Genomic DNA, 65,740 nt, shown 5'->3' with positions numbered 1-65,740 from the left:
AGTGCATTTGCCTGCAGTTGATCTGGGTTTGGAGATGCAGGAGGCCACTGCCAGCCCTATATTTCTCATGAAATGTAAAGCAGAACACCTTGTCTTACCTTTTTTTATAGCCGTATAGAACAGTCAGACCCCTGGCACCTTCTGCAACATGCACAGTGAATTTCAGGTCTCCCTCCCAAGCCCGTTCAGCCAGGAGGGAGAAGGAACTCTCATTTCTACAGAACACCATCAGGTCTCTGAGATCTCCAGCCCCCCAAGGAGAAGGAGAAGAGCAGAAGCAGTGCCACAACCACTCTGTGCCCAGCACTGGTACTGCTGCCCACAAATACCCTGCACAATGTAGGGCTGTACAGTACCACATATTATGAAAGAAAAGAGGACTCTTTGGAAAAACTCTGGTCAGGATGACCCCTGTGACTTGCTGCCGGTGTCTGTCTCTGAGGCAGTCATAAAAGATGGAGGAGCGCTGCTGCACCCCACCAAACCGCTCCAAAAACTTTCAGCTGCCCACAGGCTAAGCAAACCTGCCGAACAAAACCCACACGGCTGACAGGTCACCTTGGGCTTCAGCTGCATACCTGTCCAGCGTCACTACCCGACCGTGACTGCCACTGAAGTTTCAAGGACGTATCATCTGAAGTAAATGAAACAAACTGGAATAATCCTCTTCCAGGATGCCCGGAATGTGCTGTTTGCTAGTCAACAGTGTGTTTAAATAAAAGGTTGATTCCTTCAGACTCAAATCTTTCCCTGTTTGGGCAGCTGACTCTTCCATAAGAGCTGAATGTAGATCATGCCAAACTGTGCAGTGAGCAAGAGGTGTGGGGGTGTGTAGGCATTTATTTTTTTTAAAGTACCCATCTACAACAAAACAAATGCAGAAGTGTGTAGAGGAAAGCAACTTACAAACCTGCTTTCAGGACCAACGAGTGTGCTTTTGAAGCTCAGATGAATTCAAGTTGACTATGGCCAACTATGCATAGACCAGGGCACCTGGAGCATAGAAAAGAATGAATTTATTCCTAAAGCTTGCCCTGGTCCCCATTTGTGAGGTAGCACAAAAGAAAAGGCACTACCCAGCACAACAGTTGCTCCCAAGGTAAATTCCAGTCCACAGAAATCAAAAGGAATTTAATGTTTCTGAGCATCTAGAGGTACCCCAAACACACATTAAACATGTGCATCCAGCACGGAGCTCTGTGAAAGTGAGGTGCACCTACACTGCTACACAAGAGGGACAGGACCTAGCCTGGGCCCTTGGAACAAATGGCCCTGACTGAATCACACCCACACGTGTCCATACCCACCCTGAGCCAATTCAGCTCGCAAGGAGTGAGCCGGAATGGTCCTGCACAGAGCCGGGAAGCTTGCGAGCCTGCAGGTCCTGTGGCTCAGCACAGCAAACCAAAGTTCACTACCTGGCCCACTTTTATTTAGCAGGGGAAAACACGCTCAACCAGGGCCCACCTTTGGAGGCTCCTGCTATGCAGAAAATTCAATAGTGTGATGGCTGCAGGTCTGCAAGAGCTGCCTGGCAAAAGCCGAGGTTTGCAGTATGGTTTCCCCAGCTGACTCCTGCATGGCTGCTGGTCCAGCGCCACAGGTTGGAGAACATAAGAGGGTTTTTTCCATGGCAGCAGCTGCCAGGAGGGTGCTGCTGGGGCAGCTGCTCAGCAAACAGCTTCTCATACAGCGTCAACTGACATGTTAACCCAGAGCTGAACTGGAGAACTTGAGCCCAAGAGCGCAGAGTAGGCAGAAAGGGCAGAGCTAGCTTCAAGTACAGGTAAGGTCTTGGCTGGTAGCTGGTGTCTCTCCCCTGGGCACTGAGGTGACAGCTAAGCAGGACTCGTGGCTCGGGAGCTCAACCAGTCTGCTTCAGTGGGGTGTGGGGGGAGGATGTCTTAGTATTATTTGAAGTTACACTTCAGTTCTCACACAGTAATGTTATTCAAAGAACTATTTTAACATAGCTAAATCCCTAGAAAACAGTCAGCTTTGCAGGCTGTCCAAATAGCTAAGGCATACATCCATTTTATCCTTTCCTTTCCCCACCCCCGAGCTCACTTATGGCACGTATACAAACACTTCTTTTCCTTGCAGCTTTTGATGGGAGGAGGACTGAGAATGGATGTAATTAAACAAGATCTAGTCTGTCCCGCTAGCTGATGTTTTAACAGATCAGCAAGTCAAAGTGTTAGCTCTTGTTTAATAGCACCAGTGTGAGATAATTGCAGTATCGTTCCGTATTGTGGAATTGCTTCTGTGGAGGGAGGTACACAATGAACAACGTGGCTTCTCAGCTGTGCATGAAAATCATGATGAGTTCCTACAACATTACAGCACTTCATGAGCAAAGGCCTGATAACAAATATAAATTGTTATATATATATAAAAGAGGAGTGGCTGGAGAGCAGCCCTGCAGAAAGGGATCCAGGATGCTGGTTGGCAGGAGGCTCAGTGTGAGTCAGCGGTGTGCCCTGGCAGCCAGGAGGGCAAACCTCATCCTGGGCAGCACCACACACGGCACACCCAGCCGGCCAAAAGAGGCGGCCATCCCGCTGTATTCAGCATCGGTGCAGCCTCACTTGGCACTACTGCGTGCAGCTCTGGGCCCCATCATCTAAGAAGGATGTGAAGGTCCTTGAATGCATCCAGAGGCAGACAAAGCAGCTGGCAAAAGGGCTGGAAGGAATGTCCTATGAGGAGCAGCTAAGGACTTTGGGTTTGCCTGGTTTGGAGAAAGGTGGCTGTGGCATGACCTCGTTGCTCTCTGCAGCTTCCTGAGGAGGGGGAGAGGGAGGTGCTGAGCTCTTCTCCCTGAGATCCAGTGACAAGGTGTGTGGGAACACTTCAAAGCTGCAGCAGGGGAGGTTTAGACCAGACATCAGGAAGCATTTCTTTACCGAGAAGGTGATCAAACACTGGAACAGGTTTCCTAGAGAAGTGTCGGTACCCCAGGCCTGTCAGTATTTAAGAGGCACTTGCACAATGCCCTTAAAAACGTGCTTTAGCTTGGTCAGCCCTGAATTGGTCAGGCAGTTGGGATAGTCGATCGTTGTAGGCCCCTTCCAACCGAGTCTATTCTACTCCACGTAACCTCGAGGAGTAGGGCAGGAGCTCCTGTGCAGAGCGGCACCAGAGACGGACACCACTGGCAGCTCCTAGCCCTGCGCCTGGCTGGCTCCATCCCCGCTTTGCGGGATCGACATTGCACAGGTCTGAGCTGGAAGCACAGCAGGGTCCGGGCCACCCTGCAGCCCCCCAGCCCCCATCTCCCTGTGCTGCAAAATCGGCTCCAAAGGATGCTCCATCTCTTTCAAATACAGCACTTATGGTTTGCCTGCTGCTCTGCAAGCTCGCCAGCTGCTTTCAAGGCTGTATTTGTCACAGAAGGAGCCTCAAAAATAAAGATGCCGGATCGGGGAGCAGCCCGGTGGCAGCAGGCAGGGCCAGCAGGAGGGGGGCCGCGGGCAGGGTGGGCTGCTGCGGGGTCCCTGCCCGCCGGGCAGCAGGCAGGTGGGGGGCTGCGGGCCAGCGCTGGGGGCTTGGCCCCGGGCCTGTATGCACTAGTTCACGGCCACGCAGAGATGCGAGTGCTTCAAAGCCACAGTGCAGGTTTCCTGAGGGTAGGGCAGGACTCCCCGTTCATTTTCGATTAGCTGCAGTGACCCTGAGAAGGGTCAGACATCAGGGAGGCAGGTGCACCCCCGGAGTGGCAAAGGAGAGGGGACTGCTTCTCATCTGAACCCTGGGAGGTGCCTGCCCTCAGCAAAATGCTTCCCCACCTCAGAGTAGCCCGTCAGCACATCTTTTTTTTGTAGTTTCTGACAAAGTCCCCCTTCAGTCTCTGCTCTCCAAAAGGGAGCCTCAGGTGCAGCTGAAACCCCCCCGCTCTGGTATTTGCACCCTCGATGACAATGGCCTTTTAAAAGCACGCATGTGTGGTGGTGGTGGATCACGGGAGGAGTAAAACCGGTCAACAACGAAGCTAACCACCACGCTTTTTCAGCCCCCAGAGCCCTATTTCACACAGCAGACAGAGCCCATTTTCCCCTGCAGCACTTGCTTACGCCGGTTGCTCCTGGCGGCCTGCACTGGCTCCCCAGCAAAGCACGAGGGGACAGTCCTGCTCAGGGGGGCTCTGCTCCCCCGCCTCCGGGGGCCCTTCCAAACTCCAGTTCCAGGGGCAGGAATTCAGGCTGCAGCGAGCTTGCTGCATCTGTGCCACTCTGCCCAGCCTCCCACCAACACCAGTACAACCCTTCCTCACTCAGCAACTCTTTATCTTTTGGAGGAGCGGCAGCCAGACGTTTCCTGCAAAACCTATTACGTGGGAGTCGTTTCCCAAAGTAGTTAATGACTGTTCTAGAATAACTAGAGGGGCTGGGAGTACAGGGGGAAGAGCCCCACAGGGAAGAGCCAGCACACCACTGCTTCCCAGGAGCACGATACTCCTGGAGCCAACGTCAGGTCTTAAAAACATTCCCGAAAAACTATCTACCCACTGAACATCAAACCACCACCAGCGGCTGTTGGAGCATCTCAGGAAAAGCCTCACGTATTTGAAATCAATGGGATTTAATCAAAATAAGAAACTCTCGATTATATTGCTATTGTGGGGTTACACAACAGTCACACTTTGTAACTACAGTCTAGATGCTACCTAGAGATAATGCATTTCAATTACACGTTTATTTATTGAAATATATTGTTACCTTAAAAACATGGATTTCTGTGGTGCGTGGAAAATTCGGGTCAGGGAACAACTATAACCACTTGAACTAAAATAACCAGTATAGCACAACTTCTGAAGAGATACCTTTGACAGTTTAATCATAAATGTGCTTAAAATGACCCAAATATTCTCTTAATAGTCTATCTGCTATTTTTCAGCTAGAAAATTTAGCTTTAAAATGCCTGCTAACTAGAGTAACTTTCAATTGGTAGATGAAACTGAGCACACACTTAGAGACAAACTATAGCTCTTGAAAGAAAAAACCAGCTTCTAGTTTACAGAGCTTTGTTTTCGTCTCTGCTACTAATTATCAGAACTTGTTTCCTGCAGTCTTTGTAAATGCAGGGAAAATATTTGCAGTCTCAAAGGTAACCTGCAAGACACTCAAACCTGTACAGATAGCAAGTAATTTAAACTTAGTTTCAAGCAACTCTGCCTCGCCTCCCCTCCCCAGCCCCCCCAACCTCACGTTGATTCAGCTCCATGTCTGTGTTTGCAGGACTCCAAAAAACTTCTCACCTCTTCTCTATATTAAGAAAACTTTTAACATGATCAATATTTGTTATCTGAAAAGCCACAAAGCCTATTGCTATCATCCGGGATAGCTTTTTGGATTAGTTAAGAATCTGTGTTCCTGTCTGGCCCTGGCTATCATTGCTATGCCAGATCCGTGGATCAGGTCAGAACTGCTATTTTTCTTCTTATAATTCAACTTGTCTCACGCTTGTCCCCCAGGCAGATTTATCAGAAACAATCTATAGGTACTGCAGGATACTGCAACACTTACAGTGAAATAAATGGACAAGTCTCCTGTAACTATAAAAATCTACAGAGTCCCAAAGCAGCAGGTGGACATAACACCTGGCTACCAGAAAACTAGACTGAACATACGAAAGACAAAACTTCAAACTGCATTTGCAAATATACACAGCCACTTCTTTTAAAGGAATGAGTGTCACTGGTCAGTGGGAAATGCTTCCTTTTACTAGGAGCATTTTCCTTAAGCATTTAATTATGTAGGAGAAAGGCTTAAAATGCGTTGTATGTTAAGAGGAGTGGCATGTGTAATATAAAATAAAATTTGATCTTCCCGTAATCTCAGGTTGGGAATGTCAGTTCACAACCATCTGTTACTAGCGTACATATTTTGTTTTCTCTGCCCTTTTTACTTGCAAGTGCTGAAGCTCTAGAGCAGGGGGGCCCTTGCCCACCAGCACCTTGGCCAAAGAACAGCAGATACTTCTTTGCACATCAGAAAGCTGCTTTTAGGCACAAGAACGCCCAGACCTTGAATTCAGTCTAGTAGCCAGCGTCATAGCCAGTCTTTTTCAACCATAGTTGTTATCACCTCTCAGTTTCAAAACATCAGTTTAGCTCTGAAAAGACTGAAATACAAAACCTTTCCAACTGAGTTGCTGCAGCAGCAACATTTAAAGACGGCCAGGGTTTTTACTCCAGTGGACGAGTTTTGTATTTCAGAAGCAGAAACTGCATAACCATCTGTTAGATGCACACAGTTCAGAGAAGCCGTGATACAATACCGATACCCAAAACCACAAGGTACAAAGCTGAAATCTGAAGTGGACATCAACCAAAAGATTATTTCTAAAGGCAGGAGCTTTGAAAGAGACTTTCATTCATAGGGAAAGAATGTGACAGTTGTGGGGGCAACAGGTAGCCTTAAAGCCAGATTTTTAAAATGAGTTTAAAACATCCTTCAGCTGAGCAGGGAGCTGACAGAGCTCTGCAATGGGAGTGAGGCAGCACAGCAGAAAGCTGCTCTTTCAGGAAGTCAGGAAACCAACTTGAACTCAATAAAAATTTGAGAATACTGATCCATGAGGACAAATGGTTAAATGACAGAGTAATTTCTAAGGATGGAAATTTTATTCAATCACAAGAGCGAGCCTTCAGTCATTGCTAACAAAGTTATCTACATACATTCAGAGTTAAATGTGAGGTTGTTGCTTTTCTTGATCAGCCTCTCCAATTTCATGGTATATGGTTCAAGCTTCTACCCTTACCTGCCTTACCTACCAGTAAGACAAATAAGAGTCTATTATTATACAGGTGTCTATAACTACAAACTCCATGACAGATGAAAAAAGGTGCTTTTTTCCACTAATCTTTGCTTTTGGGACAGATGTTGTTCCTTACAACTTTAAGAAATGAAGCACTGCTTTAAGTAATTACTGGTTATTTACGCAATCTGGAAAACCTAAAAACTCCGTTTTCCTATGACTTGGAACAACTCAGACCCACAAAATAAATAAGGTTTTGTTTTGGTAGATATTTTTTTTTTTTTTTTTTTACATTAGCAGCACACATGTGTGTGCAGAAAGCAGATCACATACAGGAATAGCCAAGTAACTGTAAATACAAGAGATCTGGCCAATGGCTACAGTGGAGAGGAATAGAGTTTAAGATTATACAACATCCAGGACAAGATTTTTTAATCCAGTTTATTAAATATTGCTTTTTGGGGACATGTTTACAACAAGCCCAAATAAATTGTTTAAGGATTCAAAGCAGTCTTATTAAAATACAGCTTCAATATAAAGTTTGTCACAGTTTTACAGTATTCAAAAATGACAGACCTGCCTTAAAAAAAGACTATTACACCAAAACATAAGAAAAACAGAAAAACAAACAAGTTTGGCATTTTCATAATCTTTATAGTATAAAACAGAATATTAAATCTATTACCAGCAAGCGGATACTTCAATCTATTACCTAGTCTGAAGTGTATCCCGTTAAAACACACTATACAACAGCACTATACAAAAGTTGTGGTGATACTCATTTGATGAAAGTGCATCCCTGAAAGTTTGCCAGTTAGCTCTTTAGGAGGCAAAAAAAAAAAAAAAAAAAAAGAAAAATTAAAACGTCCTCTTTTAACCGAAGGCTTTATTAGTTTTTTTGGGTTTGTTTTTTTTTTTTGTTTTGTTTTGTTTTTTGTTTTTTGTTTTTTTTTCTCGGTTTTGTCTCACTTTCAGCCTTCTTTTAAAAGTGTCTACGGACGCCCACCAGGGGGCAGCGTAAGATTAACCATCAAATCACGAACGGCCGCAAATATTGTGCATTCACCTGGAACAGGGAAAAGAGACAGGTTAGCGTCCCCCCGCGCACAAACCGCGCTCCAACCACCTCCCGAGGCTGCGCGACACCGGCTCGGGGCTCCCAGCACCCGGTACGGGGCTCCCAGCACCCGGTACGGGCAGCGCTGGAGGAGACGTGGCGACTGCGACTCGCAAATCCCAGCCGCCTCCGAGGATGTCGGGATTTGTAATGATTTTAAATGGAAGTAGCTCCGGCTTTCCCAGCAGGGTAGCTCTTGGTCATGAAATTGCAAGCAGCTCTTAACTATTAGGTGATTTTGAAGGTCAGATTGAATCTACACTAGAATTTATCGTACATGGCACTGCAATCGCAGTTTTTCTGTACGTTACTAATCAAAAGCACTACATTTTATAAAGAAACCCTCCCCCAACTTTTTTGAGTTCTATTTGTATTGATTAAGAGCAGAAACAAAACATTTCGGAAGACTCAAGTCAAACAGCTGGAAGATTTTTTCTGTCCTAAGCCTAGTTTTGGAAACATTTCTAATTCCAAGACTGGGCAGAAGTCAGAAATCTGTTTCTTTCAACCAAATTGCTCTGGCTCTACCCTTGACACCTAAACTGCAAAATAAAACACTGAAACTGAAGTTCGTTTGCTCTAACGGCTGAGATATAGTACAGAGAGAAAAAAACAGCCATAGCTGTCCCAAGTTTAGAATACCAGCATTTTTTGACAAACACACACACACACACACTCTGAAATTTTTTTTAAAAGTTAAAAACAATAGAATCAAAAGGGTTTAATCAGAACAAAGGGTGAAGTATTAGGCAGCTGTGACTTTCATCTACTGTTTCCTGGTAAAAGAATACAATTAATAGCCACTATTGTACCCTGGTTACCGTGGGCTGAATTTTCCCTGCATATTTCAATAAACATCAATTAGAAGGTGTTGAATTTTGTTGCTGAAGGAGCAACAGTATGAGCAAAGAAGAGCAGAGCCTGTTAGGATGCATTAACCCTAACTGCCAAACTAAGGATTCCCAAGATTATTTTGGGCAAGTCATTATAATAACAAAGCTACAAATCTGGGCTAAACCCCATCCGCTGCATCATTGAAATGCTTAGTCGTGAAGTACTTTAAGAAATATCACAAGTCCCTTGAGCTCTTCTCTAAGGGTCAACCTCCAGCATTTGTAGGGACTTCCATTTCCTTACCAGATTGATGTCCACTACATAGTGCAGGTTGTAGATCTACAGCTTGAGTTTAACCCTATTACTCCAGGGCATTGATTCCATTTCAGTTCATAAAATTATTTCCCCAAAATATTTTTTCCCCCCATGGAGGCATAGGTAAAGTGGTCTCAGAAAGACAGTATATTCACAATGAGTCAACATCTTACTGTTAAACACAGCAGAACGTGTTTGCCCACAGATCTGAAAAGAAAACTCTTCCAAAAGAACTTACTTTTCAGGCACTACCATTTTATTAAGAGGAAAATTAAGCTGAATACAAAATACTTTCTCACAAAGAGAGAAAGGTAAAAAAGATACAGCCAAAACGAGGCAACACTGATTACGGGTTACAATGAAAGTGCCAGCAATATCATACGTGCATGATGGGAAGCCCTGGTCCTTTCTGACTGAAACAGTGAAAAACTCACTTAACCAAGCAAATTGCAGTTAGTGCAGCAGAAGAGCTAACAGGTAGGAAAATCCTGGGTACAGCATGATAGCATCAGAAAAGAAAGGATATGCACCTGCGATCTCTCATGTACTGCTGTTGTATAAGTTGTCTCCCAACTACCTACTTCCATCTGTTGGCTCTCCTATCACCCTTCAATGGCAAAGAAGGTAGCTTGTTCTCTTTCTTCAGCTATAATAACTTAAGTTCTGACAGTAAGAACACAGGAAATTGCATTTCAAGTGTCTGCAGGGAAGATCCTATTTGGCTCAGTGAAGGTGGTGGAAATAAACAAACAAATCCATACAGACTAATTTCTTTCTTTTAGAAGTCAGAAGAAAGGCTACTAGAAAATGTCCTCTGCTCAGCTAGGTACATTCTTCTTTGCCTGGATAAAGTCCTGCTTGGGGCCACAAGCTCTTTTTGTAAGTGTTTTTTCCCCTGCCTATACTCTGCTCCCTGTATTGCATCCCCAAACTACTTCAAAACTTCTGTAATAAAAATTGTCTATCCTGATCTATCTATCTAATGATCATGAGAAGACATCTCACCTGGTATACTCAAGAGCAGTTTTGGCTATCACTCCTTACGCTGCAGTATTTTGTGGAGGGTTTACCTTAAAACACAACTTAGTGCAATGACAAAGAGGAAAACAAGTGTCTACCCTTCCCCACACTAGGGGAACTCAGTAGGGAAGCGCCTTCCAAGAGAAACACCTGTGGTTAATATACCTTGAAATAAAAGTCCTGTATACACAACAGTTCTGTACCACATACAGAACTCTTGGGTAATCCCACACGTCCTCAAGGCTATTCTCCTCTCTCCTATCTACCTACACCATTACTATATGTTAAACAGAAAATGCATGTTAATTTATATCTCATCACAATTTTCAGAAATGTATGCATATCCACACCAATTTAAGATAAACATCGCTCATGTTCCAGCCACTGAAATAAACCATCAAGCATAGTTAAAATTACCACATAACAACGAGATGAATAATCATACAGAATAGAAGTAGAATTCAACCTCTGGATTCAAAAGTTCAATCTGTTCACTGGGTTACTGGAAAAAAGGTTTTGTTCTTCAGCATGTAACTATAGCAGAACTGAAAGTTACTGTTCTCAAGAGCCATCTGTGTATTAGGACCCCAAACCACTGCTTACAGACAACATGCTGCCCAAAGAACCTGCTACTGTTCAATTTCAGATAATGAAATAAAAAAATAAAAAAAAAAGGGCATGACAAACAAGAGGGAAAGCAAAGCACAACATCGCTCACAGGGCACTACCTACGGAGCCACTGAACATTCAGAACAGCCTATTTAGCTCAAACACTTCACAGCACATTTGGTGGACATAACTGTATGCACCTCTGTTAGTGTACACACTGACAAAGGAGCATACAATCACTCCAATTACTTTTTAATCATTCACAGCACTTGGACAAGTTCTGATAACTATTTCAACATCCCTTTATATTCTACTGTTGAGCTCAACAACTTCATAATTAACCATGAAAACTGACACTTGACCATAGCATATTTCTTATGACTCACTCTGGGCCAATTTGTTAAAAAGCATGACTCCTACTCACAGCAAGAGCTGGGCCAACAAGAGGTGCATTCTACCACTTGGGCAGAACAGCAAAATCCAGCCTGAATCACCAGTGTAACCTTCTGCTGTGTTGCCAATACTTACTAGTAAGTTACATATTGCCTGTCACATCAGGAGTTTGTAATCACTAAAGTAGTATTATAGAAACCAAGAAGAACTCAGACTTAAGAGAGGTTTAGTTTTACACTGGAGATTTGTCACAGATGTCTGGGTGAAGAGAATATATCTACTGGACATGTACAGTACCTGGTCGCGGTGAATTCAGTTCAGCAAACCTCTTTAGAATATTGCTAACCATCATTGGAGCAGCAACAGAAGAGTTCTGCTGCCTGGGAATGTCAGCCTGTTGCGTTGTACCCGAAGCCATATCATAAATAATTGGGACTATAATACTAACAGCTTCCTGTGGGACTGTTGTTTTCTGTGTTAGCTGGAGCTGCAGGAAAATACAGAAGTATGGTAAACTGAACAGCCACGTACTTCAGCATAAATTCTAATACAGTTAAAACATTCCAGGCCATAGATAGCATCCACTTCCACCCCCTCAGTTTTCAGACATCAATTCTGTAACAGTGAAGTTGTCAATCAGGTGTAGGTGTAGACTATTTTCTTTTCAAAGGCACCCTACAGTGAGCACTGCTTACTGATGCTAACATAGATTTGTTCTAAACATCTCATTCCTGCTGTCCTTTTCCAGCACCACTAATGCATATATCACTTAATCTAGGTGGTTAGGGCCGCAAAGAACAAAACCCTCAGAAGCTAAGCATTCCAAGATACCTGCAGCCCAGAGGGAACTGAACTTTATGTACTTCAATATCTCTCCAAGGACACAAAACATGAAGAATTGCTGTGCTTTCATAGGAGGAAGAATAGAAATACTAACTGAACTCCTTACAAGAGATGCACACAAATCTAGGCTTCCAAATGGTGTAACATTTTTAGCAATTACAGTTGTCAGATATAGCATGCTTGTGTTTTGCTACTAACCTGTGATGATTCCAAAGACATGCAGCCCACAAAATTTTAAAACAGATAGCTCTACTTACAAAAAACAACATTTTGGATTTCAGCACAACAGCAGGTGTTCCTGGAGGTGCAATTGGCGGTGCACTGGGAGGAATTGTTAAACAAAACTGCACATTCCATTTCAGCTGACTTGCCTGATCAGGGAACTGTTTAGAAAGAGCAGCACAGAGAAAGAACAGCAAAAGGTCTCACATCAGCGACGTACATGGCTACGAACTAGGCAAACATTAGGAAATAAGTGCCCCTCTAGCTAAACTTGCAGATGTTGCCAGGTTTAGTGTAAGCCAGAACAGTTCTGAAAGAATTGAGCGTAGGGTGAACAAGAATACAATCAGAAAGATTCCAGCCAGCCTATGCACATGTCTATTGTGCAGTAACATGCCTGCAGTTTCTCAAGATCATCACTCTAAAGGAGAAATTTTAGGAGCTTCCAGGATAGCCAGTAGTAAAATGAAAACTTCTTTATTAGTACTAAAACCCATATATATAAATTTAGAGTAGTTATGTCTAATGAGTAATAAGTCTTTACAGATAAAGATACAGCATCTTTTTCATTTTTTAAATATAACCTCCGAAGTTGGGTGAACCAAATAAAACAGTTAACTTACCAGCTCAAGTTTCATGATGTGTACGCAGTCCCTGAGGATATGTGTTGGAGCCCCTAGTAATTTTGTGAAGGCTATTAGGGTGTTCGCTTTAAAAGGTGGTCCTGCAACCTAAAGACAGACACTATTTAGTACTGCCTATTTAGATAACAGCTATATAATTTAATACAGTAACCACCATGCACAGCTGTTAATTTTGTATTTTGCAGTCCTTACACACACCAATGAAAGTCAGCAGCACCATTAAGTTAAAACATCACTAGAGATTAAAAGCAATGCACAAAAATTTAAACATTATGATTTGAGTACATACCCTTGTTTCAAAAAACTTCTCCAAAACTTGTAACTCCTCTGATTTCCACTGTCCTGTATTTTCAGGTGTTACTTTCAGTTGCAAAGTCTGGTTGGTTTTGGGATTGAGAGCAACCCTACACTTCAGTGCCTCCGTCTTAAACATAATTACACCTGGTTCATTGGAGTTTATTAACTGTAGCTGCATGAAAAGTAGTATCACATTTGATCAGTTGTTCGTTAAGTAGCATGAGCACAGACACAGATTCACTCCCAAAACTCTAGTGAACAACCTGTCCTTCTTCCAGACAGAAACGTGATATTTGTATATACAGGTAAAATTATTTGAGAATGAAGCTTATGCAAGATTTGGCTTCTTTCACTGAATCAATGCCAAAGTGAAGAGGGACACAATGTCTGTCCCAAACTCTAAAGCGATATTCATGACTGAGTAGTTCAGTTATTGCCAACTAGTAACTAATTTCTTGGGCAGTCCTGCCAAGTCATGCCATCCATAGTAACCCTGTGGCTGTTCTGATTAACTCCCAACAGACATGCTGCCCTCACAGAAGCCATGGCATCTGAAAATCTGGTCAGTCTTTGCTATTGTATGTTATCAAATTCCACCTGACCAAACAGGCTTTCCACTTCTAATTTGTGTGGAAAAGAACACTTGACACTTTAGATGGCAAGATTCAGAAGTACAGCACAAGTCCACCAGCAAATACTGTATCTGAAGTGTTTCAGTTTGTGACTGATTTGAAAGACATGGAATACAGAAGCACGAAATAGAAGAGTTGTAAAGTCATACTCACAGGTCAGTACTTAAACAATCTAAACCTTACCGTTTCCTGTTGTATGATCCTCTGAAGATGCCTCCTCATAATAACTGATCCAAGGAATCGCTCAAGAGGGGAGCAAAGATAGCTGCCAGCCAGTCCCGGCACAAGCCCAGGGGTAGGAGAGGGCAACAACAGAATATTCAAGGCACTGTGGGTGAGGATTGTAGGTATGGATGCGGCCCAAGAGCGCTGAGGTAGTTTACGAGGTGGAGGCATGCTAGTCGGCATTGCTTGGGAACCTATTGATATGGAAAAAGTACTTGCATTAAGGAAGGATTTAAGTTGCAAGGCCAGATGTGCGTGCACTTTATTTGTTGTCACTAAACAACCAATAAGTCCTCTAGGCCAAAGCTTAGCCCTCCTTATTTAAGAATTTGGCTGCCTAGTGATAGCCAACGGATAGACAAAGTCACAGAATTAGAGTTTTGACATTTCACCCATGCAAAGAGTCTCAGTAACATTAAAATCGTACTCTTTTCCTCTTCCTGCAGCATGCCAGCAGATAGCAGGTTCATACAACAAACTCCATGAGATGTAAAGATAGCTAAATCAGTCGTGCAAAAGCAGCGTTACAACTCTGATGTGAAAAGTTAGTATTTGCGTAGGCAAATATGCCTATCATTGCTTTCATTCTAAAGAGTTTTCTCTCTGTCATGGAGCTTAATAGTTTAACGCTAATTTCTACAGTGCCACAAGAGGTATCAATCCTGCTGAAGTTTATGTTGTATGATTTAACTAGCTTTCTAATTTGTTATAGAAGATCTGAACTAGGACAGAATAAAGGCTTCATTTCCTTAGATATTTTACTGCACAAGGGTAGTAAGAACTGTTACACTGACACACAAAACTATCAAAAAGAACAGAACTAGAAAGGTTAAACACGAGTGTTTCACAGTCATAACACCGATAAAGAAGCCTACTTGTTCCAGCTCGTGGGGAATGAGAGGCATCTGGGACAGGTGAATGAAGGGAAGGGTTGGCTGGTGACATTCCAGGCATCCGTGCTGCTGGTGATGGACCAGAGACCTGGGGAGATCCTGGCCAGTTCCCTGCACGCTGACTGGGTGACATCATGGTGTATGGTGAGCTTGGGTCTATGGTACCTACAGATGTTACAAGACCGTTATTTTTTTAAAAGGTACAAGGCTTTCTAATCTAGAAATCTAAAAAAGGCTTATCAAAACCTTTAAAGCATAGAAGTGCCTGCAAGCTTTTAGACAACATTTTACATAAAAAATTACACATAAAAAACATAGGGGGTGTGTGTGTGTAAAATCAAGATACAGATTCAGGGGTTTTCTGGTTGTATTTTTTAAAAGTAAAGTAAAATTGAAGATTAAGGCAAATTGGCACATTCAACACATAACTTGTTCTAAACTAAAAGGAACATATGCCTATGGACTTGGACTTCTACTGCTCCTTAGCAAATGGAAGCCTCAGCTAGACTGCTCCTTATCTATTCAGTATCTTGCAGTTACCTCTGCAAAAGTACATTTGCTTTTGTACTCTGCTACAAAGACCAATCAGAACAAGCTTCTTAAAACAGTCTGTTGTATATCTATCTCACTTTGCTCATCCTGATAGCTAAATTGGTGTGCTAAAATTACAATCTGATTTGTTCATTTATTGTGATCAATGGAATGGTTTCCAAAGCACTGTGATTACAACAAAATTGTTTTGGCAGCTTTCCAGAAAAACTTAATAAAGGAAACCACCAAAAGGCACACTGCTTGCATATAGGTATGTCAAACCAGCAAGACTTTGACAATGTTTTCAAATTGCAAGTATTTGAATTTCTAACCTGTTCCAGTTATTTTTCCAGGAAGCATAAGCAGTGAAAATATATTAACTAATCTAACAAGAGACAATGCTCACTAAAAGCTGCAGCCATTGTTCTGCTACAAGACCACAAGGAATTTCCCCACATTAGTAAGCAGAAAAGAGTGATTGGTAGTCAGGTTTTAAAAGGTTAGGAACATCTCAACGTGCCATGCAGCTGCTTTTGACTCCTGTTAAGTTACACCCACATGTATGAAAAACAGTGACTTAAGTTAATTGAGAAAATTTCGTATGTTGTAATTGGCTTAGGTCTGCTCCAGAAGACTTAATTTAAAGAAGCAGATTCAATATGCCCTCCCTGTCACCATATATACACCTGCCAGTAAAGAACTCACCATGTGGGCTGGCAAAGCTAGCTGTTTGTCCCATTGTGATTCCAAGAGAGGAAGGTGAAGGAGTTGGACCAAAGGATGCTGGTGATGGTGCTCTTAAAGCTCCACTAGGTGAGCTTGCAGCATGCAAATTTCCTAATCAAAGACATCATGTCATGTCACTCAACATACACATTTCCCATTTTTCTGTTAAATTTTTTTTCTATCAGCCATCTCCTTTTTAGGGATGCAGCAAGCAAATGAGAATTTGGTTTTGCACTCAAAGGCTTTATTTTGTACACACATGAGCATTGTATTTTCCAGATTGATTCACCACACAAAGGAAAATTTCCAAGATATTTGGCTTGAAGAATGGCATTTCCCCCCTGATCAGCACTTCCCCAAATTTAAATATTTTCAGCTGTTGTACTATAACAGCTGGGAGCTGAAAGCAGGGCTTTGGTGATGAAAAGCTTTTCTGAAGAAGCAGGTATAGAAAATTAACAGGTTTTGACCTGAGCAAGCTGCAAGCCATAAAAGTTCCAAACGTTACACAGCTAAAGATGGCAGTTTCACTGAATGTTGGGTTTTTGTTTGGTTTTCTTTTTTTTTTTTTTTAAGTTTCCAAAATGTACTTTCTAGAACATGCATGGCAGGATTTTGCTTTGCTATTTTTCCACAATATAAGGTGCATTCTTTTGGCTAACTTGGAGCTAAACACAGCTCAAATAGTAGAAAAAGCAGGCATGCACAAAGGCACATTTCCAGCACATGATCAGCATACAAACTCTCAGCCATCTTACCTGGTGACTGCGTGTGCATCATAGATGGAGATGGCGTCACTGTGTTGTGATAGGAGGTGGGCGGTGAAGTGAGAGGATATGCTCCCGATGCTCCTGCCTGTTTTGCAAACGGCTGAAATTGTCAACACAGGACAACGAGAATTTTTGATCATTTTGTACTAAAACTAAAGTATGCGCAGGAGAATACTAGTGACAGTTTGGTCTCCACCTATGAAATCTTATAGGCCCATCAATGTAGTTGTTTGAGTCTCTATATCACCTTGTTCAGTGCTCACTGTTTTTTCCACAGTGACTTCTTGCAGTTTCTCCTCAAGACACAGTATCTCTGCACTTCATTCGGTTTTATCTGTCACCCTGTAACAGCAAAGCCTCTTGACTACCCCTCCCATCTTTTATCTTAAACAGTCATTTTCCCTCCCTCAGCCCTTCGCTTCCAAGGCAGCAAGTCTCATGTGACCTTCCAAAGCTGCTGTTCATACACCATGGGCTGTTTACACTGGAATAAGAAATGGCAAAATAAATTAATACATTTTGCCCCAAGGGGAATTCCACAGCAGAGCAGTTTTATAGTCTGCCCTTCCATTTTTTACTGCTAATCCTTTTAGAACATTAAGTCTTTAGAAATCTACAGCTGTGGAAGACAATAAACATTTCTTATTTTGCCTGGAGGGTACCTGTTGTTGTGGTTGCTGTGGTGGCTGCTGGGGTTGAAGCTGTGACATCAAAGAATCCATCATGTCTCCTCCAATAGGAGAAGGTGGGTTATCGTCTTCATTTACAGATCGTCTTCGTGCATCCTGATTGCTGTCAACAAACATGTTCAGGAATGTCTGTGGAAAAATCAGTTTTGTTAGCAATTTCCCTGTTGAAATTTTATTACATAAATAAGCACAGTATTTGCTGAGCTTTTATGCCATCTTTATCAGCTACAGGATGTAAGAAACAGGCAGGTCTCTAGAACTAACTACTAGCAGGCATTCATTATATACAGTACAAATAGTTTGCAAAATGTATCAGTTCATAAACAGATCTTCTCAGTGGATATGTAAGCTTTATTCCCCTTTCCTTTTAAAAAAGAAAGGGTCTTGTGTTGCCACCAAACATTAACACCTTGCTCATTAACATGAAATATCTTTAATTAATCGAAATAACATTTTTCTTTTTTCCTTAAAAATAAGGAAAAGCCTCACAAAGTTCTTCACATGAGATTCATACTTCAAGTTAGAAGCTATTTACAACATGCCAGAAAACACAAAAATGGTCACCTTTAATCCAGGCGCAGGGTAAAAGCCTTCAACTATTTTGCTGTTGTCAAAGAGACTGTACGCCCCATCACGTATCGCTACAACACCGCGACTCCGGCAGTAGATGTCAATACAGTACATATTCCTAAAAGCCAGCCTGATATGCGTGGGTGACTGTGGCAGAATTGAGAAACACTGATAGGCAGTGTTGGTGCGTTGAGTCAGACCCAGCATGGGCACAGTTGGAAGTTTGTTGATGGCATTTAATGGAGCCTGAGTGTCAAACAAAACCTGAGAGAGAACAGATGTTGACAGATCAGGTAGCTTACCTCTAAGTAAAGGTCAGAGAAAATGGGGCATAGCAGGGACACAATCTTCCCCAAGTTACCTTCTACCAATGAGATCCATAAACCATAACAACACACACATGCAATTTTGAAGAGAACAGTTTAAGCAGAACTCAGCTCTTAATTATCTTGCATTTTGCTTGACAGAAGCTTTTAAAATGTTACCTGTAACAACTGCACTACGTTTGGCGTTTTATTAAACATCTCCTGGAGCTGGTGCAGAATTGTGTTGTGACAGTTACTGCAACCTGAGTTTGGACCAACAGTTCCCAGTGAAATGTGAAACTTCTGGAGTATGGAATTCCACTGAATGCTGATCTGCAATGTCAAGAACATGAAATGGTCTTGGAAACTAGAACAACTACAAGATTATAACAAGAAAGATGGTCTGCTTTAAGTTTTTTCCCCCTTTTTTCATCAAACCTCACAGATTCCTAACTCACCTCCCTCAAAAGCTGCTGAGGTTGGGGCAGGGGGGGTGCACTCCTTTAACATCCATTTACCTAGCTGGATTGTTGGCAATCACAAAACTGGGGAAATATTTTAGCAAGTCAACCAAAAAGAAAAAAAAAGCCTTTTCTGCCAAAGGTGAGACAGAAAAAACTAAACTTGAGAGATTCATGCTTCAGAGAACTGATTAATGACTTGCTGGAGGTAGACGGGTTTTCTTAGTCATATTACACAAAAATGAGAACTGGACATGCTAACATGTAAGGAAGTGACATGCTAATTCTACACCGCTACTCTTGCTACTTATTAACTGTCCCAATAAAATGCACACAGAAATGTTCCTAAAAGTTCAGCTTAGAATCTGAAACCAAAAGCCTTCCAGGAAGCCAATTTCAAGTGTACCAGCTACTCTGCATCAGTTGCACACAAAAAAATATTCTTAGTCTGTAATAAATGTGTGCGTACTTCCGCCTCTACCTTGCATTTAAGGTACCAGTGTAAGTACTCAAACTGAAGAGTAAGCTAGAATTCTGAACAAGGGAACAGCACTGCTACAAAGTAACTAAGGACCCCCTCATTTGAAAGCACAGCACTACATGTAAAATTTTGTTAGAGCCGCTTCTCCTCAGGCAGAACGACACATTCAGCTTACATATACCCACATATCCCACTACAGCAGCGACCAGTAGCAACACTTACCATAAGCCTGTCAGAAAAAGGCTGTGACACCAGCTTTCATCAGTCAGGAGCACACAACTGTCCCTCCCACAATTTAAAGCATCTTATACAAATTCCGAACATCTGGTAACCTAACAAGTTAGCAATCTAGCACCCTCTATTTCTGTCTTTTCTACATTCACCAATACTAATTCAGTGTAATGTAATACCAAGAAATATTTTGTTGCACAATTCTGAGAACTCTAACCCTCCCATTCTGTTTCCAAACACACATTTAAGTGCACTTAGGAATTACTTACTGAGCTCCCCTTGGTAGTTCCGTAACAAAGGATTAGTTTTCGGTAATTGTAGATACGAACTTCTGAAAAAACGTTTAAGTGGTTGGGTATGTCTTTGAAGAGAGGAGGGAAATAAGTTAGTGAGAAGTCTATCATTATCTGTAAGCACATTATTTTAATGAAAAGGAGGTGATTTCTGTACCTGGTAAGGATCGTGCAAACTCCAGGACACATTCATACAGCCGAGCGATACTGTTCCAGTCATTAAGGAACATCTCAACAACTTTACGACCTCCAACTGGTTCAGATAATTGGTTTTCATACGTCAGGTAAACATGACGGGTTGGTCCTGCAGTGTTAGGAGGTGGTGAATACTGATTAAACTAGTGGTTCCTAAACTGTGGTTTAGAGCCAATGAGTGAACTGTAGCAAGTGACCAGGAAGCATATTTAAATAATAAAAGTGCATCAACTCAGCAGACAAAATTTTGGTTCAGGTACACTGTGGTTTATCAGAAATCTTAAGAGCAGACAGTTACCAGTAATGCCAAAACATCAGAACTCCTGGAACAGACAGTGTAAACCACAAAGAAACAAAATGTACCAGTCTCCCTAAATAAGACGTACCTTGCTCCCTGGATGAAGTGCTATTAAGCGGACAGTTTGCAAACACCAGCTCAGCCACCCACGTGCGATTATTTCTACCTTGTAATCGGAAAGTGCAATCAAGAAGAGATCGGTCCAGAGCCTTCTGTGTTTCCTCATTTACACCTTTACAGGGAGGAATTCTATTCATGAAAGAAAAAAAAAATACTCTCCATTATACACTGTACTGTTCCAAACTAAAAATACTACCTTTAACTTGTCCTGAAGGACTTCCAAGTCCAGACATGAAAGAATGGACAAATCAACAGCAAAGACAGTTGGACTGCACAGCAAGATGTCTTATTCCTCTTCAAGGAATCTAGTGTTTTACAAAAGCACTCTGAGTTAAAATCAATTTTTATATGGATTCAACACCTGCAAATTATAAACTGTTAAGGGATCTGCTGAATTGCCATTATCTCCTGGTAAAGTAAGAGCACACCAATAAAAATCTTTTATGCAGAGAAACAAGCCAAAAAGATGAAAATAAGTTCCATAGCAACCTGAATTCATGAAATCAGTTTGCCTTCTAGAACAAGCTCACTCTAAACGCAACAACCTGGCAGTTATCTTAGTGCCCACTAATTTACTCATATCCCAATGTGAGAATTGAGCTCAAGGGACAGACTAAATAAAGCTTAAGTAAAGACATGCCAAACTTTTCCAAATCCCTTGAGAGTCTATCCAAAACTTTCATGTACCACCCTTAACTTTAGCTCACAGCTTCTCAGTACTTCCCTGCTCATATGCAAAGTTAAAAAGGTAAGGGCTGATGCATTTATGGGCTGATGCCTTTATGTAACTACACATTTCTGCAGCACAGAAGAAGTTACGAAGGTTTTACTTTAGAAGGTGTCTTTGTGGTTTGAGAGTTTTTTTTAATGTTTTAAACTGATACAATCTGTTTTACTTCATAACACAATCCAAAGTTTAACTGGTGAGGCCTGAAGTAGGCTCCAGGAAGTGTGAAAAACTGGCTGGACTGCCAGGTAGAAAGCACTGTGGTCAACAGTTGCAGGTCCAATCAGCAGGACAGCTGATTGTGGCTGGCATTCCTCAGGGTTAACACAGAGGCCAATGCTATTTACCAATTTCAATAACCTGCATGATGCAAAGGAAGAGCAAGTTTGCAGATGACTCCAAGGACTGGGGAAGGGACTGCCTCCTACAGCCTACTGTAGGAGAGGGAGTACAACTGGAAGACAGAGCTGCCATTCAGAGAGACCTCAGATGGCTGGAGGAATGAGTTAACAGGAGCCTCGTGAAGTTCAACAAATGCAAAGTCCTGCACTTGGGCCTAAATAACCTCAAGCAACAGCACAGAGTGGGGACTGACTGGCTGCCCAGCGGCTCTGCGGAAAAAAAACTTGGGGCCTGGGAGACAGAACAGAAGTCAGCAGCATGCCCTTGCAGCAATGACAGACTGCCGCACTGGGGCTGTACGAGCCAGGCAATCAAATGACTGCTCCCCTCTAGTCACCATTTGAGACTGCTGTGCCCAGGGAGGGCATAAAAACTCTTGGAGACTGGAAAATGCAGATGACCAGCCCTGCTTTGAGCAGACGGCTGGACCAGATGACTTCCACAGGTCCCTTCCACTCTTAAATTACTGTATAATTCTCAGATGCTTCCTCTACAAGTTTTTACCATGCAATTGTCTTTTCCAGGATTCCTTGCATTCTCCTCTGCTGTATCACATACTGGTAATTGTAAACAACATATGGAGTATGTAGGCCTCTGATCTGACCTAAAATTGCAATTACATGTTCATGAATCGTCACCATTATCTTCCTTAGCCCCGCCTGAATTTAGGATTGAGGACTGCCAGACTGCTTTCAGAGCTCTCCAGTTTAGGCTAATGGAGGAAACTGATTTTAGTTGGCTCTGTGTCTACTCTTATTTTCCTCCTTCCCCAGCACTGCTTCACATAAGAGTACAAGACACACAATAATTAAAAATATCAACATTGAATTAAAAAAAAATTCAAACAAAAAACCCAAACCAAAAAATCCCTCCCACCCTGATATTTTTAGTGTTACTCTCTGAACAATCCTTTTTTTCTCTCAAACATATGTACAGTAATAAAATGAAACACAGAACATATCCTCTTACTTTAATAAACGTATTGCATGGCTGAAGCCATCTCCTTCTACTTGTACTCCTTGGTGAGGAATGTCCATATTAGATAACTAGGAATAAACAAGAAAAATGTTATCCCAAACAAGAAAGTCAAGTAAAACAACTGTAACTTTTTCAAGGCTTTTTTTTGCTCCCGAAGAGTGACAGATGTTTCACATCCTCAAGCACTGGAAAGCAAAAAACCAGTCTGTGCAATCTAGTATAAAGTTGTTTCCCAGTCCCTCCCACAAGTGCCTCTCTTATCCTCTCATTTTCCCTTTTCCCTCAACTTTTGAAGCTTTTTGCAGTGCTCTGTATTGGAGAACCAGATCTAAAAAGACTAGAGCAACCCAGTGTCACTCTAGTCACCCAGGCTCAGCTGGCAGAGGAACTCCAAAGAGAACACATGACCATAAATCTGCCAAACAGTCACATCGAGACAAGAGAATCAGGAGTAGTAGAGGGGAAGAAGAAAACAAAATATTTTTTAATACATACCTCCATACGAAGCCCTATAAATGGCATATTTGTATCACACATGGCTACAATATGAGCTAGCACTTTATTGAAGGCACACATTTCTCCTGATCGTTTCGGTTTCTTAGGCTCTATGGAACATGGATCACCAGATAACTAGAATTAAAATAAAGATAAATGTACTTATTCATTTGGAGTAAACATTTTGAAAAGATGTCAGAGAATAATTTCATCCAAGTTTTACATGAATCATATTCCGAGCACAAACTTCTGAAAGGATCTGGTCCACTTCAGGACTCAAGCAATTCAGTTAAACTAATTTTATAATCACTACCTTCCTTAAAACAGTATTTACATATCACTAAGCCATGTCAGCCTGACACCAAGAAGTAACTCTTCCCAGCCTCTGCAAGTCTTTCAAAGACTACACCTACATGGCACAAAGCGTATCAAGCAGATACCAGTGCTCTCCACATACAAGCTACTCTAGCTACCTCAGCACAGTGCTCTGCCTTGGCTCTTCAGAACAGCTGAGAAGCCCTGGCATGAGCTGAAAGACAACAGTTACAAAATAGTTTCCCAACGTCTCCCTAAGGAAGCAGTCCAGAGAACCAAGCCGCAATACAAGTAAGATGTCAGCCATACAAACTTTGAAACAACACTACTAAAGCTGGTACTGACGCTCAGAACGTGTGTTCAGCTTTCACACTCTAGCCCAATGGCTTTTGAAGTACATACCTTGCGCTTGACACCACTTTTCATTTGTTTCCCACTTTTTGTGTCTAGTACCAACTCTTCAATGTTTGGTCTGAACTGCTGTAGCAAAAGTGCAGTAGCAGGGCTGTCATCTCCTTCAGCATAGCTCACAGAGAGAAAATGGTACTTGTACTCTAGTTCTGTGGGGTTGCCAGGAACATCAAACATCTCTACAACCTATATTTAAACAGAGCAACAAATTGAGAAAGCCCTCAACTAAGAATATGTCTACATCAGCTCCTATCCTCTCCCCCTCAAAGACAAGACATTAAGCCTTTTTCAAGATATTAATACTGTGGCTAGTAAAGGAATTCAAGAAGAGAAAGACTATTACACTTTCAGGAAACATAAAGAGAACATGAAGGTTACTGAATAATAAACCTTTATGCCCCCTCTTCTCTATAAGCCTGACTGCTTAACAAACCTACTGAATGAGAGAAGGGAGGGAAAAGGGAGAGCCAAGGATTACATCAATCACTTGGTTTGTAATATTAGAGATAAGAGTACAGCAAACAAACTGTCTGGTATATCCATGACTAGGAACAAAAGATAGGAGCATTTTTCAGCTACTTACAATATAGTACTGTGGAAGGCGAGTGAGTTTGATAAACAGTTTGTGTTTAGAAAGGTTTCCCACTGGATGGCTAGCATAATTAGCTAGCTGAAGAGTTTCACTGCTCACTGTTGGCAGATGCTTTATAGACTGTTTGCAACGTTGCTGTCCAAGCCAGAACCTTGCATTGAAATAAAGGTATTAGTACTCTGAGACTGATTTACATTATTCTAGTATACCACTGTTTAAAGCATTAGTGTCAAGTTAAAAGTCAGTCATATTCTAAGTCAATATCTATCATTGCTGCACAAATTATATACAGAAAACCACATAGAAAGTTTAATGAGTTTGTATTTTCTTATTACTATCTTTACATCTTGTCTTCAGTTTGAGTTACAGACAGCTGTTAATTTAAGAAAAAAAGCCCTAAGATTATTCACTGAGAGAATACGTAAGTTTTTATATGCCACAATATGAAATTGCAATATAAAAAAGAAGGATAAATGAAAAAAACATGTAGATCAGTTACTTTACAACTTGGAATCTGCCATTATTTTTTGGTATAGAAAAGAAAATCTTTGCTCATATAAGCTGGTAAGTGATACAGTAAAAAAAGTCACCCAAGCTGGACGTCACTCTGCATTGTGCTATAAGCAAACTCATTCACATGAATAAGTCTGGACATGAAGAACCACATGCAAGACACCAAGTTTATTTTAATTTTTGGAATTAAACTTTGTTCTACTCCAATAGATTTTGGCTATAGTGGCAAGGACAGAAAGTCTAGCTAGGCTTGAAAGGGGCTCAGACACATGTGGCTTGATTTTTCAGTCAAACTTCCACTGAAGACAGCAGTGGAAAATGTGGGAGCTCAACATTATCATCCATCACAACAGCACATTTGGTCTTGTAGGTAGATGTTACATATAGCTGTCCTAAAAGACATTTCATGTGACTGCCTGGCTTCCTCAAAAACTGCAGGACTACCCAAGCCATTATCTCAAGTACATTATTTATAACAAAGGGAGGTTGATTAGTTTCTCCAGGGTGCCAGCGCTTCATGCGTCATCATGCTTCTTTTAGAAGCAAAATTTCTCAAACAGAGGTCTCACCCTGCAATTAGCTCAAAGTACTGGGAATTTCCAAAACAACAGAGCAGGTGGAACTTAGTTTTCACGCAGATGTAAACTGTATTTGTATTATCCACTACAACCTCTTATGCAGCCAAATGTATCTTGTGCTTAAATATCAGGGCTTTATGGAAAGAAAATGATAGGTTTAAACCAGCAAGGGCTTAAGTGTTAGAAGATAAACAGATATTATTTAAATCATCCTAGGCCACTTCCTGGTTTTTCCCTCTGTATTATGAGAAGGCAGATTTCTCTTGCTGAGAAACAAGCAGAGTTCAGCTGTAGAAACAAAAGCAGAATAAAAGGGGATAGAAACGAATGTGAACACAAAACCAGATCCTCAGGAAGCAAATGATCTGCTACTGACTTAAAGTGAAAAGACTTCAACGCAGAGCGTGTGCATAGCAATGCGTGAGGCTACATGTACGGGTGCAGACTAAAGGAGGACTATGGAATCTACTCCAAACAAAACCAGAATTTCCTCCACCTATTTAGAGGAAATGGTAAATACTCAAGGTTGCTTAGAACAGCGAGAAGTATATCCCCTACTGCGGTAAAACAAAGCCATGCAAGTGTGATCATCCAAAATACAAATAGGGTGATTCATTGTATGCAAACTAAGTGAATCATTTAAGTCACTTACTTGAGCTGCTGGAGCCAAGGAATGATACGCTTCATATCATCATTAACAGACTTCTCTATGTCATCAAGTGTCAACTGATCTGCAAGAACATTAGGTGAGTGAATGGTCTTAACATCTACTCTTCAAACAAAATTTTGACCTTCTAATGTAAGTGTCTCATCTAATTTAACAATTGATCAATCAATCACAGAATCATAGAACAGCTGAGGTTGGAAGGGACCTCAAAAGATCATCTGGTCCAACCTTTCATGGGAAGAGAGCCTAGATGAAATTATCTAACACCATGTCCAACTGGATCTTGAAAACCTCCAGTGATGGCGACTCCTCCACGTCCCTGGAGCAGATAGTGATTGATTGTTCTCACTGTAAAAAATTTCTTATATTGAGATGAAAATTCTCCTGATACAATTTGTAATTGGTGCCCCTTGTCTTCTCCATGGGGCTCATTGTGAAGAGAGAGATTAAGATACATGACAAATCGTCCATAATGCTTATAAAACTACAGCAGTATGTTATTAGGCAAATACTCTGAAAGAACTCACTTTCCTTCTTTTCTTAAGTAATCTGAAACCTGAAGTTAAGACGTGAACAGAAACTCAGGATGGATAAGGTCACATAACACAATTCTCAATCAAGCCTATATGAAATGGCTGCATCCATTAAGAGCCCAACCCAGGAATCATGAGTCATAAAGAATATTGCAATGATGCCTAACAATATTTAGTCTGTTGTCCTCTTAAAATATACCTAACTGAACTGTGACTCTTAAGCACAAAGGTCCACTTCTCCATTCCTCAAACTCAAATACCTAGATGATGACTCAAGCGCAGCGTGCATTTGCATTTACCCTTATTTACTTCCAGAAGCTGGCAGATTTAACAGAATCGTTCATACAAAATTTCCTCATAGTGCAGGATTCTTGCAAGATATTAAATACAACCTGGTTTTGCAACTACTTACCAACACCATACAGCATCAGCTGAAACATGCCAGAGTGGAGATCAACAAATACATGCAGGCACTCTGATCGACCACATGGTTCCAAAATTGGAATTACGAGAGTTGGAAGAGCTGTCTCAATGAATGCTAAACAAAAATTGATGTTAATAATTTTACACAAAATTCAAGCTTATCACTTAGCCCATTATAATCTAAAATCTGTTTGTTTTTATAGAAGCAATCTTCACTTGCACATTATTTCATTGTTAACATAAAGAGGGAACTGAATATAAGAATTTTTCTGTGAAGAGTGCTAGTAACAAACCAATAAGAAAAGACAGGCCAAATTTCAAGATGATGATTAATCCCAGAGTATCTTTTAACTCACCGCTTCACAATTATAAGCTCAATTAAATCCCAGTAGTTTCAACAACACTTTAAGCAAAGTCTCATCCAAAGCTAGCAAGACAGTGAAGGATTTACTTTCAATTCTGAACATGTTTTACAGTAGACAACTTTTAACCCTTTAACTCGGACTACAATGCTCTACCAGTTTCATCTATTACACTGCATTCAGAAGTATGAATATTTTACAATTATCAATGCAGAATAATTTAAAGCAGTCTTGTTAATTCTGAGTATCTCCCATTTTTTTCCTATTTTTTATTTAAATTAATAAAAACAAGAAATACCAAGAAAAAAGGAAGTGTTCCTAGGCACAAATAGAAATTAACTTGAAACAAACTTCAGTAGAAAACACATACAATTGTCATTAACATTGTAGCTCTTAAGAATGGCTTTCAGCTCCTGGAGTTTTTGATGAGATCTTGCATGCACACTGTCTATTAGAAGTTTTTCTATTGATAGGTGGTCAATCTGTAAAAGAGGAATGTACTTGAGCAAGTCCAAATTTGATGTGTAGACTTCATACATTAGCATACTGGAACAAAGCTACTTAAGCTAATAAAATAATCACTTCAGAAAGAATTTGCTTAGGACTGTGGTTAACCAGATGAACTATTAACTTGAGTATCTGGATCACTAGAAAGTATGACAAACAAACGTAAGTGTCTGTGCAGCAGGCAGTGGGAGGGTTTTTGAGAGAGGACTAGAAGAAAATGTAAAAGAAATGAAGTTTCACAACCTATGCTGTTGCTTTGTGTTGCAGACCTACTTGTTCTGGAACAAGGCTGAACTATTTTCCAGCTTAGCAGGAATCTGTTTATAACTAGCTTAAACTAAGGAAAAAACCAAACCACCCCACTCCCCACCCCCCTGACCCCAAAGTAACACTCCATTAGAATATGGTTGCCTCTACACAAACACATACGCAAGTGTAGCATGAAATACAACTCGCTAGTTTTAGTCCTGCTAATGGGGTAACAATGCAGTGAAGATGCAGTGGCAGACACTGAATAAGACCAATCCTACTGAACCCAGGAGTATCAGGAGGCTTGCATCTAGAGGCTGTTGCACTGCCAGTGCTGAAGCTTATGCCATCACTTATATTCATTGTGGCTTAATTGTGCAACATGAATTCAAGCATTCACATTGATATCCACTCATATCACAGTCATATTATTTACATATTTTGCATAAATGGAGCTATAGATTACTGCAAAATCTTTTTTTAGTTAACTTCATTGCTTTTAAAACTGTTCGAGGTGAATTACTCTCAAATTTTATGCTAGCATAAGAGATAAACGCAGAAGAGGTTTATACCAGAACAGATTTATACAGAATTTCAGTACATGCCTTCATATATACCAGAATGACCGTCCTCTGAAAGAGGACCTCCCAAGGACCCTCCAAGACAAGGCCTTAAAAAAATTTCCAGTGTTTATCCATCTACAAAAGCATTTCAACTCAGCAGCTGCTATGAGTTATATCTTCCTCACTAACAAGTGACTACATGTTCTACAGCTACATCAAATTTTCAGTAGGTTACTGTATAATAACATGCTTAGACAAACATATTTGTTCCTGCCACTGTTTTATATAGTATCTTAAATAAACAGAAACAGTGTGCACTCTACGTCATTGAAGCTGAGATCATTATTCAAACACTAGAACAGAAGTGTATAGACCATGGCTGATGAATTTAAGCTCAGAGCAAGTAGTTACAAAGGGAGTCAGCATTAACTTTGACAAATCTCAAGTTTACAGTGGCCTCATATCCTAATCTACAGTCTGCAGACCTGATTCAGTAAGCTCACATTATGTCAGCTCCAGTGGAACTTCAGCAGATGTTCTAGATAAAGCTCATTCTCCTGGGTTTAGGCATAAATACAGTATCTTCACTATATTAACTGTGTATTTAGTAGCCTAAATATGCTCATTTAGGCTATTAAATGAGTAAATTCAGTATATATTTATTACACTAATAGTAGAATTTTTACTCTAGAAGTAGAAAGAGACTATACTCCGCTAGGTTTCTCTCACTCCTGTGTAGCCAAACATAAAGTTCTTGACGTTCACCATATAGACTTATCTGTCAGACCTGGTAAAGAAGATGGGCCAAGAGGCTCAAATACAAAGTACGTACAGGAGGTGAAGGCTGTCATCAATAGAAAGTTCTGTAAGACAGGTGAAGAACCTGAGCTGGGGAGTTCTTCCCAGTAGAAAAACTGTACTGGAAGTTTGAAAACTGTACCATTCACTCCAGGTTATTAACTTTCAAACCCAAACAGTGTAGAAATAATGACAAACACACATTCTGATACATCACAACCAGACTGGCCAAGGAACTTAAGAGATTTACTGTAAAACCTAAAATGCAGTTTCTCTTAGATATCATTAACCAGGATCTAGAATTATCACCAGTGAAGCCTGATCCAAGTAGGAAGTTGCCTGCAATTACTTATTTTGGATCATTTCAACAATCCCACCTTTAACATATAGGAATTTGGACTACATAAAGGCACATTCAGATAGGCCATATGCCATAAACTGATTAGTGATAGTGTAAGCTTTACCTAACACTTTTAACAAGCAAACCAGATTAGCTTTTTTTCACAAGATTTCCAAATCATAAGATTTTCTAAAGTGAATAGTACTGCCAACTCAAGCGACATGGGGAAGATGACTTTCACAGCGAGTTTACACAGCATCTCCAAGACTCAAAAGGGAGGAACTGTCTCTCCATAAAGCATTTCAAGCCAAATGCTAACCATAACTGAAATTTTGCTGCTGCTTCCCTCCCAGCCTCAGCATTCTGCCTCCTAAGTGTCATATAATGCACTGTGAAGTAGGTGTAATGTTTAAGATGAAGTCAAGGCCAGTATCTTGTAACGATTTTGGGTCCCAACATAAACATGACCTAGAGTAACCGCTCACTAGAAATCTTAGAAACAGCTCTTTAAATAGAATCAAGATGAAACAAGATGACAATGCAAAATATTTAAGTTTTTGATTTATAAAAATACATGCCTATGGCAAAGCAAACCTTTACCTTCATGGCTCTTTCCATTAGTTTGGAGTCACAGGCTGGCAGTGGAGGCTCATGAGAGATTTGTAAGGGTTTTGAGACATCAGTTTCATCAATCTTAATAGTGACCTTATGAACAGATGCAGTCCCTGTTTTCCTGCCAAGCACCTGTTGACTTAAAATAAACAGAATAATTAAACCACGTAACTACAATAGCAGAAAATACACCTTTCAGTAGCTAATCCTTGATTCTGAGAGATCTGGTTAAAAATAAGATTGTGTCAGCTGAACTGAAAAAAGTATTTGGTTTAGTTTACATTTTAAATGCATAACTGTTGGTAAACTGAAACTACATGAAGTTTTAGATGCCTGTAAATTCAATACAGAACTGCATCTGGATTGCTTTTTTATATTTTACCTAGTGCAATAAATAGTCAAGAAATAAATATAGTAAAAGGCTGACAAAGAACTAATCAATTTATTTAGATATCTGCATAAATACAAGCTGATTTATAACTATATCCATTGTTCTCCTGTACATTGATGTACAACCCTCACTTCTTTGCAAGTTAAGCAACATGTTTAGGTACTTAATTACAAGAATTTAGGAGTCTCACAACAAAAAGGAAGTACAATTCTGAAAATTATGGCTCAAGCTTAGTAAATGAAAACTCTCCTATTACTGCATTTATTGTTTGCTAACAGCCCTTTTAAAATTAACTTACTTCCAAACAGAGAGTGAGAGACATTTCCCTGCATGATATCGCTCCACTTGCACAAGGTCTCCCCAGCGCTCTCGAATCAGCATTAAAGTTTGTGAATGCAAGACTTCCAACTGAAGCGCTAAGCAGAAGGAGTCTAACGAATGGAGTTCAGAAAATGTAAGACCACCAAAAAGTCTCTACACTACATAAATCTCTTTCTGTACGCTACATAAATCCACTTGTCACAGAAGTTGGAAAAGATGCTGTCTGAAAACATACTATGTACCAACCCAAAGCTAAAGACATAAACAGCTTCAAATATTTCTCAAAGGTTTTTTTGCGCCCCCCCCCCCCCTTTTTTTTTTTTTAAACTCTTCTCTAGGTGTTAGACAAGAATGTCTCAACAGCTTTGTTTCATAGATTTTTAGCTCCAATCATCTTTTAGGGAAAAGATTACTAACAAAGAAATTCAATTCACCCTATAGTTACCACTAGCCTCATCTCCCATGGTCACCTTAAAATAACATGATTCTGTTTGTTTCTGTAGAAACTGTTTCACTAAAACCCATTTCACATTGTCAAGCCATTTGCCCCTTGCATGCAGCAAATCACTGCAGTACTTCCTGCCCATGCTGTATCTCATCTTACTATCCACACAGGTGCAATACAGGTAACACACCACCATCAGTTTACTACAGTTCTTGGTAGCAAGAATTGTCAGCTCCCATACCTTCCAAGTCAGCACTATATTCTATCTCTCAAATCAGCACATGCTGTCAGCCACTGCTGCACTGACTTAGCACACAACCTGCTGTCTTGAATACCTCACCTTTACCTTTGCTGTTTGTGTAAAACCAAATCTTACAGGCTGGCACCTGAGAATAACTGGCCATCATTTTTACTACAGATCCAGACATCTTCCCCCAGCTTAACAGGGAACACATTTTTCCTGGAAGCTGCGGGTCAAGAGCAGCAAGGGTACATTAAACAGCTTATTCAGAAGCAACTTTCAGAAGGATACGCAGACAGCTGTACATGTCCTGAAGTGGCTTTTCATCAGCAAACAGCCGTGACTGGACCAACTGATGGATGAAGTTGATCTGTATGCTGTGAACCAAGGCTCGGCCATCTTTCATGAATTAAAAAGAATTCACATTAGACATAAGGAAACTAGGTACTTAATATAACAAATTAATATATTTGAGAAAAAAAAAAAGATACAACTGTACTGAGCAATTCCCATACCAGAATTTCTAACAAAATCCTTGGTTTACTCTGGAAATTTCAGTCAGTCTACTACACTGTCACAGTCTATCATTGTTAAGATATTAAAGGCACACAGAGCAAGGTGAAAACAAGGTAAGTATACACAGCTTCATTATCTTAATTTATGATATGCAAAAGACCCAGTATAAACAAGACTTATCAGAGATTAACATCATGTTAAAAAGGAAGTGTAAAGGTTTGATTTTTTCTTTTTACCACCAGTTTCCTTGTCTTCAACCAAAATTTCCAGTTTCAGAAGGCGCCAGGGGATGTCAGGGTCATCACCCATCACTGTCAAGGTGGCCTCAAACTCACCCTCAACTCGGAACTTCACACGGCCATTGGCTAAGAACGAAAAGAATGTTTTATTTCACTCAGTCTCCTAAGATGCTTCAGTGTGGCAGCTCCTGGCACTCACAATGCTTCCCTACAGTTTCTACTCTGTTGCATATGCTTCTGTGCAGCTCTGAAGACTTCACAGTTGCTTCTGCAACAGAACCGGTGTCAATAAGCAGCATGGACAGATGTACCAAACTGTCCTGAACAGCAGTACTTCAGTTACGGTAACTTGTTAACACTTCTGCTACTATAATACAGACTAACACTGACCTGACTACCAGCATGACAAGTTACACAAAATATCTGGCTTCATTTTTCCAGTTCTTTGCTATACCAACCATGAATACTTCAATCAATATTCAAAAGAGGTTCGGAACATGATCTCAGCACAGGCTGAAATCTAGCCCTGAAAACACAACTCACTGCAAACCATTTATTTAACATTAAAATATTGTAATTCCATTTTCATGCCAGGAAGATAATCTTTTGCATAACTTATATACATGCACACTATTTATCAAATTGACATATATATCTTCACACCTTTGTGAGCTCTGCTATCAGATTCAAGAACTGGGAACAAAGACTGTCAAAACTATGTAAGTAAGGTCATAAAGAGAATGAGTGGCAGAGCAACCAGTTTAGTACAAGTTCTTATTATAACCTGTAGGTCAACCTCCTTCTCAATCACTTAACAAAACATGCCATATATTTTTACAGTTATAGACACACAGAAATATTCCTACGGAAATTTTAACCTTTTAACTCAAGAAGTGTTGTTTTCAAACGCATCTCAGACATGCTCTTAAAACAAACCAAACCCCAAACCAGAAACTAGTAGTCATTGAAATGTTAACTGAAAAATCTGAAGAGCTCAGACATATACCCATTTATATTTACATCAGACAAACACGGCTCTAATAGTGATACTGCAAGTGTTCACTTAAGATCCAGTGAAACTACTACTAAGATTTTTCAGAAACATCTTTGTTCTAGGTCTGTGGGGTATGGTTTACACATGCCTAACCTTGTCTTAGTTAAAAGCTTGGACTAGGTCATTCCAGCCCTATTCTCTGCGATTCTGCAATAACCTAGCGTGGTTTATAGCCATCTTTCCTGTAAAAAAGGTCATTTTAATGTCTATCACTACTTGGGTTAAATGAAAACAGAGATCTGAAAACAGATTAAGAGATCTGGCACTGCAGTGAGCCACAGAACAAAAGGTATACATAAATATGAACAAATTCTATGCATGAAGATTAATATCACAACAGATTCAAAAAGCAACATTACAATGAATTGTTCAAGCTAAAGTTCAAAGAGTTTCTACAGAAGACCTAACAGTTTAATTAAACTGCATTTTAAAATTCACTTAAGGTAAAGCAGTTACATTGTTAGGCCTAAGACTAACACATCTGCTGAAGGAACAAGACAATGCCTACAACCTTTTGCCGTTACCTGCACAGGTTTTCTTCTTAAAATTAAATAGTATTTCAGCAATACTACCAATGCTCCCATGTTTCAAAATGGGAAAACACGTATTTTGATGTCAGACAGAGACAGGATCCCAGTCTTAACAGATGAAGCATGTCTAATGGTCTCACTTGAGCTATTTTTTAGCTTTGCTTTATCACTAAAGCAACAATTTAAAATCAGCCTCCAATAATATATTCTTCAAAAAGTAATTCCAATTCTTACCAACTGTAAGATTTGCCAGCTGTGGAGGGAGATCTGTAGTCACTAGTCGATGTCGAAGAATCTGGTTTAGCTGATGAAGTGTGGTTTGCTTCTCACTCTTTGTTATTGGGTCAGGAGGGATTATTTTATCCTGTTAAAAACAATCACAAATAAGTCTACGTAACTCAAGCACATATAATACATAGACAGTAGCAATGGTGAAAACTAACCAGACTGGAAGTCTGAAAATATAAATAATACAGGTCATTACACATAGGTGAAGTTTTATATCCTACACTCAGATTTGTTTTCTAGTTGATTACATTTTACCTGAAAATGATCACTGAGTCAAATTACTCAATTTGAATCAATTACATAAATTCAGGGCCTTACATCAGGCTAAACTTGTTCTTAAATACTAAGATTTGACAACCAATCTTTATCTGTAGCTACAGATCCAAGTCACAGGTACTACTGTTTATATAGCTTCATAAAATCCTCTTATTCTGCATTTTAACAGTAAGAAAAGGCAGCAGCATTAAAGAGAGCTAGTAAGTGTTTCAGTACATTTCCAAAAAGCAGGCAAAAGCTCTAAGAACAACAGATGTTAGCAACTCCTGTTCACACTTCATTCTTCTAGGATGGTGGCTTAGCATGTGCAAATACTTAAAGAAACAAGGAAGAAGCGCTGCTAACCCTACTCATTCTAAAGCAGAACTAGTTTAAATGGAGGTAATGTTTTACTGGGAAAGCATAATTTGTTCAAATAGGAAGTGCTCTGCAAGAGAAACTTGCAGAGACTTGGTACTAGGCCTGTATTAAACTACAGTTCCATTTGCACATAGACAATTAGTATCATCAACATGCATTTGATACTGTACAGGGGATTTTTGCCGCCCCCCCGCCCCCAGCAACATACGGTAGCATTATTTACCCTAATGCAGGTAGGCAGACGTGGGTATGATCCAGTTGTCAGAACATCAATAGCATAAGGGATTGCAAAACTAGGGAGACGAGCATGGACCAAAGCATCTCTGGCTAGCGATGCTAGACGATCAGCAGTGTCCACAAACAGAATGGCTTGCTGATCTAAAAAACTTGATATCATCTGCAGAGGACAAGAAGGGGGTGGGTGGGGGAGAAAGGTATGTGTCCAAAAAAATGCACAAATCAATGCCCTTTTATATCCAGTTCATCTCCTGCATATACTGCAATGATTTTATCTGTTGCTTCCAATTCAAGTAATCACATTTATAAAACAAAGGCCATGTCTTACATTTGTATGCAAGGACACTTTAAATCCACATGCCATTTCTGATGCTGCGGAGCCTCACAGCTCTTCGTCTGATGATTGCCACTGGAATGCAACCATACTTGTTTGTAATCGACTAGAGGCTCGTTTTTTGCAACATTCTAGACTTTTACTCTTATTTAACCAAGAGCAGGATGAACGTGATAGCAACAACTAACAACACACCAAGATCACCATCTTCCCTGTCCTATCACCTAAACCCAAAGCACTCCTGAAACTACGTGCAGACAAGCCTTCCATTTTTTTGCCACTGAAGAGTTTTTGGGAACATGAACTGTTAAAAGACAAGATTATACAGTTGCTAAATGGAAAAAAATTGTTTAAAATTCAATATTCATTTGCCTATGAAATAGGCTTTTTTTAAAAAAAACTTTTATAATAAGGAGAAGTCAGGGTGTACCAAAATCCCATCTCACTTAGAGATTATCTCATACCCAACTCTGTTGCTAACTTACCGCACATTTTTCCACCTTTCCAGCATTATTAGCCCATTTAACTAAGGCTAACAAACGAACGAACAGTTGACGAGTGCGACTTGCAAACTGCACTATTTCTATTTTTCTGGGGGGGGGAAAAAAAAAAAAAAGAAACGTACATTAAACCAGTAATCAGATATATAATAAAGCTTAAACCAGCAATCAGATATATAATAAAGCTGCAATTTAACTTTGTGCCAATAAAAAACAGTAACGATAACTTTAACTGTGTTAATGGAGGCATCACTAATACAGGGCTTGTTTGATTAGAACATGGGGGGAAAGAAAGTTCACTGTTCTGAATATCTAAATGCTAACAACATACACGGATTCTAACCAAGCGAGACTGTCTGGGGAAACAAAAAAAGCATACTCACATGAATTAATCACTGATTTTGAGAGAAACAATTCCGTAGTAAACACAACCGGGTTATTTTTGCACCTTTTAAAGGATTCCCCCAGGGCTTATGATTAAGTTTAAAGTATACAAGACAATATACCTAAGGGTTACAAGACCTGGCAGTAACACTACACTGACATTCACTAAAACAAATAAATCTGATACTAAACAAAATTTCACTCTAATAATTTTAAGACGTCTTTACACAGTGTGTTACAATATGCTACCATTATGTCAGGAAACAGGGTGGTGGTGGAGACCATAACCCCTCCCCCCCCCCCCCCCGCCCTTTTACTTTCCTCTCCATTCTTGCCTTGCAAAGGAATTGTGATAAGGAGAAATTACCGACAGTCAATATTCTTCCCACCATGCTTTGTATGAGATCATCAAAATGAGGCAGAGTCTGCTTACATGTCTTTTTTGTAAAACAGAATGTAACAGGAGCACATCAAGATTTCATCCTGTTGTTACAGAGCTACATCGTAGATGCATTAAACAAGACACACAGATCTACAATGTAATCTGTAATACCATACACTAATATCATTTCATGTGCTGTTTATAGAGATTTTCCTCCCTTTCTACACGTCCAATACACTAATTTCATCAGTTTTCTAGTTACTTTGAAAGAAACCAACCCAAACAAACAAAAGAACACACCTAAGATGTTTTCCTCATACAGTGTTCTAAAGTAACAAATGCATTTGGACAAAACCAGTATTACGCAGTGCACACAATATTAGCCTCTACCAAACAAAAGTTGCAACTCCTGATCCTAATCTGTAAAACGCTACTTATAGTATAGACAGAGCCTGTTTGTATTGAAAGTGTTGGTGTAACAAGTTTAACTCTTTTTGTGCAGCAAGTATAATCTGCCTGTAGCAGATGAACATTTAGGCCAGAAGCACAACTACTACCATCTGCATCACATACTACAAACCTCATCCAAGGACTTGGGCATTAAGCCAGTAACTTCTCTGCTTTCTACAGCGTATGTTTTAGAATGGCGATACTAAGATTTCAAGTGGTGGACAAGCCATTATATGTACATACAGCTCTAATAGTAACCACACTATGAAAACAAGATGTTGACAATTTTTAAAGATTAAAAACCCATAAATTTATGGGATTTGAAAGATGTCTACAGTGAGACTTTAGAAAGCCAGTACTCTCTCAGACACACTCCATATAGAAGGTGCTAAAATCTAGTAATATCAAGCAAACCTCTGTGGTGAAAACAGCATGAAGCATGAAAAATTCAAACATGTTCTGTGATCGGAAATCAAGGGTACACACTCCCCAGGACCTCAGCTGGCTGGAAGAACTGGTTGACAGTGATCTCATGAAGTTCAGCAAAACCCACGCACAGTCCTGCATCTGGAACCAAATAATCTCATGTAACAGCATAGGCTGGGTGCTAAGCAGTAGCTGGGCCACAGCTGGGCAGCAGCTCTGCAGAAGTGGACTTGGGGGTCCTGGTGGACAGGCGAACAGGCACCAGCAACATGCCCTTGCAACAATGACAGGCCGTATTAGCACCAGGCAGCCTAGGCAAAGAAAGGTGATTATTCACCTTGCATCAGCATTTGTGAGACTACAGCTGAAGCACTACATGCAGTTTTATACTCCCTAGCCAAGAAAGATACTGCTGTACAAAGTAGGTTAGGGGCTTGAACACATGACATACAAGAGGTGATGAGAAAGCAGAATTTGCTTCTGCTTGAGAAGGCTACAGTGAGATCCTACTGCCATCTTCGAATATCTGAAGGTGTGTTACAGAGAAGACGGAACCAGACTCTTCTCGAAGGTGCAAAAGGCTGGGGGACAACAGCCACATACTAAACCAGTGAAAAATTAGTCAGACATTAGGAAGACAAAGAAAGACACAGAGAGTAGTCTTTCAGTACAGACTGAAGTAGGTTGCCCAGAAAAGTTTCAGGATTTCCATCCTTGAAGATACTTAAAATTCAACTGGATATGACCCTGAGCAACAGGAACCAACTTTGAAACTGTCTTTTACTTCAAGCAGAGGGTAGGACTTGGTATCTCCAAAGTACTATTCCAATCAAAATTATTATCCATGTCTATGAAAGGAGTGAAATAACAGTTATTTTGTCATTAGAAAAGAACAGAATGCATTCTTACACAGAAATTAGGTATGTAATTGCACTGTTGTTGAAGTCACAAATAACATGTTCTTACAACATTTCTGAATGTTAGGTTTTTTTAATCTTGTGTAGATGAGTCTTTGCTGCAAATTTGATAAGTGACAGTCTTGTTCACTAACTAATGTAAAACCAGTAGGCAAACTGCCTACTTATAGGAAAACAGTATGTTCATATAGTTCTTGGAAGTATTTTAACAATACTTCTCTTTTAAATACTTCTCAGCAGGAACTGTTCATACAGGAATGCAGGTGTAAGGTTTTACCTTCCATTTCTGCACAACAGAAGATAGGGCCTTGCAAAGTCATAATAATCCAAGTTCCAGTTAAATCTTACACAGCCATTACTGTGTTCAGATAAAAGTTTCCCCCGTATTACACTTCACTGGAGGATAAAAAGGAGAATATAAAGAATACTGAGCAAAAAAAGCTCTCTGTTATCAAGAAGCAAGCCCCTGGATTTACCTCAGAACTCAGCACTATTAATATTACACGACAGATCCAACCACTTCTTTCTTGTTCCAAGTTATTTGTTCTTATCACTGATAACTAATAAGTGACCCTTTACAAACAAAAGCCAAATTATACTATGATGTGTAATTTCCTATCATTTTTTCTTATCACAGCATCTTTTAGCTAGGTACTGTAATAATGAATGTAGATTTTATGTGATCCTTATTAGAGCATAATACCATCACATCTTCACCAAAGTTTGCATACCATGTCACCAGGCAGGCTTCAAGAAACAGAACTTGATGTCAAATTACTGCTGCCATTACAGCTCTCAAAGTTAGGAAAAACAGAATAATCTGGATAATTAAACTACATTCCTTATAGATTTCCTCCAAGAGCTGGAAAGCCACATTACCAAGAAGAGTCGTATATCAAAGCTAACAAGGATGTGACAATTTAAATTCAAGACAACTTCAACTGCAGGACATTCTTTGTAACCATTGAAGGCTGTGTTATTTTCTTTTATCTGTAATCCATTAGGACTTAAGTTGTTGCTCCAGACCTGTGTGCCCCACAAAGCAGATTCCAGCTTTACCAAGAAATACTAAACATACAGATGCGAGAAGCCCCTCGCCTTAGCCCCCTCCTGCCCCAGTACAAGGGAGCTCTGGGACGAAGTTGAATGTAATTTCCTCAGCAAATAGAGTAATATTTTAAAAAAACCCAAACAACAAGCACAAAAACAAACAAAAAAACCCCCAATAAAACCCACACTGTTTGTCTTCATAAAATGTTACGCATAAGGAAAAGGATAAGAGAAATTATCCCAGGTTATGATTCCCTGAAAATGGGACTGATTCCACAATATGTTATGAGAGTTTTGGAAGATTTCAGGTAACTGAATTAATGATCAACCCGGTACTGAGAATCCTTTATTAACTTTCTTAGGAATATCATAGCTGTTATATGTCTGCAAAGAAAATTAGTCCAATTAGCATGTAAACACAAATAAAGGAAACAATTTTCTGAACAACCTCCATAAAATTTATTCAAACAAACAAAAAAGTAAGTTAAGTTCTTTCATCTTGGGAAATGGGAAAGAAAAAAGGGCCTGTTCTGTTCTCTTCTATTTGTTCTCTAATAATCCTCACACTTCAAAAACCACACAGGACAGAAGCAGAAAACAGTGCTCATGATAACAAAGATCAGGTAATATGGAAAAAAGCAGAAAAAAGGTTTTTAACTTGTTTTCATTTCTGAACTGCTTCTTCTGAACAAAGTTTCTTTATCACACTAACAAGAATCTATTTAGGTTTTCCAGTTCCCTTTCCCATCAGCTTTACTGCTTAATGAAGAGAAAAATGCCCTTGACAGATTTTACCTACTGTAACAGCAACAGTACGTTACTGAACAGTGCAATAAAAAAAAAAGCCTCAATAACAAAACCAAAACCCAACAAAAACTTATACTGCCACTGATGCTGAGAAAAATCTTGAACTATGTAGTGACAGCAAGACAGACAAGGCTTATTTTCTTGTATAATATCTAAAATTAAGAGAATAATATTGAACTGTTTAAATAAAATATTTATCTTAACATCCTAAACAAATTCTGTATTTTAACATGCATTACAGATTGTCTTATTGTAACTCACCTTTCCATATCAGTCTTCCTTGGTAATCTATGTAAAAAAGCAGAGAGAAAAAAAATAATTGTTAGCAACCTTCAACTAAGTACAAGAGGAACTTCTACAGCATTTCAAAATGTCTATGACTGTAAATGTTTCCTAAATACAATAAAGTTACGTGTTTGATAAAGGAAGTAGCTTGACAGCTTTAGAAAGCAGCCTAGTTAAGTGGTAGATGGAAATAAAATCAGGAGTATAGTAGCACCGCGGGGCACTTGTCACTAACGTGTCCTGGGTAAGCTGTAACTGGTCAAATGAATTTAAAAGCTTGATGAAGGGTGCTGAAATCCCAAGGTTTCTGCTAATGCAGTGAGCCATGTAGTATCACTGCCTGTGCTTTGTAATTGATGACGCTCACTAAGCACCCATAACCAGATTTAATTAATCCATAGTAGCAATCCTAGAACCATCTGCAGCAGGTGTTAAAACTGACTGTTTCCTGACTTGCCTGATTAAAAAGGGAAAAGAAACTTCTTTCAATTTAAAAGTGGAGAAATGCCATACTCCAGAATTCTATTAACAACCTGTGTGAGACACTACTGCAGAGTACTATTTCTGTAATGTTTTACAGGTATCACAGGCATCCCATTTAAAGAGTCTGGGTTTTTTGTTTTGTTTTTAATTTTTATTTTTTTATTCTAGGCCCTGGCTAGTAAAAGAATGAGAAATCATTCTGTTGGAGGGAAGGAGAAGAATACTTCCAACTGGTTTTCTACTAGTCAAATCCATACTTTATGGGGAAATACACTGGAAAACTCTGCTTTTGGAGGGATATCACACAGCTTCTAAAAACTACCTGGAGAATCAAAGTGCCCAAAGCATTCCCTGTGTGCTGTTCACACATTCTATTTTGCACCTTAATTATATATATAATTATAAAAATAGAAAAAAAATTAAAATAGATACAATTACATTAAGTCTAAAGGACCTTAAAACAAGAATAAAAGACAAGACAGACACATGCTCCTACAAGAATGCATGCAGTATCAACTACTGTCCATATATACCATAAATGTACAGAAACACTTCTTGACTAACATTTAGTTTGCTTTGGAAGAACTTCCAAAAATTCCAGAACTCCTCGCCCTTTCCAGAGTTTGAACACTCTTAACCCCAAGTCAAGCAAAACTCTATCTGCATACTTACCAGATATAGCATTTCACAAGATCTATACCTATTTTTTTCTATTTGTTCTATACGTCACTTCTTAAAACACACAAATTCTCCACAAGAACCTCTAATGTAAAACAAAGTAAAAGGGAAACAGGTTTATCCAGAGTCCAAATGCTTTCAGGAAAGGTTTTCTTGGCCCAAAACATTCCTTTGTTTTGCCACTTCAAATGCAACATCATCAGCAAGCAGATCATCAAGTAAATGTGAATAACCTATTTTATTTCCCCAAAATAATCAAATGGTATTTTTGAAAGTACACAGGCAACTCAAAGAGTTGCAGCACATGAAAATATCTACACTTCACACGTTTTGGTTTCATGTCTTTTGATATCAGTACAAACACCACAGTTGGGTTTTTTCATGGTAACTTGGGGGCGAACTTCAGCATTTCACCAGACAATCTGCATCCAGCTGCTCCGCACTCCTCACAATCATAGCCTCTCTTTATAGGAGATCCCAGAGCTCAGCAGCATTCCCCAGGCCCCTGCCTACAGCCCGATGCAGAGACCAGCCTGCACGAACGGGGCCACCTCCCCAGGGTGGCAGAAGGAGCAGCCACCTCCCCCCACACCAGCCCCGGCCGCGGTCCGGGACGGATCTCTGGCGAGGCCTCCTCATCCTCCCAGGATGCTGGGAAGGCGGCACTGCCAGCCCCGGCAGCCGGGCAGGGAGAGGCCCGGGAGCGGGCCGGGGGGGATCTGGGGCACTCACAGGTCGGCCAGCACGGTGAGCTCGGCGTAGGTCCGGTGCAGGAGGAAGTCGATGAGGGTGCTGAGCCGGTAGCCGGGGCTGGCGGCGGCTGTCACGGCCCCGGGGGCCGGCGGGGCCGGGGCTGACGTGGGGCCCCCGCCGGCCGGCACCAGCTGGTTGCTCTCCAGCTGCACCGGCGCCATGGCGGCGGCGGAGGCGGCAGCGCCTCAACCCCGGGCAGCAACCGCTCGGCAGCCCGGGGCGGCCGGCGCTCCCGGCGGCACCGGCACCCGGCCCGACTCGCCCCACACGGAGGGAACGGGGGGGGCTGGCGGCGGGAGTGGGAGCGGGCCCCGGGGCTGGAGCGGGCGGCGGCGGCACTGAGGGGGCTCCGCAGCGCTCAGAGCCCGCTTAGCGCAGGGGCCGCCGCCATGTTGGGGACACGGAACCGGAAGCGAGCAGCTGCGGCGGACCGGAAAGAGAACCTTTCCGGGAAAGCCTGGCGCGGGTGGGGGCGGGGCGGCGCTGGGCGGGCGGGGCCGGCAGGTGGCGGCGGGGGCGGCCCGGCGCGGCGCTCCTGGGGCCGCGGGCGCGGCGGGGCGGGGGCCGTGCCCGGGGGGCTGGCTCTGCGCGTCGTGCGGCGGCCCGGTGGCGGGGAGGCTGCAGGGGCCCCGCCCGGCTACCTCGTCGCGGGGCACGGCAGGGGGGAGGCGCGGCCGGGGCGGGGAGATGGCGCCGTGCTCGGGAGCGATCTCTCGGGGCAAGGGCCGGAGCCGGCTGCCTTCCCCGAGGGGCTTCCCGGCAGCGCCCCGTTGAAACATCTGTAAAAGATAACGGGGCGGGGGCGGGGATGGCTTCCCCAGCGTACCTGGCCGCGTCAATGAAATACGGGGTGGAGGAGAGCCAGGTGACAGGCTTGGCCCCTCTGCCTGTGGGCGGCTCGTCAGGCCGTCAGGGAAACCACGGCCGGCCTGTGTCAGGCGCTGGGCTGGCTCATCCCCCCTAACGGCTTGGGAAATGCGAAGCATTTGCGAAGGGTGCAGGGCGATGCCGGGTAATCGGCTAGAGGTAGCTGGCTGTGCCTCTGCCGTGGAAGTCACAGTTAAAGCTGGGGAAAGGGGCAGAGTGCTCGTGGGATCTGGTGATAAACGCCAAACTATAGGAACTTTTGCGTATTTCTGTCTTCCAGATTAACTGACACTCCTGAAGGGAGAGGGAAGGTCTGTAAACAATTCAAGATGGATTTTTTGTGGACAGGTTACCGAGGTGGACTGCGGAAGGAAAGGAACAGTATAAATCCTGGGTGTTCTGTATCGGGATTCACTCAGGTGTTAAATCATACATTCTTGCCTTATGATTACAAAGAAATCCCTGAAATAGGCACATTGTTGACAGTAAATATGCAAACTCCTCAAAGTTCAAAAAAAAGAAGAAAAAATCCTACTTCCTCTGTATTAAATGCAGACTTTTAAAACCCTCTTCTCTGACTCATCTCTTTCCAAGAGGAAAGTAAAAAATAAAAGGAGACATTTTTCAATCTGATAAGTGTGTAATCAGCAGTTTAATAATAATAATAATAACAACAACAACAATTATTATTATTATTAAGGCATCTATGCCAGCAGCAAGAATAGTCAGTTCTGTTCCTATGGAGAGCATGTTTGTTGCTCCAGGTTATGCGCCCGCCAGTTGCCAACTGACAAGGAGCGCCTTTGCTGGCAGGCACCCTCTCCCATAGCCTCTGTGGAGCATAAAACTGTATTGAGCAAGATAAACTGTTAACTCCCTGCTGGCACATCAGTTCCTGTGTTGCTGTACAGGCTGCTAGGCGATGCCTCAGCTTTAAGGAGAGAAGAAACCACCTGTAGTGGAGTGCAGTGCCTGATCCATGGGGCTAGGAAGGGGAACAATTCCTGCAGCTGTGAGCTGTGCCAGTCTGCAGTTTTGTGGGCTGCTTCAGAGACAGAGAGATGAACCTGTGAGTCTTTGAGCCTCCCTGCTCAAAGGGGGTGGATGCTGATGGTTGGTTGGGAATTTTTTACTCCTAAAATCACTAAAATGTGTTTAGACACAAGTTTTTCTTCTTCTTTGCTTTTTTTTTCAGGTTAATGGAGGAATTTTTTTTTCAATATAGGTGAAAGAAATACCTATTTTGTGCTGTTTATAAAAATTCTAAAGGACAGAATGACAAGTACTGTCTGGATCGTATTGTGATACAAACAAGTTATTTGCTTAATGTATTGGAAGTTTTTGCCTCCCCATTGCAAAGAAGGGTTTTTCCAAATTTTTGAAAATCTTTTTTCTCTCTACATGCATGAATAAATGAAGTGTAGCCATTTTATGGCCAACTAGTTGCACCGTTGAAGAAAATACTGATTTACGTGCACAGGAATATGATTATGCTATCTATGAGAGCTGTAACTGAGAAATGCAGGCTGTATATTGGTTTTTTTCCTTCTTCCAATCTCTTCAAGTTTAGTCCCTAATAAAATTCCCATTGATTTCAGTGGCACAGGCTCAGACTTTGTTGATGAAAAGGCAGGTGGGAAATTGTTGTGATGCAATTTCACTTTTCCCCTATTAGAGCTGTTTTTGTTTGGAGAAGCTCTGGTCTTTGTGAATTTTTCAGCCTTGGCTGGGGAGGGGGGGATATCCTCAGCTTGGCTGCCTTTCTCTGCTTCTTTCAAAGATAAAAGGTTAATCAGAGCTGTGGCAGGGATCAGGCTGAGCTCTCCTCTCACATGGCTGCATAGTAAAGAAGCTCTTGATGCTGTTTTCAAAGAAAGGAGGAGCAGCCACAGAGAAATTTCAGAAGCTCAAGGCTTATGCTTGTGTGCGTACAGCAATCATGCTTTTGGGAGACTAGGTGTTCTAACAGTAAGCTGGAGATGAGTATCAGGAGTTCAAAAAGGTGATTGGCCTACATAATACTTGTGTAAGAAGAGAGAACGTTTGCTGCTTCTTGTTGCCTTTCTGAAGCTGGCAGTGCTTACTACTCTTTGATGGAAGTACTTCTAAGAATGATGAGCCTTGTGTCTAAATTCAGAAACCCAGCTTTTAGGAATTGGAAATAGTTTCAGAAGTCTGTTGGCATGGAAAAGGCAAAACTACAGGAGGGAGAAAGCTGAGACAGTGGGGTTGATGGAAAGAGTAACAGGACTTCCAGGGCAGAGAAGGCTCCCTGCACAGTGCTTTCACGCGGACCTGATGAATTGCACAGCTGTTAGGTAGACTATGGATAACCTCTGTATAATGTACCATTTTCCCTGAAGGTGACCAACAAAGTTGGATTTTTTAAGCTGTATAAAAGGACGATGAAGCTTCAGTTCTGATTGAGGGTGTTGGTTCCTTCAGTCTTCTAGACAATCAATTTCTTAACATTTAAGTGCATGAATGAAAAACACTGTATCTGATTGTGGATTGCAGATCAGGCCTGCGGTTGTTATATAGTCAAATTTGTTGCACGTAGATAACAAAATGTCTTAAGTTAATACTTCAGGCAAATAGCACTCTCTGGGTGCAATTCTCCAAATAACAAAATAGACTCCAGGTAAAATACAGTGGTGCACTTGAGAAGAATAGTCAAGCAGAAGCAATGAATAATGCTGAAACTTAATCCAAATTGTACTCTTTCATACAGTGGTGTGTGTCACTAAATTGTATGCTCTGGAAGATTAGTTTTGAGTTACAGAATTTTGCAGTTTGTGAGAGTGAGAGGATAATTCAGCATAAAATATAATCTGATTTTATTTGATAGCTGTGGTTTATTTGTCTGTTTATTGTTGATCAACTATAGTTGATTTGTTTCCATACTGCCCAGTTACTGGGATTAATGATATCAAACCTTCTGAATCTGCTGTTGAGCACTTTTAAAAAGCAGTGACATTTTAACAACCTTGAGATTACTGTAGCGCTTTCCTGTTGGCTCTTTGCTAAGAGGTAGGCAGTGCCCATTTGCAGTGCAGGGAAGGATGGTTGTGTTCATATAGTTTTTCCAGGCTGCTTAAATACAGATTTCTACTGTATTTTCATTTGTGTTCATTCTCTTAATTCAGCAGGTTTCAGTGTTTTGCTGTTTAAAGCCGATGACAAATTTTCTAGTAGTGATGGGAAGAGCACAGGCCTGGTGAGTCTCATGCACGCAGCTGGCTGTTGCCTCAGGCCCTCTTGCATACAGGCAATACCTCACACACACAGGCAGTGTGGCGTTAGGACCCCTGTCCAGCTGAGTGGCCTGATGTGCAGGGCATGGCTGGCCCATACATTTAGCTTGATTGCCAGGCTCTACCTGGCTCATCTCATCATGGAGCATGGGCAGGGTCTTAGAGCTGCAGGGGAACTGGGGAAGCACCTGGCAGGAGGACCTGCTAGGTGTAGGGGGAAACTGGGCTGACACCCTCACCGGAGGCTGCCCAGCATTTTGACCTGTCTCCAGACATCAGCCTGGCCAGCTCCTGCTATGTGCATCATGCCCTCCACTGCGTGATAGGTGTCTGTCAGGTTGCACGAGTCTGCTACGTTAGGACTGTACTTCTGTTCTAATGCGCGGCTCAGTCTGGCTTAAAGGAGGTTTGTGCTCAAGAAAGGCTTGGGCATTCCCAGCCCAGGAGTACTGCCAAATCTTTCCAGTGTAGATGGCGCTGAGGAATCAGAATATTGGCTTCTCCTTCCAACATTGTTATTAATATACTTTGTGACTCCAGGCAAGCCATTTCTTCTCCACGCCTCAGCTTTCCCACTTGTGAAATAGCTACAGTAGTGATTGCACTCCTCTGAACATGAATATTTATCCAAGCATGCAGCCAAATATTTTAAACTGGGTCCTCTTTGTTACCATAATGGGAAGCCTAGAAGCCTAACTTCAGATAGGGATTTGTTGGTTGATCAAAACCTGTTGATATTTAGCCATGAAGCTACCAGTGTTATAGAGCTAATGGGAAGGACAGCAGATGACTTTCTGTTTCCAGAGAAGTTAAAATTTACTGTTCTTTGGAACCATGGGACAAATTCAGTGGGAGGGAGGTAGACCGTATCGCAGTCTATGAGACAGCCTCCTAGCTACCCCGTGTTTGTGCTTTAGAGCTTGGTCATTCCATTTCTGTCAGGTTTTTTATCATAGAACTGTTTAATCACCTAAGCACCTCCTGGGCTTGACATTTAAGCATTCTTTTAATAATAACAAATAATAGGACACAAATATAATGCAAAGTTTTCTTGTTAATTACTTGATTTATAAAGTGTTGCAACATTTAACAATGTTATATCCAAATGCCTATATAAATTATGAGTAATGAGAGTTTGATGTCTTTCATCCTTTTCAGAAGACATCAGAGGATCAGATAGGGTATGGGAGAGTTTCCACACATAATAGCAGTTATTGCAATGCTTCATATTATCATAGAATCACAGAATGGTTTGGATTGGAAGGGACCTTCCAAACCATCTAGTTCCACCCCCCCTGCCATGGGCAGAGACACCTTCCACCAGACCAGGTTGCTGACAGCCCCATCCAGCCTGGCCTTGAGCGCTGCCAGGGATGGGGCACCCACAGCTGCTCTGGGCAGCCTGTGCCCCTGTCTCACCACCCTCACAGTGAAGGATCTCTTCCTTACAGCTAATATAAATCTACCCTTTTCCAGTTTAAAGACCTTGTCCTGTCACTACATGCCCTTGTAAAAAGTCCCTCTCCCGCTTTCCTGTAGGGTCCCTTCAACCTTGTATTCAATAAAAGTTATTTTTTATATATATAATATATACAAAGTATGTATTTAAATTCTAATGAGATATCATGCATTACTATACATCAAACACATACCAACAGCCAAAAAAATATTTTGACTTTTCCATTGTAGCACTTGCATGAAGGTAAGACTTTATCTATGATGTTCTGATAAAAGTCCAGTTGAAAAATATCAATGACTTTTTAATTGCAAATGATTTTATGGCCTTTATCTTTATTAGTAATTACATTATTTATTGACAATACAGTACTTCAGGGCACAAATCACTGGTTTGTGAATTGTACAGGGCTATTGTACCTACAGTAGAGCATTCTTTGCAAAAGTGTGTGTGTGTGTTAGGGGAAGGGGGTTTGTAGCTAGTTACCATCAAGTGCTCTGCTTTTTTTCCTGTTTATTAAAAGGGGTACAAAGGGAACCGATTAAAAAAAAACAACCCAGCCTCTAAGTTTTAAAGTTATAAGTTACATCTCTTTTTTTATCTGCTTTGTTCATAGGATTAGTTTGGCAACTGATTTTTGGAATGGTAGAAAAACATAGAGTAACGGATTGAGAGTCCCCTATCAGTCACTCATGGTTTGTGAGGCAGTGTGCCACTGTGAGACAGAGAATCTCTTGTGCAGCATGTAGTAAAGTATGCTACAGTTCTAATTATACGTTGTGAACAACTTAAGAAAAGAAACATTCTCCAAGTCATAAAATAGAATCTTTGATTTTATTTGAATTTACAAAAGTCCCCTTTCTTATAATGCAAAACGGATTATTTTAAAAATGCTGAACGTAGCCGTATTAATCTGAGCTTATTTTTGGGCTTCTATACTAACAGTGTTGATATCCACTGTAAATTTTAAATTGGTTTGTCTCTGTCAGACTGGGACTAAAGCAAGCTAAAGGCCTTGCTATCCTCAAAATAGTGTATTTTCATTATTATTGTAATTAAGTTAATTACAACTCAATTTACTATTTCAACCATAGAAGTTGCATTTTGTCTGTGAGTTAAAAATGCTTTGTCCACAAGTAGTTCTGAAATAGGAGCAAACCAGTGACACTTTTTCTGGACCCCGCATCTTTAAAAAGCTAAGAAAGGAGGAAGAACCCCGATCCAGTGCATGGTAGTGAAGTGATGAATTGCACTGTTCAGTCATTGACTTGAACAACTTGACCATCCATAACCTGTGATTTCTTCCTAACAGTCTGTGAATGTTACTCCCAGAATTTGAAAAAATACACGTATGCTGGAAAAATACAAAGTGGGCACTTCAACAGGAAAGTGCTTTTGGCCAAAAGGATTTATCTGAATAGATCCCTGAAGAGATGGGGAGAATATCAGGGAAGTAGATCTGATTAGTCATACCTGCTGGGAGAAGGACTGCAGCTGTGAAGTATTCTGGCCTAAACTTAGAAGTAGACAGCTCGATTGTATGGAACGGCTGCTGGCTCATAGATTGAGACAGTGCAAACTGTCACACTCTTCTAAAGACAAGGGTGGGTACCAGAACATGCGTAATTGCAAATGCTTTGTAGAACCACAGCTGTGGTCAGTTAACGTTTAAACGCTGACCCTCACTCTCAGAAGTAAGCGCACACAGAATTATTCCTGAGCTGCCATTTTCTGCTCACACTTTGGATGTGAAGGAAGTTTCTGGGCTACGTTGCTATCCAAGAAGTTGCCTTCTTGTACAGCTTCTAGAACGGGATGATTTTTTTTCCCCCGAAAGTATAAACCAGCACTTTTTGTAGCACTTAGGAGAAACTTATCTAAACTCTACTTTTGCCACAAAGCTCCAAGATGTCAGCTTTGACAAAAGGGGATGCAGAACAGGTTTGGCTCCAGGGACTGAAGAGCTGATTACATGTTTAGCTGTGTGACTGCAAACTCGTTGACTTAGTAATCTCCAGCAACTACTCACTGTCCATTAAAATTGGAAGATAAGTACAGTGAAAAGGCAGAATGTTACATCCATAGCAATGCAGGAATAGTGGTCCTCTGTGGATTATACGGTATTTTGCTTACAGGCAAGAGGAACAGGTTGCTCTCAGATGTCACAGGGGCACGCACACAGGCAGCAGTTCCGGCCAGTGCCCGTTTTGGAAGATCAGACAATGCAGGTTGAGGGTGGAACCACCTCTGTGCAAGGATCCTACTTCTCCTGGAAGCACAAACTTCTTACACCTAACTAAATACAGCCTGCTGTGCCACAGGGATGTGCAGCACTTTGTGCGGGGTCAGGCAGTGCCTCGCCAAGCAGTTGTTTAGAGACTTCTGTGGGGCAGGGACCACATTCTGAGATCTGGGTATAGCCCGCGATTTGTGTAACTTACATTTTAGCTTAGAGGAAGGAGGTTCCCAGCCCCGCTGATTGGCTTGTTGCAGTGCTGTGCGAGTCTGCAAGATACTAACAATGGTGACCTTCCTGCACAGCTGTAGAATGCAGAAGACATAGTAGTATCTTGGTAACACCTGGTAACGTTTTAAGTTGAGGTTCAGCCGGGAAAGGTGTTGCCCCTTCTGTCTTTAAAGTTTGTTTTTTAGAAAATAATATGATCTTGAAAATGGGCAGTTCTTGGGAAAATGCCTTTTCAATGGAGAGTACTGCACTGTGCAATAGCGCCATAGCACACACTGAATAAATCATATGGGGAAATGACTGAGCTTCACCTCTGTACGTCACTTATTAAAATTGGTTCCTTCAGGCTTGAGAGCATGATCGGAAAGAAGAGCAACAGCAAAGCTATCTCTCTCCCTCTAGTGCCTACAGAGTCAGACTGTTTTAGAGTATGACAGCTCAAAGAAAGACAGAGAGATGCAAAAAAATTACGGTATCTTTCTGCAGTGTATTTAGGACAAGCAAAAGCACGTTCACAGCTAATTTTAAGCAGCCTTCAGAATGCAGTATAACACCTTATTAACTCACTTGTACTTAATCCTTGCATTCTGGTATTTTTGGAAGCCATCATGAAATTCAGCAGTGCTTTCAGCCCATGTCTCCTTTGTAATGGATGACACTGCTCCATTTCTCATTTTAATTTACAATTAGCTTTCTGACAATAAGCCTTGCTCACACACAAAAGTTATACTGATTTAACTAAATTAATTTTGAAATAGAATTAGTTGAACAGGCATATGTCTCCTCCCCCTAATGTAGCCTTCTTAATTTGGCTAAAGGGTGCCCTTTGTTGCAATCTAGGTGGAACTGGTAAAGCCTGCCTTCACCACTTGCTTGTGTGATCCTCTGCAACGGGAGGAGAATTTGGTTTAGTTTAACCTCTTGCAATCTGAAGCTGTAGCAGGGTAAAGTCACCTTCATAGATTTAGGGTGCTTTGCGAGAGGGCTACCTCCCTTGACCAGTGTTGTAGTGCAGGTACCCCTGCAAGTGCTGGATCGCAGCAATTCGAATGGATGGGGTTTGAGGCTTCTGAAGACAGTGCCTCTTCCTTTGCTGGCTTATTATTTTTTGATCACGTGGGAACTCAGGGTACAGCTGTATCAAGTGTAAACAGTTCTATTTTGTCTATGCCTGGATTTATCTTGATCCAGTATCTCCCAGCCAGGAGGCTTAAGTTAGCTTTGGGCTGCCTCTAATGAGCTGCAAATGAAAACAAAGTCCTCTAAACCATGTTTATCTAATCAGGGCTCTCCAGAGCAGGCCTTTGGAAACCTGTTCTCTGCACTAGCATACAAACTAGACTTTTCAGGTAGTTTGTGTTAAGGCTGCTCTGGAGCAGAGAGAAATGTACAGAGGTCTTTTTGATGATTTTTTTTGCTTTTCTTAAGTGTATAATGTGCTTACTTACAGAGACATATGCAAAACCCCCTCTTTCTCTCTTTAGCACCTCGTAGAGGACTCCTAAGAGGTACAGTACATAAAATACCAGTACAACAAGAGGTAAGTATTTAGAACAAGGGACAGTAATACCCCACTAAACATTTTCTGCAGGAAAACAAGGAATTCAAACCAAAACCAATTCCTCTTCCTTCGGCTCGCTAGAATGTAGATAAAAAGGAAACTAACATTTCTAGGAATGCGTTTATGTGCATGGGAAAGCTGCTGGGAAATCAGTGAACAGTTGTACTTAAAACAAGATTATTCTGCACTTTTCCGCACATAGATCCTTTCATTCCATATGAAGAGTGACCTTAGACACTAAACACAGTTTAGCTTAACCTGTTTTTAAAAGGTGAAAAGAGACCTATAGTGCAGAATATCTGCTGCAGAATAGCTGCTCAGACCCATTTCTCTATGCAAAGAAATTCTAGCTTAATTACAGTTAATCCAGTCAGAAAAGAGCAACAAATCTCTGTGCATGAGGTATTTATTGGTCTAAAATGTGACGAGAAAACAATAACAACTTCCCCAGAGAGTGCTGAGTCTGAGCCCTTATCTGGAGTTCTCCTTTCATTTTTACCCCCAAGTTTGTCTGTTAAAGAGATTCATAACTTATGTTTGTATTATATCACTGCTTTGTTTGTAAAAGTACATTACATGAGGAAATTTTTTCTAGGACCTCTTGGAGAAGGGAGCAAAAGGACAAGTGAATGACATGGCAAGTGTTTATCAGTTCGAAGTATTTTACATGGGGCATGAGTATGGGAGAACTTGGACTCTTCACGTGTTCTGAACTGCATCTAATCTTGATGCCCAAATTAGCTGATGTGAATAGGGCTCCTGTGTACATACACAAACATGGGCAGTGGAGGTGTGTGTCTGTGTACACCGTACATAGCAGCAGGGAGGGCTGAACCTGACCAGGGCCATTATTCTCTCCTGTGGTAAGAGTCATAATTCACAATATTCAGAAAGTGGAGGAGAAGTAGCAAAGAGCACTGAAAATGGGGGCTGTCATCCTTCCCTTCCCCTGCCCCTCAAATAGGAAAGCCTGTCTTCTAGCCAGAACACTTTCATTCAGTAGTCTTTAGTCCTTCCCTTCAGAGCACTGTTTCATTTTCAAACACAAAACTCTCAAACTATTGTGAAGTTATTAACTCCCTGAAGCAGAGCAACCTGCAAATGGTATTTCTCCCACCTGACTCCAGTGTCTCAGTATGTCAGAAGACCTTCCCCACTCTCCTAATTAAGGAGTCATCTGAGCCTTTCTCTCAATGACTGATAATCTACAACCTACAAGTAACAACTTAAAATGGTCCATCTCTGAGCAGATGTGGTTTGCCTTAACACGTATGATGCTGCAACATGAAACCAGCTTGCTACAGAACCAGACTCACGATTCACGGTAGTTCTGGACCATGGGTAGAAGCTTGTGACAAATTTTGACTCGGAAAAAATATGTTAGTCATAGGAAAAAGGGAGAAAGTTAGAGAAATGAAGAAACTAACTGTAGGAAGCCAGAAGAAGCCAGACTACTTTTAAATTGAGGCTGGAGAAATTTGATCCATAACTTGTCATGACTGATGGGAACGAGTGCTAACTAGGGTACTGATTAGGCCACTGGAGGACTCTGGTTTAAGGAGCCCTACAAAAAGGTGCTTTTTATCAAACGTATTGCTAGGGCAGGCAAATACCACTTTAATATCTGTCATTCAGACTGTATTTTTCTGCATGTATTCTGAATGTAAAGACTTACAATGAAGATAGGAAATTAATGTATTTCTGCTTAACCCATGAAGAGAGGCTGAGAACCTTGCTGAAATAAAGTATCTTCCACAAATTTTGTCATCAGAATAGAGATTACATTTTGAGGGACTCAAAGGTCTCCAATTAGTGCATAATTTTCCACTCTTTGGAGTGTGCACTCTGCACGTGCTTCTGTCACAGCCTATGCATGAACGGCTGGGGCAGAGCACATAATTTCTTACTGTCATGAGAGAAGCAGAAATGACAAAAGCATTTCCAGTACATTGCTAGCGGGATACTCAGATGCCACATGTACATTCAAAATCTACTCTTCTAAACAGAGAGAGAACCTGCAATTTCTGTAATTGCTGGTTTGGTGCTCATGTCCACAGATCAAAAAAAAAGGGAGCTCTCCTCCTGTTAAGTAAGGAGGGATGGTGGTATCACTAGGAACAAACTACTAATCCAAGATGAAGGGTCTAGGGAGAAGTCCTCTTTGTTTTGGAAGAACAATGGGAATTGGTTGTTCTCATTAACCAAAAAGTCTTGCTTTAGTCTCTTGTTTTTTCTTTGTGTAATCTGTACTTTACAGATATATGGAGTATAAGATTATCTCCTTTGACCACCTATGTATCACAGACTTCAGTTTCACTGAACTAACCCTGTTACTGAGCATAACATGTTCATTGAGGTATACCTTGTCTTTGACATACTGTATCTTGAAGAAAGTGTCCAGCCTTGGTCTGAAGATATTGAAAAACAGAGCAGCCAAGGTTTCATTTCAGAGAGGAATCACTTTCACAGTTTGACAACTGTGCTGCTTTTAGCTCCATTTATGTGCTTTTCCACTGGACTCTGTAACAGGGGAGGTCATAGTTGATGGTTTTCAGCATTTCACATATTTGCTGTAACAACCCAAGAGACAGATTTTCCTAGAGGTGTACAGATGCTGTGCTGGAAGGGGGTCTCTAGAACACTCTCATGCTATGAACTGTGGCAGAATGTGCCAGCTGAGCATAGAAGGGAAAGAAAATGAAATATAAATTCATTACTGCATAGCTAGAACAGTGAGGATAAATTCCCTCTATTTCCAGGCATCTCTATTATATTCTTAACTAGGGATACCATTAGTGGAGACAAACTGAGCTCTTTTGATCACTTTCTGCTGTGAAAAGGGTCAATCCTCCTTGCCCTTCACAGTCTCTCCTACATGATCCTGACTCACCCTTGGGCTGACTTTCATATTCACTGAGTTGATCCAGTTCATTAACCCATCAGAAAACTCTCCTTTTTTTACTTCTCTGGATTTATTTTCTGCCAGCTCAGTGAGCTGAATCAGCAAGGCAAGGGGTCAGCTGAGTGTCAAAAGTACTGTAAGAGCATGGGTGGGCAACACGGAGGCGGAATTACAGGAAGTCAGAGGAAAAAGTCAGGAAAAAGTACGCAAGGTGAAGGAGCAAGACTGCTTCTTTCAACGACAGAAAGCCTTTAGATCAGCTGATTTCACCTTGTCTGATTACATCTTTATGAAGATAATTTCCTTAGAGCTCCTCTGGAGTCAATGTAGAAAAGGGAACTTCTTTAGAGGGTGGCTAAAAAGGAAATAAAAGGAGGTAATCTAATTTAGATTAGGCAATGTAAATATGCCTGTTCTTTACTACAAAGACCCCTGTGGATTAAAGCTTTAAAACACAGTTAATGACTAAATGACTAAATGCCCAGAAAACCAAAATAATGGTCTCTAAAAGCAGAAGTACTCTTTGGAGAGCTCTAAAAGGCTTCAAGCACCATCAGAAAGACCATGTAAGTCCAGAGAGCAGAGCATGAGCACCAGGTGAATTGGCTGTGTGAAATCAGTTGAGCAAAGGTTGGTGAAGCTGATGTCATTGGAATTTGCTCAAGCTCTGCCTGAGCAGAAAATCAGGGACAATCCTGTAGCATACATCTTGTTCTCAGGAGAGCTGAGTTTTTCCTGCCATTCCCTGCGTGCCACCAGCTCTCTCCCTAACTTTGTTTCTCTGTTGCTCTTTTCACTTCTGCCATTATTTGGACAACTACTACTGAAAATGACCTACATAAATAAATAAATTGAATTAATAAATTATGAGGGAGAGAATGAATGTGTGAGTGTGTGTAGGTGGATGACACAGGGAACTGGGCTGGTGGGAGCAGCAGGAGCCATCAGTTCATTTGTTGTCAGCGGCAGAGCCCCAGGGAGGGTAAGGACATTAAGTACCTGATTGTGCAAGGTGCCGAGTGCCTTCATCTTCTGTCATTTTTGGAGATAATTGAGACCATTTCCATACCTTGCCAATAGAGGCTTCAAGGAAGGAAGGAGAGGGCAGCAGCCTAAACCTGTGATGTTCCACCTTCTTTTTCAGTTTGCAGTCCCTAAGGATGTCTTCCCTGTAATGAATCTTTTCATAATTACCTTTCACAGAGCCTTTTAAAGTAATCAATGCACCCTCAGGGGCCTGTGCAACTGAGTTGCTGTCTTTCAGATAATGCAACACAGGAGAAACTTCCCTCTTGCAGGAGCAAGGCTGTAAGTGTAATTTCAGAGTTGATATTGGTTGTAACCTCTCAGGTACAACCTTCTCTCCATGGAAGACACTAGCTACTATGTTAATTAAATAGCTGAGCCATTGGCCTCTTGCCACACCACTGAACCCTGGGACTTTTTCCTTTCTGTCTGAGAGCGTAAGGTGAACTCTGCAGTGCAGGAGGGGTGCGATGCTCCCTTGAGATTTGCTACATCTCGCCCCAGGGAGGAAATGTGGCCGTTGTGCTGTGTTGCAGAGCCATGCATGCTAACAGCTTTGCCCTTCGGGATGTCCATTCCAGCTGGAATTCAACTGGTTGCAGAAGGACATTTGCATTATTTAATTAAAAAAAAAAAAAAAAAAAAAATATATATATATATATATATATATATAAAGTGCTTTAATTATCAGTGGCATTTCCACTCAGTACTTGGTAATCCTGACACTGCAACAGTCCTCTCTTATCTGAAGTAGTTCAAACCTTTGTATGATATTTCCAGAGTAGAAGATTGTATTATCATACCTAGTAAATTGAGCAGCTTTTTAAAGAATGCTTGGAGATGTGTGTCCCTATCTGTGCATTTTGTATGTGTGGAATTTCTTCTCACCCTTTCTAAGTATGTGGCTCTATAGAACTCATCGGGAGTCTAGGTATTCCTCACAAATGGTAAATAGTAGGGCCAGAGCTGAAGAAATTGTCTTGAGTTTCCCTTCAAAACAAATGTAGCTTGTTCCTGTTCACTTCTAAAAGATGCAGTTGTTGCCCTGCCATGAACTTACTCTTTACAGTTGTCCATTGGAGCTGTTGGGGGAGATCCAAATGACACACTGTGCAGCCAGCCCTTCAGTAGATTATCTACTCCCCTGGAAATCATTGGAAAGGAAAATGGTATTTTTCAATTTTTTTGCAGTATTCAGGGTAGCAGCAGCGGAGAGAATAGGATATAAAGGATGAGATATTGATGGTTGCAGGCTGTGCCTTTGAGAAGATGTGATGTTCTGAATGAATTTTCACTTTAAATTTGGCAGTTGTATATGCAGGAATAGGGAATTACAATAATAAAGCCTGGAATTCATAAATACACTTAAAACTCTGGTCAAGTGCAAATCCCTCAGATGGTAAGAAAGGGCAGTCTGCCTATCAGTCACTGGTAGAACAGTTTCTACAGATTGCTCTACACTGATTGCTCTTAATCAGCCATTTATTCAGCTGTAAGATTGTCCTGGCTTCGCTGGAATAGAGTTAATTTTCTTCCTACTAGCTGGTGCAGTGTTGTTTTTGGATTCAGTATGAAAATAATGTTGATAACACATTGATGTTTCAGTTGTCACTAAGCAGTGCTTACCCCAAGTCAAGGACTTTTCAAGTTTCCCAATCTCTGCCAGTGAGCAGGTGCACAAGAAGCTGGAAAGAAGCAGAGCCAGGACAGCTGGCCCGAACTAGCCAAAGGGATATTCCGCACCATGGAACGTCATGCTCAGTATATAAACTGGGGGGAATTGGCCAGGAGGGGCTGATCGCTGCTGGGGGCCTGGCTGGGCATTGGTCAGTGGGTGGTGAGCGAATGTATTGTGCATCACCTGGGTTTTCTTGGGTTTTATTTCTCTCTCTTTTTGTTGTCTCCCTTTTCATTGCTTCTGCTGCTACTACTACTACTACTACTACTACTATTATATTTAAGTTATTAAACTGTTCTTATCTCAACGCATGGATTTTACCTTTTTCCAATTCTCTTCCCCATCCTACCAGGGGAGGGGAATTATGAGTGAGCAGCTGCCAGCTGGAGTTAAACCACGACCAAGATGCTGTTGACATATAAAGTAGGCCAGGCCGTCATCTGACTGTTATTGACTGCCAGTCCAGTGACTGAGTCTAGAGTTTGTTGCAGATGTGTGTATAAATCCAAGGTTATCTAAGTTAATGCAAGAAGAATAATGATAGAATTAAAAGGAAAATTTGGACCGTTGCACCAGAAACCTCATTATCGTGAATCTCCAGGATGACTGGTGAACGTCTCTGTCAGGTCAAAGGACACTGCCCTCCATTCCTGCAGAAAATGCTGCTTTCTGTAGGACCTGATGGGTCAATGTCACTGGCATGCTGCATCAGCTTGCTTTGTGCCAGGGCTGTGCAGCAGCATGGACAGCCCCACCAAATGGTTTTGATCCTGTCACCATGGGCTGTGGCTGGTAGTGATGCAGGAGCTGTGCTCCTTGCTGACCTGGACATGCCACCACCTTTCTGTATCTTTCTTTGCCTTGGACATCTGTTCACCCTCACGACACAATGTCTTGAAGCAATGGAAGAGGAAATGAGTCTTGGCCATAGGCTGATGCATGTTAGAGATCATGTGTATTATCTTCCATTTGATCTCTTTTTCAGGTGGCTGAATACAATAGAAATAATACAAGTATTTACATGACACAGAACCCTCCATCCCATTTTCAAAGAAAACTGAGTCATACATACACTCACTGACAGTCAGTGGGACGGATCTTACAGAATATTTAGGTGGAATACCAAACTCCATGCTTAGTGGGATTTCTAGAAGGATTTCATTACTTAAGGTTCACACTGATTAAAGAGCAGGTGCCTAACTTTTATAAACCTATCAAGAGTGCATTTGTATGTATAGATGTCTAAATATTTATTTTTGTATGGCACTTAGTAACTCTGAAAATAAGGCTTACTGGCCAGCTCCAGTCCAGAAGCCTGTACAGTCAAGCGAACATGGGCCTGCCTTTCAGCAGGGGTTATTAAGTGTGGCACCACATGGAGCTAACTCAGACATATGACTTCTCAACCAGAACAGCACTTGGATGCTTTTAAAAATGCTACCTTATTCATCTAGAACAAAAGAAGCGGAGTTAGCATATTACCCTGTCAGTGCCCTCCACTCCTTCGGGTGAGGGTTGCCTTCAGGTCACTGTGTTGAATACAGCATCCAGGTACGTCATTATCAGCTTCCTTGTATGTTTCTCAATTCTTGAGTCTAAAAAAAATGACTAAAAAAGCTTAAAAGGAACAGAGGTAGCATTTGCTTTTTATTTACACACCTATTTGAAGTTAAATAATCCACACTGCCTCAGCTACCTTGCCTGATAATCAGGACAGCTATATAGAATAGTATGCGCTTCTCCCTTTCACTTCCACTCTCTCCATCAGTGCTGCAATCCAGTACCCAGAGCACCATCCTGAATACAGATTTTCTTTTTCCTGCTACGCTTATTTCGTTTAAGGCATTTTTCCCCCTCTTGTGGATTGACAGACTTACCAACACCAGCTAAGACTGATTTAATATGCCTAACATAAGCAAAGCAGTACCCTGTCCTGTTGTTCCATATTCTCAGAAATAATTGTTTTTACCTGCAATTATTTGCATTATCTGCTTCAATATTTAGCAAATGCAATAGTTTGGTAGTTGGGCATTGCTGTAATCTATTCCAAATTTAACTCTATAAGCCAATTCCTCAGCTACCCACTTGGATTTGTGTTCTGTTTTTCCTTCTGGTTATCATGAGATGATATCCCAGGAAGCAGGAACACAGCAGCACCTGGGGCTGGATGCTGCTCTGCCAGCGCCTGCAGCTTTGGCAGAGGTGTGGAGGGGGATCCGCACACAGCAGGCCTGCAGAATCAATCCCAGATGCCAAATGTGGAGATCAGTATCACACAGCAAGGCTTTGAATTTTCGTTTTTCATTCATTAAAAGGCAGGCAGAAAGAAAGAAGCTCCATTCTCATCCTCCTAAGTGTTGTCACACTCACTCATAGGCACACACACACTGCTGCCTTTATAGTTAATATCAAGGCATATAACAGCACAGTAAGAAGAGAACTGTACCACATTTCCCTGGATTGTTGAGTATATTTTTATGGATCCTGTTGCAAAAGGATTGTTGCTATTTTTATTTTTTTTTTAGGTTTTAGTATCTTGCAGAAATATTTCCTCTTTCCCTGTCCATTTTGAAATCTCCTCTGGCAGTAGGCAAAACGTTTCCCTTATTAATCCCCATAGGCATAGTCCTAGTTTGCTGCAGATTCTCTGCTGGTATCCTGGCTCTTATTCTGAATGTGCTTATTTACCTGTAGGAGTACTCTCCTAGGCTACCACAACCTTCCCACAGGCATGACTCGATGGAGTAGCTGGCCATCAGGCAACAGCATGCACAAGCGCTTTAGAGTCACCCCTTTAATCTGAGGTTACAGACCACTTTCGAGTGCTGGTGGACAGAGTGCAGGCAAGACTGTCAAAGGTGCCAGCTGAATGCAGAGCTGTCACATGGATATCACCTCTTGGTGATAAAGTAGAGGAAAAAATGCCTTTACTCACTGTAAAGGCTGTGGTGAGGCATGCCCAACTCATCCACAGCCCTGAAAGTGAATGAGGAAAAGGAGAATTGCATTTCATTCCCCTTCTTGCTGTTTATAAAACTGGCTCTAACACACTCCAGGGTTCCTTCCATGTTCCGCTCCTGACAGATACGCAAAAGCCTGCGAAGGGTAACTTTGTCCAGCTGCCTGGGTTTTATGGCCTTGATATTGGCACATCAGAGTATGTGACATCAGATGATATCCTCCCTGCAGCTTCCCAAAGTTACTGGGAAGGCTTTGTGGAAGAATGTGTCTTTTTAGAGTGTGCCACCAACAGACAGTGGTGACACTGTCACTCTTAGGGAAGTGACAGTGTTCCTGCCGCAACAGCTTGTTAACCTTGGTGCACATGTTCTGACCTAAAAGTTTAAAAGTGCTTCTTAGAGAAATTCTCTTGGTGTATAACTGATACTGGCACATCAGGGACACAACGTTCTGCTTGTGTGGAAGGGAAATGTTTAAAAAAAAACCTATGTAAAAAATACTAGTATTTTTATTTATCATTCACCAAATGTACACTTTTAAAATTGTAATGCTTGCCTCAGTGTAGTATGGTTTTTAGATTGTTTTTAATTTTTTTTTTCTCTATTAGCATATCCCAATTTGCAAACAAACTTTGCTTCATTTTGGTGGACCATGCCCAAATTTAACAGGCATCACCTGGGATGATGGAGCCATTATCAGTATGTAGACGTATACGTACTTCATTCATGAAAGCAGCAGCCTCAGCTCTTAGGGACAGTCCTTTCTCTGCTGTTCGACAAATTGCTAGGGAAAGTTCCCGCACACAGTGAGTCTCTTAGGAGCACTTCTGGAACATTCAGGGCTATAGAGCAGCATTCACTTTCTTTGGCGAATGTCATGGTCTCTGATCTTCAGGAGAGCATGTGAAAGTGCACACAGGGCAAAAGCAATGAGCAGTTGTAGTCTTTGTAGTTTGCAGGCAGATGCTTGTCCCTTTAGAAAGAATATCCTCATGGTACAGGAAATCAGTCCCAGGAGTATAAGAACAGGCAAACCCTTGAGCTACAGATTGCTAGAGACAGGGAAATGTTTGGAATATGCTTGCCGTCTTTCTCTGAACTTTTCTGGGCATCCAGGCTTGGCTATTACTGGAGAAGGGGGTGCTAGGCTAAATAGACTATAGGTCTGAGTGGGATATTTGTTATTGGAAGTGGTTAATGGCTGAAAGAACCAGGTGGTCAGAAAACCATTTTTTCATGCACTTTTGCATCCGCATTGGCTTCAGCTGAGATGATGGGTCTCAGTTCAGAATCAAGCTAATGGCTGAGAAGTGTTTTGCCAGCACAAGCAAGTATTTTCTACTACTTTCTCAAGTTGTTCAAGGCCACTGAGCAGTCTCCATAATCTATTTCACCATTAAGAAGCAAGTATAAGCCACATACTGTGGATTACATGCTCTATCATGGTCAAAAGGTGGCAGATGAAAATGAAAGTTGGTTAAGCAACCAATTAGGAGAAGGTGCTTGTCATATAACAAACAGAAGTGACTCATGCATGCAATATCCCCTTCCCCCTCCAGTCATGATATGAATCACCTTACCTATGATCAAAGAAAGGTCAATTCAGTTTCTCAATTCTTGGATGAGTTTTCAATTTAAAAGTACTGCAGGATCAGGACATTATTTAGCGTGAAGAGCTGTACAAGCTGTTACTCAGTTTTAGCATGTGACTACAGTACAATTCTATTAGAACTCTGTCTCAAATACACTCAGTGTGCTAAACATACATCTTGACCAGCTCTCACTCGCTGCCATCACAGATTTTCCTCTTCCAAGCTCCTTTGGTGGTCTCTCTTCCTCTGCCTTGTTACTTTTAATTGTTTGCCTTAGAAATGAAGAGTGAGGAGATGGAGGAAACAACCTTTTTGGTGGAGGAAGAAGTTCAGACTAATTTTAAGAGGGCCAAGGATTTGAAATTAATAAAATATTACTCTTCAAGATACCATCAGCAAACCCATCCCAATTAGGCAAAGAGGGGCATTCGCTTTTTTTGCTTCTCCCCTCTCACATTTGGGCTGTACTGACCTCTTCCCTGTATTATTCAGAAGTTAAAGGGAGAGTAAGTGCTGCTTTGGAAAACTTCAACTTGTCAGAACTGATGTGGTGTTGGTACCAGAAAAGCTTCTTTCATCCCATCGCCTGGCTTTTCCATGACTTTCCTCCTGCTCCCAGCCCCATCTGTTTCCATATTATATGCTTGTTACCAGGACTGGAAGAGTATAGGAAGAAATTCATCCTAGTATGGATTTCTTTCAAGGAACATTTCTCTCATTCCCACTTTATCTTGATCTTCTGTTAACTATTGTAAGATAAAATGAGGCAGCTGGACATTTTTATCGTGCTTTCCACACAACAGGTTGGGTCACCCTATGTGGGATTCCTGTACATAACTTACCCAGTTGATTTATGTGGAAAATACCAACTCTCTTGTCATAGCTTGGATTTGAGTTTGAATTAGCTGCCTCAGTGTAAGAGCAAACCTCATTTCAAAATGAGGACACGCTTTTTCCCCATCTGAAGTATTTTGTCATCCTGCATAGATGTAATATAAGGGAACATATGTATATATCTTTCTGCTGTTTCATTTTTCTCTTTTCAGTTGTACACTCAAAAAGCAGTGTCCTGGCAAATCTGGTCACTGCCATTAACATACCTGCCAAATCAATAAGGAACCTTTTAAAATAAGGTGTTTAGATTCTATACATAGGATCATACTTAATATTTTAAAACAAAATCCACCTATTTCTGTCTGCATCTCATGCAAGACTGCACATATCCTGGAAAAATCGATTGAAGGGTTTCTGTGTTATGAAACATAGACACTTTTTTTTAATTATTGCGTTTAGCTTAAGGCTATGCTTCTGTCACTGGCTAACCTGGATCTGTTAAAACTCCTTTACAATTCAGAATTCAACAGCATTAGCAATTTTGATTGCACAAAATTGTTATTGGAAATGCTTGCGCTGAGTTTGACTTCAAATATAACTAAAGCTACCAGAATGTAGCTCTTCCTATTGATTATTTAGCCTGAATACAAATTAGTAAGATGGATGTAATCCTCCATCTTTACATGTAAAAATAATTTATTTGCTTATTTGGAGGGGCCAGAAAGTAAGTTGTGGTGAACAAAGTGGAAAGAGCCCTTTTCCCCACTGGGCTATTGGTTTGTGATTGAACAAAAACATTGACAGCTTTACGAGTGAGGGTTTGAAGAAGCCCTCAGAATGTCTGTACACAGACTGGCCCTGCAGCAGCAGAATGCACCGCCACAAGGGAGATCTGTCTACGTATTTATACCATGCTCATTGCCATGGTAACAGAAAGCCTTATGAAATGTAGACATTACATACAGAAATGTTTGTGCTTTCCTGCCTCTCTCACACTTACTCTTTCCTTCACCTCGACACTGGGGCTTTTATGGATGCTTTTATAGCGAGGAGGCCCAGTGTCAGAGAGTGGCTTGCACTGTTTCCCAAAACCTTGGGATTCCTGGGCCAGACTGGTCCAGTGTCTCCTGGACTATGCCCTTCAGCACTGGATCCTCCAGTCCTGCAGCCATCCACCCATCAAAGGTGCTCCTGAGCCCCTCCAGCGTGCCTGGCAATTTCAGTGTACAGTAAGAAATCCCTCGGCAATATCTGAAGGGCATAGCTGTGGAGAAGGATCACCAAGACTTAACTCATAGTGTGTCTCCTGCCTTCTCAGGGATGCGGGACACAGAGGCCACAGGGCAGGGGGCACCAACCTCAGACTTCGGTGATGGGCTCCCTGCCAGATGTATTGAGCAGTTACAAAGGAATGAGTACAAGAGTCATGTCCTCACTCCTATACTGTGAGGAAACACTGATGTAACACCATGCTGCTCTCTGGGCTTTAAAAAGGTCTAGAGCATGGATGTGCCCAACCTACACAGCTGAGCATGGTTTTCAAACTCTGTACAAGCACACACCATGAATCTCCCACTTCTTTAGAGAAAAAATTTTCTATTTAAGCAGCCACATCCTAGAATCATTCAAGATGGGAACTCTTCTTTCTGTGGTCACATCTGGCACTGACTGATGTGAATTTTAGGTAGGCATTAATCATGCTTTTTTACCTCCATACCTCACTGGTATGTCATGAGATTTTTTTCATTAATATCAATGTAAAGTGCCTGGGGGCTTATTGAAAGAAGTTGATACCAATATAAGTATCCTAACTGACTTTAAAAAGAAATCAGTCTATTTCTGCTTCTGCCTATAAATGACATCCACCCTAAGAGTTGGGTGATTTTTAAGCTTTGGCCCTCTTAACCTTTCTGTATGATTTGCAAAACTTGGTTTAACATAATGCTTCAAGTTAATACGCTGATACAACCTAATTTTCTAAAGAAAAAAAGCTGACTGCAGGCCTTCAGAAGGAAATATTTAGAAATGTTCTGCTTATTTTTATGGCAGTTTGTTGTACTAGCTAAGAAAAACGCAGGACCAGGTTTGGGGCATTTCAGTGCAGTTAGAGTCAGGAGTGCTGTGGAAGGAAAGTGATGTAACCTCTTACTTCCCATGAACCTCTCCATGCTTTAACAAGTTGCTGTGATGAGTTTTAAAGAAATATACCTCACTATCTTTGACCAGATGGAAAGTTTATGAATGGCAGGGAAATTAAG

The 65,740-nt window shown here is 41.2% G+C and overlaps 1 protein-coding gene across 2 annotated transcripts; it reads right to left on the bottom strand.

The window, feature by feature from the left end:
* Positions 1-7,182: 7,182 nt before the first annotated feature.
* On the bottom strand, positions 7,183-43,293 carry MED14 (mediator complex subunit 14). 2 transcript variants are annotated; one of them, XM_005431932.4, is made up of 31 exons: positions 42,865-43,293; positions 40,948-40,974; positions 36,256-36,361; positions 35,423-35,596; positions 34,510-34,639; positions 32,689-32,817; positions 32,228-32,335; positions 31,228-31,360; positions 30,527-30,677; positions 27,840-27,951; positions 27,097-27,222; positions 26,137-26,215; positions 24,385-24,544; positions 23,793-23,987; positions 23,076-23,210; positions 22,572-22,648; positions 20,442-20,602; positions 20,018-20,164; positions 19,837-19,928; positions 18,575-18,727; positions 18,084-18,353; positions 17,493-17,648; positions 16,819-16,930; positions 16,040-16,171; positions 14,786-14,968; positions 13,869-14,104; positions 13,046-13,225; positions 12,736-12,843; positions 12,148-12,273; positions 11,345-11,534; positions 7,183-7,825 (listed from the first exon to the last, which is right to left on the bottom strand). In XM_005431932.4, the coding sequence occupies exons 1-31, from the start codon at positions 43,044-43,046 to the stop codon at positions 7,752-7,754; spliced, it is 4,344 nt and encodes a 1,447-aa protein (XP_005431989.3). In that variant the 5' UTR covers positions 43,047-43,293; the 3' UTR covers positions 7,183-7,751. The 2 variants fall into 2 exon arrangements, with proteins under 2 accessions (XP_005431989.3, XP_055557892.1); XM_055701917.1 differs by having other exon boundaries at positions 16,819-16,915.
* Positions 43,294-65,740: the final 22,447 nt, after the last annotated feature.

Source organism: Falco cherrug, chromosome 2, assembly GCF_023634085.1.
Source record: "Falco cherrug isolate bFalChe1 chromosome 2, bFalChe1.pri, whole genome shotgun sequence".
NCBI lineage: Eukaryota > Metazoa > Chordata > Aves > Falconiformes > Falconidae > Falco > Falco cherrug.
Note: the sequence above shows the minus strand (reverse complement) of the source record. Positions and strands in the feature narration are given on the sequence as shown.

What these genes read in the sequence shown, in the direction of transcription:
- MED14 (XM_005431932.4), bottom strand. Translation starts at nt 43,046, where the DNA reads ATGGCGCCGGTGCAGCTGGAGAGCAACCAGCTGGTGCCGGCCGGCGGG. An exon ending in TAATGGAAAGAGCCATGAAG is followed by an intron (nt 27,952 to 30,526) that starts GTAAAGGTTTGC and finishes CCTCTTTTACAG; the next exon opens with ATTGACCACCTATCAATAGA. An exon ending in ACATCATGAAACTTGAGCTG is followed by an intron (nt 12,274 to 12,735) that starts GTAAGTTAACTG and finishes CTTTCTAAACAG; the next exon opens with TTCCCTGATCAGGCAAGTCA.